At 34.1% G+C, this 62144-nt stretch overlaps 3 protein-coding genes across 4 annotated transcripts; all 3 read right to left on the bottom strand.

Annotated features, from left to right (window-relative positions):
• Positions 1 to 604: 604 nt before the first annotated feature.
• On the bottom strand, positions 605 to 21139 carry LOC134241246 (uncharacterized). Of its 2 annotated transcripts, XM_062723308.1 has the most exons (4): positions 21135 to 21139; positions 3341 to 3543; positions 1249 to 1421; positions 605 to 943 (listed from the first exon to the last, which is right to left on the bottom strand). In XM_062723308.1, the coding sequence occupies exons 2-4, from the start codon at positions 3511 to 3513 to the stop codon at positions 627 to 629; spliced, it is 663 nt and encodes a 220-aa protein (XP_062579292.1). In that variant the 5' UTR covers positions 3514 to 3543; positions 21135 to 21139; the 3' UTR covers positions 605 to 626. The 2 variants fall into 2 exon arrangements, with proteins under 2 accessions (XP_062579292.1, XP_062579291.1); XM_062723307.1 differs by lacking the exon at positions 21135 to 21139 and having other exon boundaries at positions 606 to 943; positions 3341 to 3600.
• A 4196-nt stretch (positions 21140 to 25335) lies between these two features.
• On the bottom strand, positions 25336 to 29975 carry LOC134241247 (phospholipase A and acyltransferase 1-like). The gene is made up of 5 exons (XM_062723309.1): positions 29899 to 29975; positions 29583 to 29687; positions 27727 to 27913; positions 27170 to 27299; positions 25336 to 25491 (listed from the first exon to the last, which is right to left on the bottom strand). The coding sequence occupies exons 2-5, from the start codon at positions 29680 to 29682 to the stop codon at positions 25393 to 25395; spliced, it is 516 nt and encodes a 171-aa protein (XP_062579293.1). The 5' UTR covers positions 29683 to 29687; positions 29899 to 29975; the 3' UTR covers positions 25336 to 25392.
• A 7597-nt stretch (positions 29976 to 37572) lies between these two features.
• Positions 37573 to 42597, bottom strand: LOC134241248 (uncharacterized). The gene is made up of 4 exons (XM_062723310.1): positions 42591 to 42597; positions 41874 to 41986; positions 38376 to 38567; positions 37573 to 37902 (listed from the first exon to the last, which is right to left on the bottom strand). Exons 1-4 carry the CDS (start codon positions 42595 to 42597, stop codon positions 37786 to 37788), a joined length of 429 nt encoding a protein of 142 aa, XP_062579294.1. The 3' UTR covers positions 37573 to 37785.
• Positions 42598 to 62144: the final 19547 nt, after the last annotated feature.

The following is a 62144-nucleotide window of genomic DNA, read 5'->3' on the forward strand; positions in this document are numbered from 1 at the left end:
GCTTAATCAAAAGATCTCAATAAAGGAAAACAGAAACCATAGAACTATGCTCTCCGGTGGTTTCCAAGATTTATTTTTGATTATTACGCTAGTTCCTGTTTATTTTTTTTTGGCATGTTGTTCGTTATATCCAGTTATTTCAAATTCCCTTACTTATGCAGCAAGAAACAATTACAATGTCGAAAATACAGTTTGTCATTGAGTCAAATGATGACTAATGTTTTTCATACTAATTGTTGTTCATTATTTGTTCACTGAGTTGGCAACGGATTTTCCCGTTATTTCCCGGCCATCACAAGGAGCACATGGGTGTGACCGGTCGGCAGGTGATGCCCACTCCTCCATGGTACCTGATCCCACCTCTGATGTTTTGAGGTCCGTGTTTGCTCCGCTCCTATTTTGTATTGTTTTATGGACTTTTGATCTGGATACTATTCGTTATCTGCATATGTTTTATTGAAAAAAACTACATTCCGTTCCATGAATTTTCAAAAGCCATGAAAACTCAAGCTTCGTGTAGTTTCCCCATTGCGGGAAATCTCAAAATTTCTTTTCTTTTTCTATCATTTGGGAACACATGTAGATGGAGTAGGAGTGAGTAGTTTTCCTTCTTGGATTTCCTTGTCCTATTTAAATGCAATATACGAAAAATTCTTGCTAAAATAATCCTTTTCATAACTGTTTCTTTTCGAGCTATTCGGATTTTTACAGAATTGAATAATAAGCAAACTGACACACATACATTCAAACCAATACAGCACAATCCCCTCGTGTTTAGGCTGAAAACGTAAGGTAATACAGAAGACCTTGTAAGTGTAGTTCTTTTGTACCTTCAAACAGAACTTTTTACCGTTTCTCATAGACTGTGTGGCTTCATTCAGCTTGCTAGATAAAACTTCTCTAATGGATGGATGCCTTGTATCAACGAGAACGGCTAGTTCAGCTAAAGAAAGAAGATAACATATGGTAAACTGATTGTCTTGGGAAACATTTTCTTTCCATCATCGAGAACGTTATAATATGTCTCATGATAATTAATTTTATATATATTTTTGAAATAATCATTAGTTAATAGAAGTAGCATTTGCAAACAATTTCTTCTAAAAAGGTGAACATTTTGCAGGTGTATTTATATCATAAATAGCGGCCTTATTTTCTCTATCTTTTCATGTTGTAAGTTTAGTCATAAAAAAGCCTTTAACGTGTCAAAAACAGGATGTTACAATCTGCAAACATAAAGAAGAATACCAATCCAGTTCTTGTGTATAGCGAACACCACGTAAAAGTCAGATCGTGCTTGCTCCACAGATGCTCGGAAAAGAATAGGTTTGGACATGAGATTGCTTCTCAACCTCTCCAGCTCCTCAGAACTCTTAACCTTGATTTCCCAAGAGTGGTCCTGACCCACTCCAAATGTAAATCTACAGATAAAAAAAAGTTTACCTTTACTTTAAAAAATAGAGACCTCCATGATTCTGTTCACCCTCTTCTAGTCAATTTAAATAATTTGACATTCATGTAAACATATGTTAAAGGAAAAAAGTGCAGATATTGGAATGCTAGAATATCAGTAGTCTCGTTTAAAGTAATAATTTCATAAGTTCTATGGTCGATACAACGACCTTGTCAGCAAATACAGTTTATCATCGAGTCAAATGCTGACTGACGTTTTTCATACTAATTGGTAGTCCATTATTTATACATTGAATTGACGACGGATTTTTCCGTTATTTCCCAATGATGAAAAGGAGCCCACGGCGGGTTTGACCGGTCAGCAGGGGATGCTCACTCCTCCATTGCACCTGATCCCAACTATGATGTTTCGGAGGTACTTGTTTGCTCTGCTCCTATTTTGTATTGTTTTATGGAAATTAATATTGAATACTGATCGTTATCTCCATATCCTTCTTCTAGAAAAAGCGTAATCATATCATAATTTGAAACAAGGGTAGTTTTAACTCAAGCCGAAATACGTTCCAAATGAAGAGGTGAAGATATCGAACAGTGAAGAGTCTATAAAATCTAGAAGCAATAAATATCTGTAGTATAATGAAATATATGGAGATAACGAACAGTATTCAATATAAGAAATCCATTAAACTTCCCATCAGAGGTACGATCGGGTGTCATGAAGGAGTGAGCGTTCTTTGCCGACCGGTCACACCCGCATGTGCTCCTTGTCATGATCGGGAAATAACGGGAAAATCTGTCGTCAATTCAGTGTATAAATAATGGACTAACAATTAGTATGAAAAACGTCAGTCAGCATTTGAATCAATGATAAATTGTATTTGCTGACAAGGTCATTGTATCGACCATGGAACCTACGAAATGTGTAATAAGTAACCTTGTTTTAAAAATTGTTCATACGTAGAGCATGCTCTTGCGTATCGATTTATATTGTTTCCATTTCGAGGCCTTGTGGAAAAGTTGATTTTTTTCAGTATAAAGAGTTCAGTAAGCTTTTACATTCGATTCCCTTGATGACCAGTATATTTGCCATCGTGTATTAGACGGGTATATTCATTCTATAACCTCTGTTTAAGAAGAGTCGATTTGTTTATATAATGAATAGATTATTTCACTGATACGATAAAGAAATCAATGAAATCTACTATAACAAATGTGCTACAAGTCTCACAAAATACCATGATTGTTTGATTGATTATATGTTATAATAGATAATATGTTATTTTGTAAGGCTTGTAGCGCATTTGTTAAAGTACATATGTAGCACTTTTGTTGTATTTTTGAGTGTGTTTTCTATGTATATTGTAGAAAAATATTCTTCTATTTATCCATGCCTTATATAAGTGAATTTGCCAATAATATATACCTATATATCCAACAGTGTATCCGTCTATGTAATTTAATATTTATAAAGTATATTTGTAAACTTTTGTAGACAAGATTTAATAAATATATTGATCCCCTAATGCATTTCCTGGGCTTGTCGGCAAATAATAGCTTGCATTGTCATTTGACTAAGATATATAAAACAGACTTCATGCATATACAAATGTATAGGCACTACCTACCTTTTTACACTCTGAATAAGATATTTTTGTATAGCATTCCCAACTAAAAATACTTAAGCAAAGTTTATAATAAAATTTTACTTCGAGAAACCCTTCCTTAATGGAATTGATGAACTTTATGGGTGGTAGCTCAAACTCATGGTCACTTTTTTCCCTAATACTTATCAGTTTTTTTTTTTTACTTTTTTCTTGGATGATTAACCAAACATTAACCAGACATTATCCAAACTATTACTAAATAGTTAACTATAATTTGCTGTAGTTATCCACAGTAAACCACTACTCAAACTTTAATTCTTTACCTTGAGTTGACTTGCGTCAAGTTAACTACGTCGTCTGAGACATGAAGTGTTCCATCCTCTCCGACGGAACAAACGTTATACAAAGCCTGGGGATTCCCCTGGAGCTGGTTCCACAAGATGACCGTAGAGGGAGGAGTTAATGATGTATCAGCACCTAAGGCTATCACACTCATCTTTGGTATATTCCCCAAAACCGTTAAAAGACTTATTTTGATGAAGATCTGTGGACCACTTGAATATATACTTAACTCTTCCGGATGATTTTAAGATTTTTATCCGGGACTTTTTACTAGTTCTGTAAGATAACTGTGCGAATTTTTTGACTTTTTAAATAATGTAAAGTGTATTAATTTCCTAATTGTCTTCTTGAATGTTGGGATTTTCACAGATCATAGTTTTCTTTGTTTCTACTGCACTTCAGGGTTAGGATTAGGGTTAAAGTGTAGAGACCTTTGCGCTTCCGATCGATTCGTACCACTAACTAAATTAATTATGGATACATAAAATTTCCAAGGAACTTTTGTAATCACAATTTTTTTTCAAAATCACTAACATTAAATGTACGATTTTCATCACCTTTTACAAATTTTTGTTTTATATTCAGAGTAATCATGAATTCCGAAGTAGAATTCATTAAAAAACGTGTTCATCAAAAGAAGATTTCTAGCTGTGGCCGTCAATTGAGCATATAGAACTATCCACGAAGTTTATCTATTTTAAACAATATTCATTTTATGTCAAGCTTTGGAAGCTAGATATTTGAAATTAAAACAGGTACATGTTTTTTATAATACAAAGTAAAGCATATTAAAAGATTTTACTGTTTCAAGTAAATCATATTTTAAAAAAAAATAGATTAAATAGTTTAAGGATAACACACAAAGAAATATATCTCTCTCATCAATACTGCATATCAGAAAGAATCAACAAAATGTTACATCTTATAAACAAAGAGATAACTGATAAAAAATCAACAAGAACTACATACACCGAATACAAATATTGTCATAAACATGTTCCACATAAATCATGATACACCGATAAACCTACTTTTATATTACAAGACATTTATTTCACTTTCACATGACCTTCAACCCTGACTTCATCCAAACACTACCGGACAATCATGGAACTCAAAGATGACATCAGTATACATTTTATTGCTCTGTGAATCTGAAAAAAATCACAAAATATAATGTTTCTTGCACTATTTAAAATATCAATAAAGCTGACAAACAATTATTCATACATCCAGCTATGATCATTTTAACTAAAAAAGTAACTTCTTATATGTAATGTACACTGTACATAAATAGATAATGACACAAAAAATTATTATAAATTTTTGTATGTGAACAATATGGAGATACCTAACACTATTCAAGTTTAAAAAGTCCATAAAATAATACAAAACAGGAGCAGAGCAAACACGGACCTTCAAAACATCAGTGGTTGGATCAGGTGCCATGGAGGAGTATGCATCCCCTGCCGACCGGTCACACCAATGTACTTTATTATCCGACCGGTCACACAAATGTACTATATTATCCGAATAAAATTTAGTCTACTTTAGTCAATACAAAGACCTTATGACTCCTAAGACACGTCACTCAACCATTTTGATTTTCAATGTTTTAAGCCAGTTTTTACAGATATAGATTTATATTGATTGTAGATTTGGAGATCAACCACTATTTGTAATCTTCAATTTTTTTTTTATAAAAAGTAAACGTTTACTTCAACTATATATATATTATTCCTAAGTATATGTAGTTTTATGTTATGTGTGGACTTGATAAATATAGAATATCACACTGCTGAGAGGCGAATAGCAGGGACAAGATCAGAACAGTAATGTGATTTTGTTAAACGTTGTTTAAATAATAAATATACAACCAGACAATTTAATGCATAGCATATTTTTATTTTAAAAAAAATGATTGAAAACAGTGGATTGAAACTTTGAAACTTTTTTATTTATGTTAGTACAATAAAAGCTTAACAATTCAAAACATCAACATGTTAACATAATGAACCACATAAAAGATCTTTGATATGGACAGTACTGACGGTTGTCAAAAAATAAAAAATTGTTTAATGTTTACATTGTAGGAAGTTCAGGCATAAACTAATTTTTTAAGAACAGTTTTACAAAACAGTAGTTCATATTTGTAAGAAATGAAATTAGAGTTATCCACTTTATTTTTGACCTTTATTAAGGAGGTAAATATGTCGTCACTTATTAATCATGATAAGGGAGAATAATGATGACGAAAAAGAATTTGACCAAAAGATCACAATTATGATTTTTTGAACCTTTTCGAATTTTTCCCCTTTGAAAGCGTACATGGCCGTTCACCTGATCAAATGTAAAGTTGCTTTGTGGCAAGATTAGTTGAAATGGTTTTTGATGAGGAAAGAGGAAAAAATTATGAAAGGTTTCCAGATGACTGACAAAAGATGGACAGCTTCCATCAGAAAAGTTCACTTTGGATAATTTGGTAAAGATGTAAAAAATTAATAACACTAAAATGTCGAAAACATATGGTACCAAGTACTGACAGGAACATGCAATATCAGCGTTGAATCAGAATTAACAATTAAATACGTATATTGAAAAAGAATTATAAAACAATTTAAAATGTTCAGAATTTAAAAATCTTATCCATTGTAATGGCCGTCATTTTTGAAATCTGAAAACCCAAAAACTAGAACATCAATACTATGTGGTTAAAATACCTTTAGAGAAATTTTTAACATAAATCTTTCATGTCATTTTTGGGTATAGATATTTCAAACACCGATGAAGCTTCAAATAGAGACATTTACGCTGCACTCAGGTTCAATAAGCATCGGGAAATGTCTAGCTTGCAATCACTTGCTGTGACACAAGACCTCGATTTTAAAGGTCTTGTGTGCATATACAACTTTAACTTTCATATTGTCGATGGCTTGACAAGAAACAGTTTCTCCTTATTTTGAATCAAAGATTTGAACCCTGAATTTCCAACTACGGAGCAATCTTGAGGGTCCAATGGATATAATTCAAAAGCAGTCCCTTTTCTTTCTTTCTTTTTTTTTTTTTTTTTTTTTTTTTTTTTTACAATTGTGACAAACACTTTTCAACCAATTTCAATTTCTTTTTCGGAAACTGGTTTGACTTTATACAAAGGATAATTCTTTTATGTTTCAATGTTTCAAACAATATATGTATGTTGCAGCTGGACAAATACTGAGAAAAATTCTCTTTTATTATACTCGTTGCCATATTGAAAATTGCGTCTGCATGCATAACTAACTTTGTGAATATCAATACTGTGATTGCCGAACACATCTACGATCAAACTGATAGGCGAAACATCAACAAGTATCCATGACTTTCACTACTTTGTTAAAGATGAGAAAAAATTGCATGGATAGAAGGTTAAACCAAGGAACAACTACAAAATAATTAAGAGCATTTTTGAGTTGCCTCCTAAACATCAAAGGGAGCGAATTTTAGATAAATTTTTTTGTATACTATTATATCAACTTACCCGATAACATGGACCCCCAAAGAGCAACCAGAAAGGAAAACAGCAGGCGATTAGAACCTGATCATAACAGCACTCGATGGGCGTGCTGTAGTTGTGGATGAAGATCTCCATGTGTCCGGAGTCAGAGCTGCTGCGAGAGTTATCCCAGAAAAAGTTAGGATCCTCCATCCCACTGAACCACTGCTTCACAGGAGGACTGAAATCGAGCTACAAAATATTTTCTAATAAGATACACAAATGATGATCATTGCAACTGTACTGAGAAAAAAATTCTACAGAAGCATGGCTTTTGAATACTTTAAAATTCTATGTACCCCGTTCGCCCGTTATGCAAATTATCCCATGTTTCCCACTATCGTTGATGCCCTGGCATACTATACTAAATACACAGTGATTCCTTAAACCATTTTCATGTATACTCACGCGTAGAAAAATACTCGGAAAAACGTGCGCCAACGTGACGTCACGATGAGCTACAGCAACGTTAGTAAAAATGCAACGATATAGGGCAGCGAGAAATTCAAACAATGGGTATATTTTTTATGCTTTCAGACATGTAAAATGTTAATATAAGGAATGTTTTTAAGTTTTGTGTGGTTCATTGGTGTGTAAATCACACAGACTTTCACGTTTGTCCTTTCACATATTTGTATTGTTTATAGATTTTTTGAGATAGATCACGTTATATTATTTTCACCTTTTATATGAAAATGGGTTCTATTTCATATCGGAGGGACGGGGTGTCATTGACACATAATGAAAAACACCATATCAGTTTTCATCCATTGATTCAGAGTAGAAACTTTTCAGAGCCAAAAAGTCATTAAAGACAAGCTGTCCTCATAATTCCATTTAAACCAATGTAATAGATTGAAGCTTTCTGCAAGAATGACAAATCCAACTTTATTTATACAATGAAACTACAAATGCCAGTTCCAGTTTTTACCTTTTTCCCTCCTGCATTTTTTAGGTAACTTCATTAAGCTTGTATGAAAGCAATTCTCGAATTGATGGATGCCTGGTGTTAACAAGGACCACGAACTCTCCTGAAAGTATGGAATGAAATGATCAGCAAAATAAAAAGAAAGAAGGAAAAGAAAGGCATAAGTATAAAGCACCAAAGTGTTTCACTACTTTGGCAGCTTTATTCTGTAACAGCATGTTTTAGATCTTACAACAGGGAGGATCTGTGTGGTGAATTTGGGCTTCCACGGGATTAACAGGTAAACAGGGGATATTTACTTCTCCTAGGCACCTGTTCCCACCTCTAAAATATTTGGAGATCCACGTTTTTGTTCTATTTTCTGTCTTGTTGTAGATTTTTTTCATTGTCTTTACATTTTTAATCATCCTTGACCCGACTTAAGGATTATGTAATTTTCAATTTATAATATTATGTCCTTCTATGTTTGTGCTATTCAACAATGAAAGTTGATAACAAAAGTATTTCCTTTTTAACATGTTCTCAGTTATTTAGTGAAAGTTTCAATATAAAAACACGTCGGACAGAATACATTGATCAAAAAACCCTTAAATGGTTTAGCTTTCTGAGCATCATTCTAGTTAAGAAAAAAGGGGGAAAAAATTACAAGGTCTGATTGAGAATCTAAAAAAAATACTATTCCAGATCCTGGATACATCAATGCCCTCACATTCTTTTTTTGTTTGGTGTGTTACTTTGATGTGGAATAATATAGGCTTTGTCAAAAGATCATTCCTCAATTGCTGTAGTTCTTCTAAACTATCAACCTTTAACTCCCTGCAATGAAGGAAACTGTGATATTAATTTTATGTATTATCCATGAAATAACGGTATCTGTATATGCTGTACAAAATGCTGAGGCAAGCAGTAAGAATACTGTTATTCTTACCAGATGTCATAGATATATAATTGACATTCTAATGCATGTGACTGAAACCAGCAAATAAATTAAATATAATTATCATTTAAGAGACGCTTAGAAAGTCCTAAAAATGACCCTATTCACTCGAAGTTTTAGCAGGATAAATTAAGATTAAGATCTACTGATTGAAAGGTGCCTACAGATATATCAAATTTAAGAAATAAATTCTTTTAATGATGCTTTATAACTTTAGCTACGTCAAATGAGGTGTTTCGGGGCATAATTTGTCGGTAAACAAGATGAAAAATCATATTTTAAACTGTCGTTTCTAATGAAAAATTAAGAAAATGAGTCATGAATATGGGAGTTTTTTCCCATATCAAACAAAAAATGTATCCACATGGCCTAGTCTTTCAGAAAACGGAAATTTGTATATCCAAGTCCTCTTCTTTCAAATAATGTTAAATTTAGAATAAGTATCGGGACTACTTTTTATGTAATTTCAAATAGAATTCTAAAAAAAATATTTTATTTTCTAAGTAACTCTATTAGAGAGGTAAAGTACGAGAAAAAGAAAGTAATTATGAAGTCATAATGGATCTAGCACCAAAAAGTTAGTCTAAAGACATTTACTTCAGGTCAAGATCTAGTAAATGACTTTGGAATAACTTTTTAATACATTATGACGTCATAATCATTTTCAACTTTCTTTTTCCCGTACTATACGGCTCTAATAGAATTATGTAGAAAATAAAGTATTTAAATGGAATTCAATTTGAAATCTTGTGAAAAGTAGTCCCGATACCTATCTTAAATTTGACATTATTCTAAAGTAGAGACTAAGAACAAACAAATTACCGTTTTCTGAAAAACTGTAGGCAATCTGGATACATTTCCTTTGCCTGATATGGAAAAAAACTCCCATTTTCAATACTGGTTTTCTTAATTTTTCATTGAAAATGACAGTTTAAAATATGGTTTTTCATCTTGTTTTTCTACAAATTATGCCCCGAAACATCTATTTTGACAAAACTAATATTATAAAGCAACATTAAAGGAATTAATTTCTTAAATTTGAAAAATCTGTAGGCATCTTCCATTTACTAGATCTTGCTAATGCGCGGTATTCAATTTGTCGGCACGGCCAGGTGTGTTATAGGACTGAATACATCCCAAAATATGAACTCAATTTTTATACCCGCACTTTCTAAAGAAAGTTCGGGTATATTGTTGTTACTCATGTCCGTCCGTCCGTCCGTCCGTCCGTCCGTCCGTCCGTCTGTCACACTTTTCTTCCCTGAACTCCTCCTACATTTTACACAGTAACTTAATCATCTTTTGGGAGATGGTTTGTGGGGTCATGTAGATGTGCAGTAAGGTTTTGGAATTTCGATTTTGCCCCGGGGGGTCAAATGGGGGTCGAAAAATGACGTTTTTTGTCCAAAAAGCCCCGTCTTCCCTGAACTCCTTCTACATTTTACTTAGTAGCCTAACCAGCTTTTGGGAGATGGTTGGTGGGGTCATGTAGATGTGCAGTAAGCTTTCGGAATTTTGATTTTGCCCCAGGGGGTCAAATGGGGGTCCAAAAATGACGTTTTTTAAGCAAAAAGCTCCGTCTTCCCTGAACTCCTCTTACATTTTACTCAGTAGCCTAACCAGCTTTTGGGAGATGGTTGATGGGGTCATGTAGATGTGCAGTAAGGTTTTGGAATTTCGATTTTGCCCCGGGGGGTCAAATGGGGGTCGAAAAATGACGTTTTTTGTCCAAAAGCTCCGTCTTCCCTGAACTCCTTCTACATTTTACTCAGTAGCCTAACCAGCTGATGGGAGATGGTTGGTGGGGTCATGTAGATGTGCAGTAAGCTTTCGGAATTTTGATTTTGCCCCAGGGGGTCAAATGGGGGTCGAAAAATGACGTTTTTTAAGCAAAAAGCTCCGTCTTCCCTGAACTCCTCTTACATTTTACTCAGTAGCCTAATCATCTTTTGGGAGATGGTTTGTGGGGTCATGTAGATGTGCAGTAAGGTTTTGGAATTTCGATTTTGCCCCGGGGGGTCAAATGGGGGTCGAAAAATGACGTTTTTTGTCCAAAAAGCCCCGTCTTCCCTGAACTCCTTCTACATTTTACTCAGTAGCCTAACCAGCTTTTGGGAGATGGTTAGTGGGGTCATGTAGATGTGCGGTAAGCTTTTGGAATTTTGATTTTGCCCCAGGGGGTCAAATGGGGGTCGAAAAATGATGTTTTTTGTCCAAAAAGCCCCGTCTTCCCTGAACTCCTTCTACATTTTACTCAGTAGCCTAAACAGCTTTTGGGAGATGGTTGGTGGGGTCATGTAGATGTGCAGTAAGCTTTCGGAATTTTGATTTTGCCCCGGGGGGTCAAATGGGGGTCGAAAAATGATGTTTTTTAAGCAAATAACTCCGTCTTCCCTGAACTCCTCTTACATTTTACTCAGTAGCCTAACCAGCTTTTGGGAGATGGTTGGTGGGGTCATGTAGATGTGCAGTAAGGTTTTGGAATTTCGATTTTGCCCCGGGGGGTCAAATGGGGGTCGAAAAATGACGTTTTTTGTCCAAAAAGCCCCGTCTTCCCTGAACTCCTTCTACATTTTACTCAGTAGCCTAACCAGCTTTTGGGAGATGGTTGGTGGGGTCATGTAGATGTGCAGTAAGGTTTTGGAATTTTGATTTTGCCCTGGGGGATCAAATGGGGGTCGAAAAATGATGTTTTTTGTCCAAAAAGCCCCGTCTTCCCTGAACTCCTTCTACATTTTACTCAGTAGCCTAAACAGCTTTTGGGAGATGGTTGGTGGGGTCATGTAGATGTGCAGTAAGCTTTCGGAATTTTGATTTTGCCCCGGGGGGTCAAATGGGGTTCGAAAAATGATGTTTTTTAAGCAAAAAGCTCCGTCTTCCCTGAACTCCTCTTACATTTTACTCAGTAGCCTAATCATCTTTTGGGAGATGGTTGGTGGGGTCATGTAGATGTGCAGTAATGTTTTGGAATTTCGATTTTGCCCCGGGGGGTCAAATGGGGGTCGAAAAATGATGTTTTTTGTCCAAAAAGCCCCGTCTTCCCTGAACTCCTTCTACATTTTACTCAGTAGCCTAACCAGCTTTTGGGAGATGGTTGGTGGGGTCATGTAGATGTGCAGTAAGGTTTTGGAATTTTGATTTTGCCCTGGGGGATCAAATGGGGGTCGAAAAATGACGTTTTTATGCAAAAAGCCCTGTTTTCCCTGAACTCCTCTTACATTTTATTCAGCAGCCTAATCATGTTTTGGGAGATGGTTGGTGGGGTCATGCAGATGTGCAGTTAGGTTTCGGAGTTTTGATTTTGCCCCGGGGGGTCAAATAAGGGTCAAAAAATGATATTTTTTATGGAAAAAGCCCCATCTTCCCTAAACTCCTCTTACATTTTATTCAGCATCCTAATCATCTTTGGGAGATGGTTGGTTGGGTCATGTAGATGTGCAGTTAGGTTTCGGAGTCAAATGAGGGTTGAAAAATGACGTTTTTTTATGGAAAAAGCCCAGTCTTCCCTAAACTCCTTTTTTGTTTTAAACAGTGGTCTTATCATCTTTTGGGAGAGTTCACTCTTTTGAAATTTTGTTAAAACATCAAGGTCAAGGGGTAAAAAATCATAGCATGTTGGGAGCCTCTTGTTATGGGTAATGTTCACTTGAAATGTGAAAGTCAAATCTCTTCTAAATGAAAAGGAAATACAACATTAATGAAAACTAAGTTAAACTTCAAGGTCAAGGTCACAGAGTCAAAAAGTCATGATACATTTTGGAAGGTCTTATCACAGGTAATATGAATGCCCTTTCATTTATCTTTCAAAATGATCAATTCAAAGCAATTAATTTTTTTAAGGAAATTAGGTCAAATTTCAAGATCATGGGTAATTAAAATCATAGTGTATGTAGAATGGTATTGTCCCATTTAATACTAATACACATGTTTAATATAAAAGTCCTATCTCTTCTCATTCAAAATATACGACCATGATGACCAAGGTTAAATTTATTGTAACAGATGGGCAGATTGACAAACAAATGAGATTTAATGTACCCTACCTTTAGCAAAAATGGGGACAATAAATGTCTTTGCTGTTCTTGAGAAGAAGATTTATGTTGGAACAAGATGTGTTTGTGAAACACTACACGCCCGGCGGCAACAAAGTTAAAAAAATCTTCTTTTAGCATATTGATCACAGTCAAGGTCACAAGGTCATTGACCATGGTGTCATTCGAAAGAACTTAATCAGTGGAGTATGCGTACTAAATATGAAGTCCCTATCTCCTATGGTTCAAAAGTTGTGGCAAAAAGTGTAAAGAGCTATTTTTAGCATATCCGTCACAGTCAAGGTCACAAGATCATTGACCTTGCCGTCGTTTGAAAGGACTTTATCGGTGGAGTATGCTTACCAAATATGAAGTCCCTATCTCCTATGGTTCAAAAGTTATGACAAACAGTGGAAAAAGCTATTTTTAGAATATAGGTCACAGTCAAGGTCACAAAGTCATTGACCATGGTGTCATTTGAAAGAACTTAATCAGTGGAGTATGCATACCAAATATGAAGTCCTTATCTCTGATGGTTCAAAAGTTATGGCAAAAAGTGTAAAAAGCTATTTTTAGCATATAGGTCACAGTCAAGGTCACAAGATCATTGACCTTGATGTCATTTGAAAGGACTCTATTAGTGGAGTATGCATACCAAATATGAAGTCCCTATCTCCTATGGTTCAAAAGTTATGACAAACAGTGGAAAAAGCTATTTTTAGCATATAAGTCTTAGTCAAGGTCACAAGGTCATTGACCTTGAAGTTATTTGAAAGGACTTTATTAGTGGAGTATGCTTACCAAATATGAAGTCTCTATCCCTTATTGTTCAAAAGTTATGGCCAAGGTTAAAGTTGACAAACAGACAAACAGACAAACAGACAAATAGACAGGACAAAAACAATATACGCCCGGGATCTATTGATCCGGGCACTTAAAAAGTACCCTGCATATTTAAATGTAAATTGGTTGAAATTAGCCCAGTGGTTCTTAAGAAGTTAATGTGAAAAGTTTGCAGAAAAACAGATGGACAACAGAAATCAGTACATTTCAGAAAACAGTATGCTTATAAATAGTTAATCAAGGTGCTTTGGGTAGCAAAATAAAGCTAAACTGGTATATCTAATTCATCCGCAGAGCTTAGTATATTTCAATATGCACAACCTTTTCAACTCTTATAATTATTTTTTAAAATTTATATCACCATGTCTCATTCAAGGGAGAACTAGAGATATGACCAGATGTATATCTGTTGAATATAAAATATGTACATGTATTCTGTGTTTTTTTTTTTTTTTAGTAATTTGTTTGTTTGTTGTGACAGCAACTGTTATGGCAGCTTTTGGCAAAGGTTGAAGTTTCTCAAATGTAAGTCAAACTCCAAGGTCAAGGTCAAAGGGTCTAAATTGTTGGTATCAAAGGGAAAGTCTTGTCACAAGGAATACACATGTGAAAAAGGGAGAAATCCCTAGAACTTCCTCACATGTTCAAAAGTTATTGCCAAGGTTAAAGTTAAATTGGATTCAACTCTAAGGTCTAGGTCAAAAATAATTATACCTGTTGAAAGTTCACAATGATTACACATGTAAGAGCATGAAAGTCCTAGCACCACCTGTTCAAAACTTACGCCAAGTTCAAGGTATTTTTCTTGTAAAATTGGGTCAAACTCCAAGGTCAAGAGATCAAAAGGTCAAAATTGGTGGTACCCATTAAAAGGTTTTGCCAAAAGAAATTTACCTATGAAATATTGAAGCCATGTGTATAGCCCAATCCACTTAAAAAATATGGGCAAGGTTAAAGTTTCCATGGACAGACAAAAATACATAAACATGGGAAACAAAATATGTATAAATAGTCGATTGAAAAATTTTTCTACTATTATGGAGTCATAAGATCAATTGTCATTTCAGGTACAGGGAGTCAGTGGCTAGGGAGATCAGACCCCCCCCCCTGGAATTAGCAGTTATTTAAATAAGACTATATATGTACTGTAGAGAATAAAAATGACTTTGGACATCCTCCCCCTTAGAAAACAGGGACTCCACCATCATTGCTTTTATTATTATTTTTTATTTCCATCTCAGGAAATCTTGGGCTGATTTTTTTGACTGAGGTGTGACACCCCCCCCCCCCTTTCTGAAAAAAAAATTCTGGATCTGCGTCTGTTATATACTGAATGTCCGCAACGGGAGATAACTTGACAATGTGAAATTTGTCGATTGTGGCATGCGATGATCTTTGACCATGTTGACCCTTTTTGAACTTCAACCTAACCATTTGCATTTATTTATTTTTATGCAATCTATACTAAATCTTGTACTTACCGAATGTCATAGGTCGTGACAACGAATTCATGAAATATAATCCATATAATCAATTAAAACACAAATGATTTTAACTGACCACACTGCATCGTCAGCATACATGTGCTAAATAATCTCATTCGACAAACCTTTGCTGATTCCGTTGCCAGTATGAATTGGCCGAGGTGTGCCGAGAGGTGATATCTATAAATATGATAATGGGTGACGCAAACCCAATGTGAATGTAGAAAATAAAACTGTTTAGTACAAGAACAAATTTCAAACTATCATAATAAACTAAACTATGTTTTTTAAAAAAAGTGAGAGTGTGAGAGAGAGAGTGTGTGTGTGTGTATGTGGGGGGGGGGGGGGGGGGAGAGATAGGCATTGACAAATTAATCGGGTTGTATTTTCAATGGGTTTTTTTCCCGACCAAATACTAAAATCAGTTTGCACATTTTGATAAATTCATCAAAAACGCTTTGTACTAGTAAAATAATATTTTATGTCGTTGAGAAAGTAAATTTAAAAAGTTCCAAATTATGGGAAAATTATTTATTTGAATCTAATTAAGTAATTTACTTCAATCATTAATTAAATTCTGTTATTTCAGACTGGTTATGAATTAAGTATTTTAAAATACATATGTGAGGCTCAGAGTTGATATGGTCATCTGAAAATTTTATGTTCAATTTGACGAATACATGTACGGTGATAATTATAGAATTATTTTGACTTCTTCCTTGGAAAGTCCAATATGAATGAGTGTATATTTAGAGGCAAACACCATAGTGCGGGTATTACTGTCTCATGACAGCATCTAGTTATATTTACATTCTCTAACTTTCCTTTATTATAATTGTTTATTTCGTTTATGTTTAATGTGAATTTAGCCCCCTTCGGTATTGGTGTGCTTACTAAACGTAACAGCCATTCGTGACGTTGGAAAGCCGTTTGTGATGTTGGAAAGTTAAATAACGCAAATAAACACTGCGAGGGATAAAATGACAAATTAATTTTTAATGCACATTTGTTGTATTTTACGTTAATTCTAAAAGGGCAGTTTTTTAAAAAAGAGGTTGAGTCAAAACAGTATACATTTTGGTGTTCCTAAATATTAAAAATGCATAGAGTTCCTACTGTGCATTCTAACGGGCGGTGACAAGGTTTCGCGTGTGTTATAGAAATTTGAAGTCATAGATTTCTAATGGATTTCATAAAGAAAATTACACTAAATGTAAATTTTTGTTCTTTACCTTAAGCGGTGGTTTCTATTTCATATTTTTTTGTGTTATGATTTGTTTACTTTAATTACTGAATGGTTCAGAATTTAACTCCTGCGTCAATTACACCAGTACAGTGTCTTATATCAAATATCCCCCTTTCTTACTTCATTTCTGAATTGATACAAACCCCTGTCATATCCATAACATGATCTATCGCGAATATTGTCCAATTCGGTGATGCTGTAAACAGATTATACAACAGTTGTGGGTTTCCTATAAATTTTTTCCACAACATAACTGTATAAGGTGGGAGCTTCGACAAGTCGGCATCGGTTGAATTCATCACTAAAGAGTCCCTGATTGTAGACAAGTCTTTTATCACCCTATGTGAAGTTTAAACTTTTCAAACCGAGAATATCACATGACACGAACGCAACACCTGAAAGTATAATAAACCTGTAAAAATGCAAAGCCTATCTAGAAAGTGGTGGATTTCAAATATGAATCAAAATACATTTAACGATAAATCAAAGACTCTTTGACATCATATAAAATTGCTTCTGCATTAATCATGGAACTTAATAGCGTGTAACTGATCATCTTTAAATCTATTTCGTCAAAAATTTAATATTCTGATTCTACACATATACTCAGGGGTTGATAATACAATATACTGGATTATATCTTTTACAATGTCTCGGTAACCATCTTGTCAGACCGTGTGTTCCTGCAATTATTTGCAAATTTGTGGGCTCTAGTTGTGCTCCTTTTTTCCCCTAACCATGTGATGTTTTTTTTTTGTTTTTGTTTTTTTTTTGTTTTCTTTTTTTTTTTTTTTTTTTTTACATTTTCATGAAATAGAATTTTTAAAAAACTTACTTATGATAAACAGCCATTTTGTGGCTTTTCCTTTTCTTATCTGTATTTACCTACATTTGATTCTTTTTTTTTAAGAGACGACCGTCTAGGAGGAATAAACATCTCCTGTTGACCCACCGTAGACCCATGCTGTGATCAGGTACATGTAGACAAAACACTCCGTAGTCAAAAAAAATAGCTCAGTCCTAACAATTGGTATAACACAAGTCAACCAAAATAAGATTCAATGATAGGTAAGATTTGCGAATAAGGTCTTGAAAACGATTATGGAATCTACGACTTAAATTAAATTATTTGGACCATACTTGTTGAAGCTGATCAGAATTATAGTAACCTCAGCATTTAAGAGGTTGAACTCCTGAAAGTTGGCCTTTTTCTTTTATTATCGTTCTCCCTCGATGAGAGAAATTTCGAGGAATGTATCAGGGTTAATGAGTTCACTTTCACTATTCTTCCTTAATAATGCATTAGCACGGTGTACTACTGCTCTGTAGTATAGAGCTCTTTAAGGCTAGGGCTTTCCTCTAAGCATCTGCTTCTACATGTCATACTTTTGTCTATAAAGTCATACATCAGTGAGGGTTTGATTATTCACAAAGTAAGGAACGGATCTCATTTCTAAATATTATTTGATTACCAGGTCAAATCATTTTAAAGGAACCAATTGTGTTAATCTTTGTTTAATCATATTGTACAGGAAAATTGTCACACTTTAAATCAGAATCACGCACATAACTAAGTACAAATCTCCTGAAACATTACACGGCGATTTGTTTCTCTGATATTTCCATGACCAAACTTTGCATCTACTTAATTGAACTGAAAATTTGTCTGAATCATTCAATGTTTATTTTTATAATTAATGTGTTATAACTCTCATGGTGAATAGAGTTATACGAAAACTTATCTGTTTACGTTTACAAAGTCGAGGAAAAGATAATGAAAATACAACCACATGCAACGGCCGTCTCTTAAAAATAAACAAATAAAATATAGGTAAATATAGATAAGAGAAGGAAAATCGTTAAATCGTGAAGTCATGTCAGGATTTTGCATAAAGCATGCAAAGGGTCTTGCAAAAATCGCAGTAAAAAGCAGGGCGGCTTATGAAACGATATGATTAATTTATCATCATATGCTCCAATGTTAGTTTTGAAACATTAGTCGGCGATTGCATTTCACAGGATTTCTATTTTATTAACTTATTTGTTACATAGCTTCCTTAAGCGTGTTTTTAAACAGTTGATTTTTTAACAATCAGAAATAAACGAATATTATTACAAATTCCATATTTTATTATGATTACGTAATAAAAGCATTAGCAACAAGAGAGAGAAAGAGGAGAAAGTGGCCAGATCAACGGTATTCATGGGAAACTTGCATTGTTCTTTTCATTTTATTTAGTTCTGTCATTTTTGGAAGGGACAGAAGTGTTGTAGTTCTGTGCGATATCACACCCGTTCAGGGAGTTCTCTTCCTTGGATCTGAGGTACCAGTAACTAGGGCAGGTTTAAAGACCATCAGATTCATAGAAATCGAAAGCTTGAAACAGTTTAGAGTAACACGTCTCATTGCAAAAAAACCATTCACGGTACCTCAGTCAACCTTTCTGCAACCATCCTAAATGATTATATTTTATTTATCCCTTAAAATCTTATCATTGTGAAACTTGGAATGAAAAAAATTGAAGAACTATATTCGGTATATTGCATATCTTTGCCCCCACAAAATTTAAATTTTGAAAAATTCTTAAAATGTGTTTGATTGTATAAATTGTATGAAAAATATAAATCAACAAAACATATTCTAGTCTCAAAGTAGTTTTTTGACCATTTTTGTTTTTCTGACGTCACAAACAAGAAAGATTTTGCATTATTTGTTAGAAAAAGGACAAATTGGACAAAATTCAAACAATTTTAGCTATAGAATTTATAGAGTGCAGGTCTGCTCAGGATCAATATTTGCATTTTTAATTGATATTATCATTCTACACTTTATATTAAAATATTGAGCCTGAGCAGACCTGCGTTCAGTGATTTTACTCAAAATATCGATGCAACATTTACATTTTTCTGTAGAAACTATGGATATTTTAAATTTACATCATTTTCCTGACGTCATTTCAAACATATCACGTCATTGCATTGCTAATGAAAATATTCAGTGCTTTGAAGTCAGTATGTATCCACCTGTTTTAGGACATAATTAAATATTACTCCGTCAGAGTTTGATTTTGGGGGCAAGTATTGGTTATTATCGAATAAAGTGCTGTTAACCTACTTATTTTACTCATATAAATATATCTATGGTTCTAATTTTCAGGATATTTGATAAATGTTTATTTGTATCATCTGTCCTAAAGACTATACTAAATTTTATTTAAAGAAATTAGAATATAAACCAATTGCAGATTCCATCGAGACACATGAAAGATCAACAAAACATTTATAAATTAAATAAATGTTTCCAGGCCCTCCTAAGATGTTACTGAGATGGAAATGAATCTTCTCTACAGAAAACCTTTATCAATGTCTTCTCTACTGTATATAATGGGAATTGCTTTCGAGCATTCAATTTTGTTTTTAATTTCAATTTTAAATATTATTACTCTCTTGCTTAATAGAATTGAACAACATGTATATATCAAAAATTACCTGAATACTTTTAATATTCCACAGAGCCAAAATGAATTTGAACTACCATTTATATATTGGATTCCGAAACTTCATAAGAATCCTTACAAACAAAGATACATTGCAGGTTCCAGTAAATGTTCAACCAAGCCTCTTTCGTTACTCCTCACTAAGATATTGACAGTAGTGAAGGAAAAACTTCAAGAGTACTGTGCAACTATATATTCAAGAAGTGGTGTGAATCAGATGTGGGTTCTAAAAAATTCTAAAGAACTCTTGGATAATTTGAAAGCACACGACTTTACAAAAATCAACAGCTTAAAAACTTACGACTTTTCAACTTTATACACAACAATTCCCCACGACAAATTAAAATCCAGGCTTTTTGATATCATTGACAGCTGCTTCTTCAATAAAAATGGAACTCGTAAATTTACTTACCTCGTCATTAGTCATTTGCAAAATTATTTTGTTAAAACATATTCTGATTGCACACATAAGTACTCTGAAGTTGACATCAAGAAGATGCTTGAGTTTCTGATTGACAATATCTATGTGGTTTTTGGAGACCAGTAGCAGACTTATTTTTATATTCATATGAAGCAGAATTTATGCAAAATCTTATGCGTGAAAAGAAGAAAACACTTGCTGTGGCCTTCAACTCGACATCTAGATATATCGACGATGTATTGTCAATGAACAATGATAATTTCCATTCCTACGGCGATACGATATATCCTGGTGAGCTTGAGATAAAAGATACCAAAGAGTCTGACACTTCTGTTTCATACTTGGATATTTTACTTGAAAAAGACGCTAATGGTAATCTAACAACCAAACTATATGATAAACGTGATGACTTTAACTTTTCTATCGTCAACTTCCCTTACTTATGCAGCAATATACCTTCATCACCTGCATACGGAGTATGTATATCTCAGTTGATTCGATACGCAAGAGCATGCTCTGCGTATGAACAATTTCTTAAACGAGGTAAATTATTGAAGGCAAGTTGATGAAACAAGAATATCAGCAGTCTCGTTTAAAGTCATCATTTCGTTAGTTCTATGGTCTATACAATGACCTTGTCAGTAAATACAATTTATCATTGAGTCAAATGCAGACTGACGTTTTTCATACCAATTGTTAGTCCATTATTTATACACTGAATTGACGACTGATTTTTTCCGTTATTTCCTGATCATGACAAGGAGCACGGGGCGGGTGTGACCGGTCGGCAGGGGATGCTCACTCTTCCATGGCACCTGATCCCACCTCTGATATTTCGGGGGTCCGTGTTCGCTTTGCTCTTATTTTGTATTGTTTTATGGACTTTGAGATTGAATACTGTTCGTTATCTCCATATCCTTCTGATAATATTAACAATGTTGAGGAAAAGAGAATTGAAATACAAGTAAACACATGGAACAGTCGCCCTTTTTAAATAAAATGAATAAATAAATCAAAATGTACGTAAATAAATAAGGGAAGAAAAATCGTTAAGTTGTGAAGCATTTTCAAGTATTTGCAGACAAGCAAACAAAGTTTCGTGAAAATAAATTGCAGTATTGTAGGGTGGCTTATAATACAATATAACATTTTATTCATTTATTTTTATATTAAACTTGATACAAATGTTTATGTTTGCATTTCAAAAAAAATTGATTTCCTTAATTTTCTATTAATAAATTTCTAAAGGTCGTCTTTAAAACATTTTTTTATCGGAAATAAACGACAAATATACTTTTATTAGAACTAAGAACCATAAGATACAATTAATGGAAAACATAAAATACTTGGTAAAGATTAAAAATAATTTCAATTTGATATGAGAATAATTATTTGTATGATTGTAATTTAAACTTAGCAAATTCATGTGTGAATTCTATACAAAGCTACAAAGCTGAGATACGTTCAAAATACAACAAAATTTGTAGAAACGATATCTTACTGAGATTTAATATTGAAAAGGGTACACCTATGCTAAAATGATTATTTATATGACTGTCCATACGGTGTTCATATGTCTACCGGTACTTATCATGTGGTTCTGCTTGGATATAGATGGGCCGGAAATATGTTTAATTTAAGAAAAATTAATGAACTGTTTTGAGGTGAATTGTTAGTGATTCTGTCCTGCAAATTTCTCGAAAATGGTCTGGACAAACTTTCTAAAACTGTATAGAAAATGATAATCACCAAACGAAGTTCACGGACGCTTGTCGTATTAAATCTTTCTCTTTATACATAAATAATGCCAATCTTAATTTTATTTATTGATTCCCTGTGTTTTGATTGGACGAGAACAAATTCAAGAAAACGTTTACACATCGATGAATTTTTCAGTCAGAACTACTTTCTTGACCTAGCTTCTAGGTTGTTGTAAAAAACAATGAAAACAGATACTTCTAGTCCGTTTTAGCTAAATTATGATTACAAGAAACTTGAAATAAAAAAAAGCAAAACAGGAGATAAACGGGACTGACAGACGGGAATATTATGTTTATGTCACTGTCGGATCACGAGTGTGAATTTTAAAAAAATCGTTGATCATGCTGTCATTTTCTCGACGTTCCATATCAGCTCAGTTGGTATCGTTGTGTAGGGAAAAGAAACGTACCTCAGACTCTTGCCTTATCAGCATCAAATTCATATATTTACATCCTACAGATCTCATATTCTTCCTAAATCTTTGAAGGATCCAGAGCAAATCGAGGACGTCGTCGGTCTGCAACTTTCGCTATGAGCCGCCGTTGTCGTTAATGTCAACATGGCCATGGTCAAGCACGAATTATTCTGGAGAATACGCGTATTTACGATATGTGTTGACTTAAACAACATTCAATGAGTTTTTATAAGTTTATTAACTGATTGTTTTGACAAAAAAAAATCACCATATCATAATAATAACGTTCCCCATAATTAATTATTAAATGATCCGGAATTTTGATGCTCTCTGATTGGTCTAGACGCCTTAGTACCTCAGAGTGAGTTCACCTCAAATGACATTCTGGGAGGTTTTTTTCCGGGTTTTTCCTCTTGACCACTCATAGATTTTCTTACATTTTCTTCGACCAGTCAAACTGGACGTCTTAAAGCATATGTCGTTGTGAATGTAAACATGGTAGACGTCAGTACCAAATAGACTTAACTGCTTTCTTAAGTAAAATAGTTGAGTATAATTGTTTAATAATATTATTGTCCTCTTTTTAACAATTATAAGCTGTTAAAATTAATAAATTATAATGTGTTGTTAATGAAACAGAATGTACAAAGTTGTATTTTTAATATTCATCAGAGCCAAAATGAATTTGAACTACTATATGAATAAATTGGATTCCGAAACATCATGAGAATCCTTACGAACAAAGATACAATGCAGGTTCCAGTAAATGTTCAACCAAGCCTATTTCTTTTCTCCTCACAAGATATTTACAGTAGTGAAGGATAAACTTCAAATGTACTGTGCAGCACTAAAATCAAGAAAGTGTGTAAATCAGATGTGGATACCCAAAAATTCTTCTTTTTTGAACTTTTGGACAATTTGAGACCACAAAATTTTACCAAAATCAACAGCTTGAAAACTTAATGACTTTTCAACATTATACACAACCATTCCCAAGATCAATTAAAGTCCAGGCTTTTCGATATCATTGAGAGCTGCTTTTTCAACAAATATGGAACTCGTAAATTTACTTAACTGGTCATTGGTCATTGCAAAATTATTTTTAAAAAGCATTCTGATTACACACACAAGTACTCTGAAGTCGACATCAAAAAGATGCTTTCAAGAGTGTCTGATTGACAATATCTATGTGGTTTCTTGAGACCAGGACCAGGTACCAGTGTACTAGCCAATGACTTTGAATGATTGTGTACCAATATGACATTTGTAGTCAGCAGCAACATGTGGCACGTCAAGCTTGTTTTTGTCCTAAAAAGGCATGTACATATATTATATTTGTTGTGATTTGATCCGATGGTTGGAAAATAGCTTTGTAGCTATCAATATTATCATTATAGGAAGTAAAACTTGCTTTGTCCGTCCACATGTAATTGTTGTTCAATGCATACTTGTGAACAATTATTCAAATTGAAATTGATACGATTGGTCAGTATTAAAACTTCGTCAGTGGTATTGCTTTGTGTCATATGTAAAGTATTATTGATTCTAATGAAATCAATCATCCAATCCAATGAGAGAAATGAAAATCAGCAAACAAAGTTTTAGCACACCCTATCAAGCAAACTCACACGCTGTTAGTAGAACGATAAGTGATTTTACAAATAATATATGCCTTATATGTCCAAAAGTGTATCCCCACGTGTTAATATTTATAAAGTATATTTGTAAACTTTGTATACTAGATTTAATAAATTTCCCGATTCCCCAATGCATTTCCTGGACTTGTCGATAAATAATAGATCACATTTTCATTTGATAAGACAGTTAAGAAAAACATGCATGTACAAATTAAAAGATACTACACTCTCTTTGACCCTCTGAATAAGATATATTTGTAAGCCATTGTCAACTTAAAATACGTAAGCAAAGTTTTATTTGCATAAGTGAATTTTATAGATGGTACATCAAACTTATGGTCACCTTTTCTTTTTAGCTCACCTAAGTTAAATTTACTTACCTTGCCATTTGTCATTTGCAAAATTATTTTGATAAAAAAAACATTCTGATTGCATACACAAGTACTCTAAGGTTGATATCAAAAAGGTGCTTGAGTTTCTGATTAACAATATCTATGTTGTTTTTGGAGACCAAGTCTTCCAACAATTTATTGGAATTCCCATGGGTACCAACTGCGCCCCGTCATTAGCAGACCTATTTTTGTTTTCATTTGAACTAGAATTGATGCAAAAACTGGACAATGTTGGATGTTTGTTTGTTTTGTTTTTGTTTTTTTTTTTTTGGGGGGGGGGGGGGAGGGGGTCCCTGCTATGTTTTATTTGTAGATTTATTTTGTTTGTAGTATTTTTGAGATTGACCAGAACACCTTATCATCACCTTTTTCACCTGCATATGGAGTTCCTGTCGCTTTTTTGATTCATGTGCTACGGAAGAACAATCTCTAAAAAAGAGCAGGTTTTTAAAAATCATGATGGACTTATGAAGTGGAAAATACGTAAGTTGTATGTGGAGAAAACTTTTGGCCTGTTATATTGTTTAGTGGCTGAGGTAGATATTATCCAGGCCCCGGGATCATAAAGTATATTCAGTGTAAGTCAAAATATTTATGTTTTACTTAAATGTTGTGGAAGTCAAGCATTGTGCGTTTTATTTTTATTTTTCTTCGCCAACAAATATGCCGCATATCTCTCAAGATCTTTAGCTTCTGACCTTTTGCTTGGCGAAATTTTCATTACGGTATATTGATTAAAAAATTAACTCAACTAACTTTCAAAGAGTTATCACAGAGAAAACAAATAAAAAATAGAAATATTTATCAATAGTGTTCAGCTTTACAGAAGAATACTTTCAAATTTAAAGTTAATGTATTTTGATACTATAAATTACTGTTCATAGGGAAATATTGTAATGTACACATATTCTAGTTTTCTTCTTTTTTCCCACCAAACATTCCAATAAGTAAACCACCGACCATCACAGCTGCTCCCGTCCACATAATGGCACCCAGGGCTTTGTCAGCCTGTAAAACATGACATTATTACAGCCTATGGGAACACTGATGAATATTTGTAATCAATAGAAAAAAAATACCCCTAAGAAATGATGCAAAATCTCACTGGTTTTCTTGATAAATGTAAATAATTTAATTCTAGTCGTAACACGTCGATTGACTGGGTAAACGATTTAAGATTTGAGATACAAATTATTTACGTTCCGTAAAATTAAGAAATTTCTTCCATTAAGTACAAAAAAAACTTTTCTACAATGCATACATTTTGCCTTCAATAAACTATTGTCTCACAGTCTGGGGTAATACGTCCAAATGTAACACTGAGAGAATTCATAAGCTTCAGAAACGGGCTGCTAGAATTATTCTTGATGCAGCACCTGACCAACCATCTAAGCCTTTGTTTGAAAAACTAGGATGGTTAAATGTTTTTGAATTAGTTACGTTTCATAAATGTATTTTATTGTATAAAACTTTTTATGGTATGAGCCCAGAATACATCCAGGATCTTTTTATTTTTCACAGTTCTGAATTATACTCGTTGCGTTCAGAATCTAATTATAATCTTCGATTACCAAAGCATCGAACAATCTTATTTACAAACTCTTTACAATATTCAGGTGTTCATTTATGGAATGGTCTACCTTTACATGTTAAATTATCACCATCTTTACCTGTTTTTAGAAAGAATTTGGAAAAAGTTATAATTAGCCAACGTCTGTAATTTTTATTATTATAGATGTCCTTATTAACTATGTCTTTTAAACTTTGTATATTGACTTACTTATTGTCCTATATTTTCATTAATTTGTATACTACATCCGATTATGAAATTATAATATGAGCTTATCATTTTCATGTACATTGTATATATGTTTGATTGTACCATTTTATGTATATTGTTTGAATTGTAGAAGGCCCCGGGGAAGAATAGTACTTTGTACTAATCGGGTTACCTTCTTTAAATAAAGCATTATTATTATTATTATTAATCCATTTTGTATAACATAACTTGCCTACGTTATAATGAGTTACGCCAAAAACGTATTACTCCGCTTGACGTCACTTTTTAAATATGCTTAATGAAGCCTTTTTCCGGAGGAAAAATTGTCTCATTGTCTATACTGAAATAAAATAACAAGGAATGAAGCTTATTTCAACTTATTTCAACGATATAACATAATTTGGGACAGTTTACGATTTTCTATAAACCGCTTTGTGGTTTATAAAGCGTAAACTGTCCCAAGTTATGTTATATCGTGTAACATAAGGTGAAATAATTAACGAACAATGCTTGGTTAAATGTAAATTCAAACAAAACTTATTATGATAATAAATTATAACAGGTGTTGGTTCAAGTGCCATGTGGAAGAGTAAGCATCCCAAGACGATCACTCACACCCGACGTGTGCTCCTTGTCATGATCAAGCAATTGGAAAAAAAGACGTAGTCGATTTAATATGAATACAATGTCCTTATGTTTGTGAAAGAATAGGTGACTTAAAAAACGAGATCCTACAAACAAGGTCATAGTATCGACCAAAAAAATGATATTGTTGATATTCTTGTTTCATCAACTTATGTGTAAAAAAGCCTACCTAGAACAGGCCCCTATGTATCAAATCAAATGCATGGCATTAACTCAATCTATCAAAATTCCTGATCATTAAAAAATAGTATATTTTGATACCTGTTCTGACCAGTTCACGCCGTATCTACAGTAGGCTGCAAAATGTTCACAATTCTTCCATAAAACATTGTAACCAATTTCTCCTAATTTCTTTAAAGCTTCTTGGACAATTTTGTGCGCTGGATGTGGACTGTAGAAACATTTTAATAATCATTTAATAATTTGTTAAATAACAATGTATTTGTTTCAAATACTCAAGTCTGAACAATGAAATATCATAGAGTAGCAATTTTCTCTCTTTTTTCTTTAATATATTGTACTTCCATTAAATCGTCAAAATTTTATTTATATGAAACATATATATTGAAAAATTCACAATTTTAAGGATTATTGAATATATTCTGTTTATGTTAAATTATGTTAGCAGTGGTTGCATTTACAAAGGGCACGCTGAAGAGAATTACTACAGTTAAACGGGTAATTTAGGTTTTTTTTTAAATTTTAATAATATTTTACAAGAAACATGAACGATACCTTTCAAATACGTATTAGAACCACATTTTCTTTAAATCTTAATGTAATTTAAAAGAAAAATAACAAATGGATTTTGTAGGAACCTGCATTTCCTGTCCTTGTTGTTGTTTATTTTTGCCTCAGAATCCCCAACCACTGTCCAGAAGTTTTCCATTTTGACCACAGCCTTTTTGTAAGTCTTTCCACAAATGGAAAATACGTGACTAGGGTTTGAATTCCCGTTGATACCATCATTATCAATACCAGCTAAATGTACTACCTCTTCGTTTCCTGCAAAGTTAAGTATTAATGCACGGATTTTCATCTTTTGGCCGTGGTATTCTTTGAATGTTTTTTTTTTTTTTTTTTTTTTTTTTGCAAATCATTTCTTCAAATACAGTTTAAACACTTTTAAACAGGAACTTTACACAGTGTCTTAAATTCATTGAACTATAACTTGTACAACTTCTATTGTTCAAAAAACAAGTATTTATTTAGTTTTTAATTATTTTACTATTATTTATACTAACATTTTCACAAAACTATAGCAATAAGTAAAAAAACCGTATATGTATGTCTGAATCGAAACACATCGAAATAGTCATGTTAACTGTGATTTTAAAAAATCTTATATCTGAGTATTTTGCTTTCAATATTTCTTCTTCATATAATTGCACTACTTGTTAAAAATATTTTATTACATTTATTTTGTTAAATTGAAGGATATGGAGATAACGAACATTATTATATAGTCTATTTATATTTCCTATATATTCTTTACAAGCACAAATAGTTCATAACACTACATATTCACTGGATTTGAGGCCGTATTCACCGGAGGGTCATTGCACGTGAAGCGGCATTGTGACGTCACAATCTATACCTCAAACAATGTTGTAAACAGTGGTTGCAACGGCCGCAGCGAGCTACGTATACGAGCAGGAAAAATATTATACAAACCTATTTCAGGATTATTTTTAAACATTTGGACGTCTTACACATAGTGAAACTTGGAAAGACAAACACGGTGACAAATTCCATGTGTAATCAGGATATTTTCTTTCAACAACGGAAGTTCGTTAAAGAAAGTGGTGTTGTCTTTCAGCCTTCAATGTCTTATTTATTCAAATTCGGACTATATAATAAAACAATTATGGACTCTTATGGTGTTGAATATGGTTTGTTATTCACCAGAAAAATATCCATATTGACCGAGGCGAAGCCGAGGTCAATATGGATATTTTTCTGGTGAATAACAAACCATATTCAACACCAAAAGAGTCCACAATTGTATAATATTCAATATCAAAGTCCATAAAACAATACAAAATAGGAGCAGAGTAAACACGGACCTCCAAAACATCGGAGATGGGAGTAGATGACATGGAATAGTAAGCATCCCCTGCCGACCAGTCACACCCATCGAATGATCCTTGTCATGATCGTGAAATTATAGAAAAATCCGTCGTCAATTCAGTTTATAAATAATGGACAAACAATTAGTATGACAAATATCAGTTAGCAATTGACTCAATGATAAATTGTATTTGCTGACCGGGTCAACGTGTCGACCACAGAACTTACGAAATGATAAAATCAACTGAGATATATAGACTCCGTTTGAAGGTGATGAAGGTATATTGCTGCCTAAGTAAGGGAAGTTGACAATAGAAAAGTTAAAGTCATCTCGTTTATCATAAATCTTGGTTGTTAGATTTCCATTAGCGTCTTTTTCAAGTAAAATATCCAAATATGAAACAGATGTGTCAGACTTTGTGGTATCTTTTATATCAAGCTCACCAGGATATATCGTATCGACATAAGAAGGGAAATTACAATCGTTAATTAACAATACGTCGTCGATATATCTAAATGTCGAGTTGAAGGCCACAGCAAGTGTTTTCTTCTTTTCACGCATATATATATTGTTTAATATAAATTCAAGGAATATAAGAAATACCTATATAAACAGCCCAGTGCGAGTAGAATCCTCTGGGAAATTCCAGTAAATCTCCTTTTCGTGCTCTATTTATAACTTGTCTGTTACGTAATTCGTTCATGTCAACTGAGAAATGCGAAAAATAAAACAAATTAGCAATAAAACAGTAACATAAAAACAGTAAATTGATGGAATCAATAGTTTCCAGTAATATAAAATTTTCTGTTCAATGTTACTTTCATTATCTTTTCATCTTAAGTACAAAACCGATTAATGGTTTAGGATGACAATTATACGGAAATGAATACTATATATACCATACACAGAGAAGTCTTACCTGTTATGTAGCTTTGCGTACGGAAAATAAAGTTAGTGCTTTCCTCCTCTAATTTGTGGTGTACTAGTATGGTTTCAATAGCTATTATTAGTAAGAAGGTACACGGTATAAAGAATGATAACTCTATCAGGCAGATATTGATTGATTAAAAAAAACCATGCCATTAAAGAAACGAAAGTGAAGATATATACCTTGATCATTATTTAAAAAAAGAAAAAAAAAACGACAACACAACTTGTAAAACGTTAGCGCTTTCATTTCAAATTCTTCAGACGTTTTACTTTGACGTTAAAATGTTATGGTAATGACGTAGCCAACAATACAATGACTTCACAATGAATGTTCGGGAAACAAGCAAAAGCGTATCTGTTGAACATATAAGAAATAAACATACATGTCTATAAAATACAATAAACTATGCTAAACTGAACAAAGTTGGTTTTAAAGACTTAAAAAAATGTTTTTCTTTTTCTCTTCATGATCATTAAATACACATTTACGTGAAAAACATTATAATTGGATTAGAAAACAAACTAAACGTCAAGGTTTTTCTTTGTTGTAAGAATGTCGTTAGTGTTTGGAATATTTCATACCGCGGGAACGTGGTTAAAATATTGCAAACGCTGCGTTGAACAATAAGAAATCAGTCAACCCTTCAATTCACTACCTAATGATAATCGTGCACGTGATGACTTTAAATTTGCCATCGTCAACTTCCCTTACTTATGCAGCAATATTCCTTTATCACATGTATATTGAGTTTATATATCTCGTTTGATTCTATACAAAAATATCAGCAGTCTTGTTTAAAGTAATCATTTCGTAAGTTCTATGGTCGATACAATGACCTTGCCGGCAAATGCAATTTATAATTGAGTCAAATGCTGACTGACGTTTTTTTTATACGTATTGTTAGTCCAATATTTATACACTGAATTGGTGACGGATTTTTTCTTTATTTCTCGATCATGACCAGGAGCACAGGCAGGTGTGGCCGTCGGCAGGGGATGCTCACTCCCCCATGGCACCTGATCCTATCTCTGATGTTTTGGAGGTCTGTCTTTGTTTTGCTTCTATTTTGTATTGTTTTATGAACTTTTCATCTTGAATACTGTTCCTTATATCCATGTGTTCCATTAATAAAGAGCTAGTTTATTATCAAAAATAAGTGTTTAAGCATGAAGAAGGTGAAAGATTAAAAGGAACTTAATTTTTTTTAAGAATACAAATTTGTAAAGAAGACATACACACGGACCTCTGGAAATTACAGAGGTGGGATCAAGTACCTATAAGGCATCCGATTAAAATAACATACGTATGAAGGCCTGGTGAAATAAAACGATAGCAATTTCATGTTTTACTGTGAAAGGTCTTGGCGGCATCGTTGAGTAAGAAAAAGAAATACTTTATTTGGTTAGCATTTCTATAACTACAATCAAATTTTATTTGATTATAACAGATTTCGCATTCGAGATTAACTTTTTGTAGGTGAGATATCAACAGGGTTAGGGTTGGGGTTAACCCTAATCCTAACCTTTGTAAAGGGGTTTTTACATTTGAAATGTGCAAATCTCCAAGGGAAAAAAATCATTCATTAATTGAAAATAGAATAAACATATGGGGTAACTGTGGGAAATATAAAGATAATAGATAGAATTCATGTTCAAAACTCCATCTAAACAATACAAATTAGGATAGATTAAAACAACCTTTAAAACATCGGAGGGGCTATGGGGAGTAAGTATTCCCTGTTGAATGCTCTTTGTTATGATCGGGAAAAACGGAAAATCCGTAGACAGTTCGGTGCATAAATAATGACCTGATAATATGTATGAAAAACGATAATCAGCATTGGACTAAACGACATATTGTATTGGCTGAGACAAGGTAATTGTAGTAAATTGCAAAATGATAATTTTTAACGAGACCACTGATATTATTGTTTCAAAAACATGTTTGTCAATAGCTTGACTCGTTTTTAGAATGTGTTCATACGTAGAACATGCTGTTACTTATCGAATTAACTGAGAGACCATATGCAGGTGATAAGAGTATAACGCTGCTTAAGTAAGGGTAGTTGGCAAAGGAAAAATTAAAGTTACTACGTTTATCATAAAGCATTTTTGGTAAACTACATTAACATGTTGAGTCGTCTTCTAGTAAAATATCCAAATATGATACAGGTGTGTCAGACTCTGTGGTATCTTTTATTTCAAGCTCACCGTGATAAATACTGTGTCAACATAAGAATGGAAATAATCGTTGTTAATTGACAATACGTCGTTGATACTGTATATCTATATGTCGAGTTGAAAGCCACAGCAAGTGTTTCCTTCTTTTCACATATAATATTTTGAACAAATTCTTCTTCATATCAATACTTTAAATAAGTATTTTGTTGAAACTAGACCAGTAGTATTAATGAAAGAGAAAACATGAGCAAAACTGAGAGAAAAGAATGGTACAGACATGCTAAAATGTCCCCAATGTATCAAACTTTTTACAGTTTTCAGTTGATTATAAAGCAACTACCGCATTAAATTTCATTTAACAGAGAAACAACAAAAGTTACATGGCCGAAATGTGTCAAAGGCACACGTTCATATTTCATAAAAAAAACACTGCAGCAATATTTTCGCTAGAATGGAAATAATAGCATCTATTAATTTTAAAGAATAGATGAGCTTATTTTATGAAGAAAACTTTATTGCTGCTATTTGAGTTGGGTTAGCTAGAATGTAAATTAGATCGGGATCGGGATATCTCAAATTCTCCCTCTTTGCCCTGGATCCTAAAACGAAAGGTACACGAATTTAGCAGCAGACAGAATTTTTTTTAAAATTATGCTTTCAATCACGATTGTTTCTAAAATCCCATCCCACCCAATATTGTAGAGTAAAGGTAGAATCTGCATCTTAACACTAAACTGTTTTACGAAGTTTTTGTCTGCTGTTGGGGTTTTCTCTATCCTTTCAGGTTTGACTTGAGTATTGACTTCACCTGGAAGATTTTCGTCGTAACATTCCATGGGCCTGAACTTGTATGCTGTAATTTTGATTGCGTGTTTAGCTTCGCTGTAAGAGTCCTTGATGATATTCCATTGAATTACGAGTGGTTTTTCCCCTTTTCGTCTCAAGATTCAGTTTGCGCCGAGCCATTCAACTGATGCTATAATTCATTGTGCTGCTGCTGCTTAATACAAACTCATTTACTGTGAAATGTGTGCTGCTTTCAACTCAACAAATTCATGAATTGCTCTACTTTGCTGAATTGAAACAAACTCAGTTGCTCTGCAAAATGTGTACTGCTTTCAACAAACTTCATGCAAAGTGCTTTGCTTGATGAAATATCTTTTGTAACGTTTGCGGTTTGATAACCCGGAACGATAACTACATACATGTAAACTTGTAAAGTTTATTTAAAATACATGTACATAAAACTTAATTGTAAGGTTAATAACCGTTCGCGGTATACCTGGAACGGCTATTATTATGCTTATTATATGTACATGTAATATTATGCTTTCATGTTGCTTGCTGCTGCTGCTTGTTGTAATTTGGGGTCGCCCTTTTACGCTTGGGGACCCCCTGCTGCTTTTATGCCACGACCTACAATCGCCAATATCAAAATTAACGTGTAAAAAATCGTGTTTGTTTTATTTTCCTCTATATAAATAAGATATAAATTATTAATATTACATATAAGTATTGTGTTGAGGAAAAACTCTAAATTTTGAGATGTATATAATGTAAATTTTGACATGTATACATGTGTAAAAACAGTGTCATGCATATAATTTTTTAGAATATCGACAAAAAGTTTATGAAAAGTAACACAAGTATTTTTATAAACGTGAGGAAAATTAATCCCGATAAAGTGATAAACCTTATAGTACATGTAATCCCACTTCTTTATTGAAATCATCCAATCACCATGGGATAATCCAGGAATTCACAGACGTCATCAGTGCATATACCAAATCACCATGGGAATAATTCAAACACGTCATCATTCATCTAATCACCACGGGGCAATCATGGAATTCACAGACGTCATCAGTGCATTTTATTTTTCTGTGAATCTGAAAAGTATTTCACACATCATTTTCTTACACAAATTTGTAATATTCATGAATCAATCTTCAGTTTTTGAGAAAAAGAGTTTGAAAAGATTCTCTAAAATGTATTTTCCACCATGAAAGGATAATGGCCCTTCATTTGTACAAATTTAAATTCCACTACCCAAGGATGCTGCTTTTTGGAAAAATTTTGGCGGAATTGGCTCGGAATTCTAGTAGAAGAACTTACAAACAAACGAAATGATTGCACAAAGATTGACGACGAATGTCATACAAATTTTTAAAAAAAAGAACTGATGGGCTATAGATATCCGAAACATGAAGAGTTTAAGATCTCAGTCGCATACGGCACCATTTATCAACTTCCACTTTTTCAAGAACTTTGCAACAATTTGTAACTTAACTTGAAGGAATTTTACCATTTTATCCAAGTTTGACACCCATTATCCAAAAAACATGAAAAGATACAAACGCAAAAATACATATACACTGTATAATGCTGTTCAAAATACATGTACATTCAGAAATTAACAAGGATTTCTCAAAAACCTTCACATCAATCTGGAATACTCTGGAATTGTCTATTTTGCCAAATGTTACAAGGGCAATTTTTGAAATTCTAAAGAAAGGAAAATCCCTTAAAAGATAAATATCAATATTAATACATGTAATTGATTACCTGTATGTTTGTGGGTCTCATTCTAAGAATAAATAGACCAACCTGACCTTTTTAATGTCTTAAGGTTATATTTATTGGAAAGTCATCCCAACATTGTAGGGGAATAATTAAGATATGTCTCCGTCAGTTTTAAGTGATCTTTTTACTTGATCTGACTTTGCAGATGCATTGCAGATGATCAAATGATAGCAAATATGATCATCAAAATTTTTATGCAAATATATTGACTAACCCAGGAGCATGAGCCCCCAAAGAGCAACCAGAAGGGAAAACAGAGAAAGATTAAAAGCGGATCACTACAGCGCTTTTTGGGCGTGGTGTAGTTGTGGATAAAGATCTCCATGTGTCCAAAGTCAGTGCTGCTGCGGGAACTATCCCAGTAAAAATAAGAATCCACCACTCCATTGAACCACTGCTGAACAGGAGGACCAAAATCCAGCTGCAAAATTTTCTCCGGTAAGCTCAACACGTGATGGTCATTCTTACTTGCTGTTTCCCAATAGACATCTAGGGAAATAAGACTGAATACTCTTCTAAATTTTTATCATAATTGTCAAAAGATTTTATTATATAATGTGCTATTAATTTGATAATAGAATTCAAACAAAATATCAACATTAAAACATAAAAAATATATTTAGACAAGAAATCTAAAGTCAATTAAAAAAGATCATTTTAAGAAGGGAATTAAAACACATGTAGTAACAAACAATCAAGTTTCCTTCAAGGTTTACAATTTCAAAAAAAAAAAGATCATAAGATACGACCAGAAGGCATGGCCCTGTCCTACCTTTAGACAAAACTTTTCACCCTCTTGCATTTTTTGTGTGATCTCATTGAGCTTGTGTGAGAGGATTTCCCGAATCAATGGATGTCTGGTGTTTACGAGGACGACAAACTGCTCTACATAAAAGACGAAGATGCCAAACAGTAGTGGAGCTGACCATTGAAACAACAAAAGGGCTTAGTACCCACTGTTGAACGCACAACCGTACGTTACAACCATAGGGGTGGTTGTATTTAATGAAAATATTTCCTTCAAGTACCAAAAGATTTCTAGTCTCGGTAATTAGTAATCTTTGATTCAATAAAAACATGTTAATTCCCTGTTTTAGTTGTATTTTCACATGTTTTCAAAATGGCAACTGAAATATTTGTTTATGGCGACCAGAAATTCTGAAATGGCGACCAAAAAGATTTTTAGGGACCTAAAAGTAAGTGCGACTTGGAGCCATGTGTCTATTGTCATGATCAGGCAATTTTAAGTGTAATTGATAATCTATCTATTACCCTGAAAAGTGTCAATCAGTATTTCACTGAACGATTGATTGTATTTGCTGACAAAGTAATTGGTTCTGCGAAAGAACTTTCAAAACGTTTCATGCTAAATTCTAGTCCATTATTAACACTTAATTGTAAACTGATACCGTTAACGTTTGCCCAGTATTTAGCAGAGGGTGGGTTTGACCGGTCTACAGGGAATGCTTACTCTTCCATGGCAGCTGATCTTACCTCTGACGTTTGGGTGGTCCGTGTTAACTAAGCTTCAAACTTGCAAAATTTTGACTTGTTAAGGATAACTGTTCGTTATATTCATATTTAAAGCACGCTATGGTGAATCGTATTATTCAAAATAATAGATAATTAGGCAAGATTTGTGCGTATTATAAGAATCGTGATATTCTTATTGAAAAACAATGAAGGTAAAAATGACATTGCTCAATTTTTTAAAGACCTAAGAAAAAACAACATATAAATGTTGAACATTACAGTTGCATCCCAAGAATATACTAGAGGTGTGAACAAGTGCCTTGGATAAGAATATTTCCTTATTGACTGGTTACACGTGTAATATACTATGTTTGCAATCCAAGTAAACACACCGACCATTAAGACCTAAAATTTTAGAAATTGTGTCTTTAAACAAAGCTGATTAAATCTCTTAAATATACACCTATTTTTCAGTAGCCTACTTGTCCAGCTCCTCGGTCCAAGTATGCCCTCACGGTCATTTCTTGTTAGGTGCGTTACTTTGACGTGGAATAATATAGGCTTTGTCAAGAGATCATTTCTCAATCGCTGTAGTTCTTCTAAATTATCCACCTTTAACTCCCTGTAATAAAGGAAATAATGAAGCACGTGATGTTAATTTCTTAATTTATTCATATAAAAAATGTATATAATCTGAATGCAGCGTTTATACTTTGCTCACTTCTCCATGGCACCTGATCTTACCTTTGATGTTTTAGGAGTTCGAATTTTGCTCTGATCCTGATTTGTAGTGTTTAATGAACTTTTTGGGCTTGAATACTGTTCGTGTCAGTATTTCGTGAATTCTATGGTCGTTATAATGACTTTGTTAGCAAATCTTACTGGATCGTTTTTGTCTGACCTGTTTCATACAAATCATAAGGTTGTTGTTTTGTGTATAGAATTTGACTACGGAATGTTTAATCTACCTGATCAATATATAAGGACTCAAGGCCGCCGTGACGGTAAACAGGGGATGCTTACCACTTAAGGCACCTGATCCCACCTCTGGAATTTCCAGCGGTCCGTGTTTCATGTCCTGTTCCTAATTGATGTGTGTTGTTTGAGGCTTTTATGAGATTAATCACTGTTATCTTCACCTTGTCATAATTCTGATAAAATTACCATTTATTATCTTTTATGAGAACTATGACAAACAATACAGAAATAAGATAATGGGAACAATGTGATGATCAATTTCAAGAATCTAATCGCCTATGGAACATTCCATATTGATAACTTTTAAGTTCTCATTTAAATATAGTGTGTAATTTTCAGAGCCATGAATATCAAGGGAAAACATTTTACTGGGTGAAAATTTATATGCACAAATTACATTTTTGCCGTTGAAAGTATTTTTCATTAAAAAATTAAAACTACAAGTATGTTTTTGTTTCCTGTATTTATTTTTAAAGACAATGATAGTATTGTACAGATGCTTTATGACAAAAATCGAAGTAATAAAATTATGAAGTGTATGTAAGAGAACTACCTGGTACACATTTAATTATAAAAGTTTGTAAAAAAAAAAACAAAAAAACATTACTATTAATTACATTTTTTATTCTTTAAAAAATGAAAATATGTCTGGTTCATCTGGCTATATTGAGAAGGAATTCTTTAGGTGGGAGCAAGCCTTGATGTCTTGGGTTAGCGAATTAACAGGAATATCTCGAAAACAATGAGATACATCCATGCAATCCATTTTTCTTTGAATCTACAAAATACACAAGCCTCAGTAAGAATATGTACGACTGGAGGTCTATCACATGAAATACCAATTTAGAAAAGTCGATCGTTGGCTTAAGAATATCATAACAAAACTAGAAATTAAAATTTTCAAAGAACAGAAGAAGTTGCAGATTTACAATGAATCAAAATTTAGGTTTTTGAATTAATAAAAAATAAACCTTGACACTTTCATTGCATATAAATTTCTTCACTACATTCTTTAAAGACTTTTAATACCTACCTAGAATATGTTCCATACAAGAAATAAGATAATCTTAGCAAAACTTAGGCGGTGACTTAAGTATGTCTTAACAATCTTATACACATGTTTAGATCTATTTAAAGTTGAATCTTGACGTTAAAATAATACTCTAAAATGAAGAAAATTATTTTAATGCCGGTTTAAGATTTTTTTTAATTTTGTCATAACTCAGTAAGTACTCCTATAAAAAGGCTTACACAGTAGCAGGAACCCCCGAAGAGCCATAATGGAAAACAGAAAACGATGACAAGTGGGTTAAGGCAACAGTTAATGGGCGAGCTGCAGTTGTGGATGTAGAAAGTCATGCTTCCAAAATCGGTTCTTTTCAAGCCCATATGCGGATCCACCTGTTGAGCATACCACTGCATCACAGCTTCTCCAAATTTCAGCTAAAAATAGAAGTCGTCATATTCTGGAAGAATGTTCATTACTGTACATGAATTTAAGAATTGATTAATTTTCTTATTTTGTACAAAAATTTACACAATTATAATTTGTTAAAAGCACAAGGTAAAAATAGTTTCCCGCCATAGGAATCTTTATGGAAAACAAGGTAATCTCTGCATTGTCCACATGATTCTGGCATTTTCCGCCAAGTTTCCTTTGTACGGCTTCCAATTAAAGTTGTAAACTGGAGATTTCTGAAGCCTCTAGGTTGTTTCCTTTACTTGAAATGTTTAAAATGCCATTTGTTTCAATTCCTGATATAAATTTACTTGATATATGCATTTACTTTACAACCAATTTCCTCGGAAATAATTAAAAATAGTATACATGTATGTGCTGTTGATGATGGTACATTGTATTAGACATTTAAAAAATATAGACAGAAATTCAAGGGAGTGAGGATGTTGATATGTAGACCTACAGTTATGTAAATACTTGTACATAAAGCGGAAATAATACAAATATTACGGTCCAGGTCAAATTTCCAGACAAACATTAGAAGGGCGGATATTAATTTAAGTTAGAATATTCAATGAAAGTACCAAAGCCTTCATTAAAATAAATTAACATAGTGTTTAAAAAATCCGAAAATCTTTATAAAATTGTGGCAAGAGCAAGAAGTGGATTCGAACCATAGATTTTAAACGTAGAGTCAATGGTCTTTCCATGAGAGCTAAACTGTAAACAACAAATATGAGCCTGATTGTCTAAAAAGTCTTAGACGAAGAAATTGCCGTATAAGCAATGTTTGAACGTAATAAATATAAAGGACAAGATAGGGTAAGACCAGTATTTGGCCCCCGATTTTGGGTGTCTTTCAGAATGATCCAACAGTTTATCCATGAAAACCTGTTTTCACCCCTGCCACAAAATGAGTACTGGTTTTAAGATTAAGAATATACAGAGGTCACAGTGAGGTCAGGAAATAGGTCAATTTTCGAAATTTCTCATTTTTATGCAAATTTTCACTAATTTTACAGCACATTTTCTTTCGGAAAACATAGAGCACACGCTTGCCTATCTACCAAATTTATATATTTTATACACTGATATCAGATGCAGTATATGTGTAAAAATCTCAGATAGGCAAGCGTGTGCTCTATGTTTTCCGAAGAGAAATGTACCCAAAATATGATGAAAATCCACCAGAATTGAGAAAATTCGGGAAAATGTCCTATTTCTGAACCCTCTAGTGGCTTCCATGTAGACTTTGAATCAAAATTAGTGCTTGTATTAAAGTGAGGATCATTTTAACTTTTTAACTACAAACTATCACAGTTTTATCAGTGTTCTGATTTTTATATAAAAAATTCGGCTGTTACCCTATCTTGTCCTTTGAACAAATTGATGTTAGGTACAACACGCAGATTCTAAAATTCAGTGATACGATAGAAAATAACTGATGAATATGATGATAACTTATAAAACTAGATGATGTTATAAGACGAAAATACCATCATTAAGGTTTTTGCCTCTAAATTCAGACTCCATCATATTTGCCTCTAAATTCACACTCTTTCATATTTGGACAACCAAGGAAATTAAAAGCCACAATAATTCTATAATTTACACAGTTAACGTATTGGTCAACCCGAGCATAAAATGCTCAGGTGAACATGCGGCCCATGGATCTCGTATGTCAGAATTTCATATAATCCATTACCAGTCTGAAATTATAGAATATAATTAATAATGTAAATTATGTTTAAATAAAGAGGGAGGGGTGGATAAATATTTGGCCCATGTTTGGAACTTTTGAAATTTATTTTCAAAACAACGAATAATATTATTGTAGTGTATAGTGTTTTTTTTTTAAATATAAATTGAAAACAATTAGATGCAAACTTTCAGAACTGATCACCTTGCGGAAACTTTTATCAGTATTTGGGTATGCAAAAACCTTCTTGAAAACCCACACACAATCAATTTCGTCAAAACCACCCTCCCATGATTCGCCTGCTTTTTTTTTTGTTTGTTTTTGTTTTTTTTTAAATGGATAGAAGATATATGTTAAAACATCATTTGTAACTATAATATAAATTTATACATGTGTTCTATACGTGTACAGCTTTTGGAAATTTTGTAGACCTACGCCTCACATTGGACTTGCGTCACCCTTCTTGTATTAGTTTTACCATTATGATGCATTATCACTATTGGATTGCACATGGTGTACACATTATTGAGGGTGCATTCAGAGTTCATCAGATGTTAACCAGCAGCATGTTAGGTCACCAACATTTACAAATTGTTCCAACCAGTAGTAATTGGTTACCACAGTTGACCATCAGTGTATTATTTTAAATGAGATCACCAAATCTACCAGCAGTCTAGAGCGTCGACAGGATGTGTGTATGACATCACCATACCAATAAATCATGGCGGCTTAATTAACTAATTTGGCAAATTAAGTAAAAATTGCACTATTGTACAGGTTTTTGTTATATCATGACCAATATTTATGGAATTTGTATTTATTTGGATTTTTCAAATAAAATTGTTCCATCTTTTGCATGTACATGTAATTTCATCTTACAAATACCGCAGTATAAATGGCTCATACCAGTAATATTTCTGCATGCTCTTGAATGTTTTAGAAGTGAAAGTAAGCTTTTGGTTAATATGATTGAACATTTTTGCTAAGTCTTATCACGGCTTTGAGATCAAGAATTATTATTTTTCTCATTTAATTGGTTCATCAGCAGTTTCGTTTAAAGTCACAATTTCGTTAGTTAGTTCTATGGTTGATACAATGACCTTGTCAGCAAATACAATTTATCATTGAGTCAAATACTGACTGACTTTTTTATATTAATTGATAATCCATTATTTATACACGGAATTGAAGACGAATTTTCCGTTATTTTCCGATCATGACAAGGAGCACACGGCGGGTGTGACTGATCGTCAGGGACTGTTTACCTTACCATGGCACCTGATCCCAACTTTTTTAAGGTCCGTGTTTGCTCTTCTCCTAGTTTGTATTGTTTTATGGATTTTTGGTCTTGAATACTGTTCTTTTCTTTCTTCAACTTCCCTTATTTATGCAGCAATATACCTTCATCACATGCGTTATCTCCATATGTGTTCATTACAAATGACTACCAGTTGTAAGCAAGTGCTGCCACTTGTCTGTGACAGACGGACATGAGTAACAACAATATACCTGAACTTTCTATGGAAAGTACGGGTATAAAAAACAATTTAAAAAAAAACATTGTAAATGATCTTATAGTTGTTTCATGTACCTTCAGACAGAATCTTTTGCCTTCCTGCATAGCCTGTGTGGCTTGATTCAGCTTGCTTGTTAAAACTTCTTGAATAGTTGGAAATTTTGTGTTAACGAGGACGGCTAACTCAGCTAAAGGAAGCAGAAAATGATAAATGTTGAAGAAGATGTCTTGGAAAACATTTTCATGCACTTCATTAAGTACACTACGATGCCTAAATGACTTTCATCTCCTGGTCATCTAAGACACCAGGGTTTCATAAAAATGCTAACTGATATTAATTGAATTTGAAAAAGATAAGTATTTCTTTTTAAGGAATGATTGACACGAGATATCATAATCTGCATCATGAAATGTCTTCAAAATAAATTGTATACGTTTAAACTTACAACAATCACTTTTTTACATTCAATTGATTTAAATAAATATTTGTCCTTAGAAAATGATTTTTTCCATATTATTTCTCAACTGATTATGTTGTGTAAATAAAACCCTATACAAAGGTTCTATTTGAAAAAAAAAATATATACGCGTAAGGTACTCCGATCCTCAGGTTCTGAAAATCAGACATTGACTATTTGAAAATACTGATAAAAATGTCTCTGAATTCTCAAAGTAACGAGTTTTTACCCACGATAATTTTTACAACTTCACCTTTAAAGTTAATCATTTTATACATGGAATATTAGAAAATCTCAAATAAACTTTTCAGGAAATACGAATAAAAACACCTACTATCCATTTCCCAATTCAAATTTCATCACCAAACACATTTTAGAAATAAAAATCATACGTATTCAGGCTTTTGAAGAAATTGCACAATTTTTTTTATACATATAATATTATACCTCTATTGATAATTCTCGAATTTGATTGGCTGGTAAGAAAACTTTAAAACACAACAATGACTCCAAATGGTACAGTGTTTACAGCAATAAGGACCTAGAAATCATTGCACGTGGGATATAATGACCCGGTCATTAATAATAATGACCGCTAAATAATGATAAAATATTAATTATTCGAGAAAACATGTTTTTAAATTGTGCATGGTCTGTTTTGCATTACCATACAGAATAACGGCAAAATTTTATCGTTAACTTAAACATAGGCGCTCCCCATGTAATTCTGTAAATGACGTATGATAAGTATATTTAAAACATTAGTATGACATCATCTTTTGTTCTTTTAATGCTTTCTATTTCTTGCAAGGCCCAAAACAGTCCAATAAATTACCTGAAACTGTCCAATAAGTTTAAAAATCTGTCCATTATTAAAAATAAGTTACTTATTGGATGGCTACAGGTAACTTACTAGATTAAGAAAACACAACACAAATAAACACAAATAAATATTTTTCAGGCAATGAATCCAACAGTTTCACAGTGTAATTAAATAATCCATTCCAAGTCACAAAAACTGAAACTTTGTAATTATTCCAATAAATGATGAAATGTATATTCCATCTCACAATGAACATCAAAACTTAAATTTGAAGGAAATATCTCGATCTTAATACTATTAGAATGTAATTTGCACCAACAACACACGAGGGGATATCACTTCTCCTGGCAAGAAACAGTCGCTCCTTAAATTCTTATTTCTCACTAGTACTTTGAATAATTTTTCTCATTTTTCTACAGAAACACATCCATCGTTTTTCTGCTACAGGAATGCAAGGGTGTTTTGTCAATAGCCTTGTCTACTCATCTCCCGATTTGTTTCTGATTTTGGCGAAAAGAAAGCTTATAATTTTGTTGATTTCTTTATCACTCAACACTTTAACGTACATTTAAGAAATAAATAACAAGTTTATAAACTTCAATGGGAATTGAAGTGGGTCGGTCACGTGATCAAATCCTGTGAAGGCCGAAGGCCTTCTCAGAAGATTTGATCACGTACCGACCCAATTCAATTCCCATTGAAGTTTATAAACTTGTTATTTATTACTTATATATACATTTGAGACAGACAATTAAATATTTTCGAATTTAAATTATTGCACTAACCGTCCGTCGTAGATTTTGAAAAATGACGCAAGGTGTAAATCGGCTTGCATGGCGGTTACGCTTCGAATTCATTAGGCTAAGGAATCTATTTCGAAGGGAATATTTTGTGAAAGGCTTCTTGTGATCAGTAATAGTGAACAGATTGTTGTCTGGGAATATTTTATTCGTGAAAAATGATAATCAATGCTGAAAAGACACAAGAAACATGTCCGAAGTTTGATGATAATAAGTTGGAGGAATTTCGGTCACTGGAAAGGGATGGATGGATCCGATGGATTGAGACACTTGTCCGAACCAGTTAATTTGTAATTTGATCAAAAACATTCAACGGTTTCAGTAACTAAAGGCATACTTTATCGTAAAACACTGATAGACACGGAGACACTGGCGACAGCTTTACATTGAACTACGAAAACGCCGAGGTGTTTGGCAGCTGTTCATGGCATGATTGCAAAGATATTTTCCAACAGATTTACACATTTATCGTGAGTAAAATTTAAAGATAAAAAAAAAGTTTTTCATGAAAATTTAACCAAAGGTCTATCCCAAAGATAAGGATGAACGTTAGAGACTGTGCAACTGACAAAAGTGAAAAAAAATGTAAACAAACGCTAGGCTCCTAGTTTTCTCTATGAATCGATAGCCCAAAAACTGTTTGAAATACTTGTTTACATTTAAAATAAAATAATTATCATTTTACTTGCTTATTTTATTCATTTTTATACATGAAAACCAAGTAAAGCAGGTCATTTTTTTTATAATTTATGTATCGTAGATATTATTGCGCCATGTGATTAGGTCACGTATTGACCTCTGACCTCTGACAAACTTCATACAGAATTGAAGATATTTTGTCTCTGTATGTTTATATAATGGAGAGATACCACAAATGTATATATTATATAAATGGTGCCTGTTTTGTAGGGTAACATTTGAAATTGAGACCCCAAGGATAACCATTGTCAACCGACGCGTCAGCGGAGGTTGACAATGGTTTTCCGAGGGGTCTCAATTTCAAATGTTACCCTACAAAACAGGCACCATTTATTTTATTATACTGAATGTCTTATTGATTAAGGATGTCAGCCAAAAAAAAAAAAAAAAAAACGTCGATCGTCTTTACGCTCATGTATAGAAACCTTTCACACTTACCGGTTACTAATCTCCTTATTGTTTGTTTGATACTCGAATTAGAGTCATTTATCACAATGATATAAAATTTCGTTATTTCTGGCTCGCAAGCATGTTTTCTTCACTCACAAGCATGTACCGTCTGTCGTTTGTTGTTTTCAAGTAAGCTATATCGGACGCAAGCTTTTATTGACGTCAAGTTAATTCCGGTTCTTTCAAACGCGCAACTGACGTTTTGAAAATTCTACGGTGAACCGTATGCGCATAATTTTCACGCATGTGGCATTACCGTTGTGTTACCCGTTGGCACCTGTGTTGCTAAGGCTCAGGGTAATCGAACGGATTGTTAACTGCGTCTAAACCAATCAGATTTTAGTATTTAACATGACAGTATAATAACAACGTTTGGTACCGTGTAACATTCTCCCTGTCAGTTTAACAACACAATAAATACCCGTTTACATTTCTGCTCTGATTATCCTCTTCTAAATCATCTGAATATTGTTGATTTAATTACGGAAACCTTTCTACGTTCTCTTTGTTTTTCTGCATCCTTGAAAACCCTTGATCAAACGTTGAGAAATATTTGAAACATAAAACGTCCACCTTGAGCTCAACGTTCATTTTCTTGACAATCCTAGGCTCAAAATATCACAAGAATGACATACCCCGTTATGCATTGCCCTACATATCTGAAGTTGTTTTGCATCAAAATATGCTTCCTTGGAAGAACACATGCTTTCAACATTCACAATCACATCAAAATGGTGATGGAATCTCATGCCTTGTGAATAAATATTCCTTAGTCAGTTGTTTAAAAATTGAACTTACCTGTAACTGTCCACTAAGTTAACAATTACAATGAATACAAGATTCTTTTGACTGTCATAAAACCCTCACCTGAGACAGTCCAATAAGTAGACAATGCTTACTTAATACAATGGATGAGAAAAAGTTCTAAGAGAGTACACTATGAACACAATAGGGTAAATGTTTTAAGTAGGTTATAGGCCTCAAACTGTCCATTCTGTGAGAAAAAAGAACTATTGTCGGGCCTAACGGCCCTCCAACAGTTCTTTCTTCTCACAGAATGGACAGTTTTTGGCCTATAACCTTCACATATTGGTCTACCCCTCTATACTATAATATATTATAGTATAGAGGGGTAGACCTATATATATACTTATCATACGTCATTTACAGAATTACATGGGGAGCGCCTTTAGAATAGAATAGAATATATGAACTTAAACGGTTTACTCATTTCAAAATATCGTTTCAATTCAGTTCTGGAATGTAGAAGCGGCTCTGTAAAGAGTTGACTTCTGTGTTAGATTTTGACTGGGTAGAGAAAAAGTAATCGTTAGTTATAACAGTGTATGTCGCTATCGACCAATTTTAATCAGTAAATCATGATGCAAAAACTTACACGACTTGCAGACGTCAATGTAAACAACTATACGGATGCAGAAGGATAAAACGTACGCTGAACTAGGACCTGGGGTCCCCCGCAAATAGTTCGTCATTTTGCGTAGTAATAAAACATTCTAGGAACTCTCCAGGCATTAAAGGCACAAAAGTAAATTCATCGATATCATCAATACGGAGACCCCGGTCACCTTCTATATTAACTGAATTTTATATGATAGACAATTTTCTTTGTCTTACTCCAAAATAATCATATTTATAACTTTATAAAGCTCAACTTTCTAATCTATATATATTAACAGAAACGTGAAAATAATAAAGGGTGACCAGAGGTAACCTAATATTTTACATCAATAGGGGGACCGAAGGTCACCTTACATTGTACATCAGTAGGGGGACCAGAGGCCACCTTATATTTAACATCATTAGGGAGACCAGTTGTCACCTTATATTTTACATCATCAGAGGGATCATAGGTCACATTTTCAATCAATAGGGGTCCAAAGGTAATCTTTTATTGCACATAATAGGGGGACCTGGGAATACCTTATAGTACATCATTTGGGGGACCAGAGGTCACCCTATAATGTACATCAGTAGGGGGACTACAGGTAACCTAATATTGTACTGTACATAAGTAGAGGGACCAGAGTAAACCTTATATTGTACATCAGTAGGGAGACCAGAGGGCACCTTATATTGTGCATGAGTGGTGGGGGAGGACACTTTATACTATACGTCAGTAGGGGGACCAGTGGACACCTTATATTGTACATCAATACGGGGACCAGAGGTCACCCGATATTTTACAATAGTACGGGAACTATTGGTCACCTAATATTGAACTGTACATCAGTAGAGAGACCAGAGGTCACCTTATATTGTACATCAGTAGTAAAACCAGAAGTCATCGTATATTGTACATCAGCAGAAGGACCAGATGTCACTTTATATTGTACGGGGACTAGTGGTCACCTAATATTGTACTGTACATCTGTAGCGGGACCAGAGGATACATTATATTTTACATTAGTAGTAGGACCAGAGGTCATCTTATATTGTACATCAGCAGAAGGACCTGAGGTCCTCTCTTGTAGTAGGGGACCAGAGGACACCTTATACTATACATCTCTAGGGGGACCAGAGGACACCTTATATTGTACATCAGTGGGGGAAAAGGGGTCACCTTTTATTGTACATCAGTAGGGGGACCAGAGGACACCTTATTTTGTACATCATTACGGGGACCAAAGGTCACCCGATATTTTACATTAATAAAGGGGCTAGTGGTCACCTTATATTGTACTGTACATCAGTATAGGGGCCAGAGGTCACCTTATGTTGTACACCAATAAGGGAACCAGAGGACACCTTATATTGTACATCAGTAGGGGGACTGGAGGACACCTTATATTGTACATCAGTAGGGGGACCAAGGGTCACCTTATATTGTACATCAGTAGGGGGACCAGAGACCACTTTATATTGTACATCAAAAGGGGGACCAGAGGTCACCTTATATTTAACTCCAGAAGGGGGACTAGAGGTCACCTTATATTGTACATCAGTAAGGGGATGAGAGGTCTTTTCATATTGATCATCAGCAGGGATATCAGGGGTCACGTTATATTGTACATTGGCAGGGGGACCAGAGGGTACCTTACATTGTACATTAAAAGGGGACCAGAGGACATCTTATATTGTACATCTGTAGGGGGACCTGAGGCCATTTTTTATTGTATATCAGTAGGGGGACCAGAGGTCACCTTTAATTGAACATTAGAAGGGGACCAGAGGTCACCTCATATTGCACATCAGTAAGGAGATCAAAGGACACTTTATATTGTACATCAACAGGGGGACCTGGGGTTACCTTATATTGTGAATCAGTAGGACCAGAGGCCACCTTATATTGTACACTAGTAGGGGGACCAGAGGTCACCTCAAATTGTACATCAGTAGGGGACCAGAGGTCACCTTATATTATACATCAGTAGGAGGACTAACGGAGTTTTATGAAGAGACTTACTTTTACATTAGACAGCTGACTTTTACATTTTAAGTAATGGAGTAAGTCATTGTTTAAATTGTAAAAGTCAGTAGTCGATTGTAAAAGTAAGTCTCTTCATAAAACTCCAGTGGTGACCTCATATTGTACATCAGAAGGGGGACCAGATGTCACCTTGTATTGTACATCAGTAAGGGGATCAGAGGCCACTTTATATTGCACATCAGTAGGGGGACCAAAGGTCACCGTATATTGTACATGAGTAGGGGGACTAGCGGTCACCTCATATTGTACATCAGTAGGGGGACCAGAGGACACCTGATATTGTACATCGGTAGGTCACCTTATACAAGGGTCGTTTAATAATATCTTCGATGCTCGGAAAGAAACAAAAGTCGCTTTTCAATAATTCAGTTATAATGATTTAACTAAAAATTATCTTTTCATTAAAACACATGTAAGTAACATTTTTATCCAATTTCTGATTCATTTTCAATTGTTTTTCGAACTCATTTTCTGGTATGAACTTTTGTATACTGGATTATTGCAGATCCTATGATTTCCTGGACTTGTTTCTTCCTTCTGAAAGGCGTTTTCTCAAGTTTGGCAAATGGAACAAGTCAAAAGGCGAAAGATTTGGCGAATATTGTTAACGTGAATGAACATTAACTTTTGTTTATCCCCAAGACTCCTTTACACTTCAGGGCTTTCGGGTTTGGACGCTGTCATGGAAAAAATCTTATGTTTTGGATTCCTTATTCTCATTAACCTTTTGCCAAAAAATTGCTTTCTAGATTCCTCCAGAAATTAAACTGCATCCCCGAATACGAATTTGAACAATAAGACCACTAATATTTAAGAAAATTGCCTATAAATCTATCCTTGTGCTCTTGCAATTCTCTGCTCTTCTTAGACCTTTGCTTTTTTTTGTCAAGTACATCTTATTGTAAATTTGTTTTGAGGGTTTTAAGCAATTGATTCAAGTTTCATTATCTGTTTGAAATTCAAATAAACGTTGATAACTACAATTACTGATATTTTTAATAATTGTTCATATATTCTTATATGCAGTCGTTTTCACTCATTTTTTTAAGAGTTACTTTTGAGTAATAAGCTTTTTTTCTGTTAAACGTTTTTTAAACAGTGTGAACTACTCCCGAAATGATGTGTATTTTGAAAGAGGGCGTATAAGGCATGTACAATCCCCCGCTTTGAGACAAAATGTTTTTCAATTTTCAAAATCCACAAAAAAGCTATATTTTTCTAAAATCATGTTCTCAGTAATGTCATCTTCAAAATATTTTATCATTTTATTTTTCTGAACGACTTATAATTTGATAATATTTATTTCAAAGTTGAGAGTTAAGCATATTTAGTGGAAAATGGGTTTAATAGAGCTATAAAAAACGAATTTTGAACATGAATGGGCCAAGTCTCCATTCTTCGTGAACGCTTAAATGATGGAAATGTTACAAACCCGTCCATTTAAATCACACTGAAAGACGTCAATAGTGCATATACTTCGTAGCGTACCAGTAGTGGTTAAAGCTGTTGGTCTTGGACTAAACCTGAGCTATGAAGAAAGTTCAAATCATACATGAAGCTTTTTCTTTTTCTTTTTTTTTTTTGTTTTCAAATGTCATAAAAACATGAATAAAAAATAAATTATTCATATATTATCAAAACAATGAAATAAAGAATTTGATATGTAAAAGATGATATAAACCATAAAATTTTGAAAAAATACTACTTTTCGAATTGAGAAATATCTTTTTTTCAGAGCGCGGAATTGTCCTTGCCTTGTACGCCTCCATTCTTTGCTATGTGTCGTATAGTCAATCATACACCATCAGTGATTATTTGTTGAAATTTGGCAAACAGTACATTATTTGTTTAATTTTGTTTGCAAGTACGGTATTCATTTTTGATGCCCATTATATACATTTTTTCGGTGAAAACACCTGCTCAATTGTCTATAAAACAAACATTGATTGCAGTCAATTTTTACATATTTCAGTGAGTATTTCTTTGGGATTCTTAACAAATTTTACAGCAACTTTAATGGACGGTTTAATTTTACTTTAGTTTACTGATTCTTTACAATTCAGTTTCAATGCAGTGTCTCACATACCCTTGTTTTCCAGCTTCTCAAATTAAAATGTGTGATGAAAAGTAGTCACATCAATTGTTATAAATTCAAGCTTATTATTGTATGTCATACAGTTCAGGACATTATTTATTGAACAGCCCTCGTAATTTGTACATCAGTAGGGGAACAAGAGGTCACATTATATTGTACATCATTAAAAACTAATGATAACACTATTTCGAACGACAATGAAGAAACCGAAGAAACTTTATATTTAACATCAATAAGAAGACCAGAGGTCATCATATAATATTATATTGTAAGTCAACAGGGAGACCAGAAGACACGTAATATTTTACATAAATATTGAGACCAAAGGACTCCTTATTTGGTCATCTGAATCAACGCATGTGACTTATTGCTATCAGTTTTTTTTTTCTGGCGTCGTGCGCTGTGCATTGTGCGTTAACATTTGAACATTTTCAGCTTTTCTCTGTAATCCCTCAACCATTTACAACCAATTTTGGCATAAAGCATCTATGGGTGAAAGGGATTTTTTTTTAATTCATGGTCCCTGCCCTCCACCCCCTAAGGCAAGAATGTTTGGGCGTAATTACTACAATTGATAAAATCTTTAAAAATCTTCTTTACTCGTTAACATCAAGCCGTCGAACTGTTGGCATAATTATTATAAGCATTGACTCCATACCAAAATTGTGAAATTCATTGTCCCAGGATCAGGGGCCCTGGGGTTAGGACAGGGCTATAAAATTTATATTAATTTATAATCTCTCTCACTTCTTCTGTCCGAATATAAATTAATTATACTTTTTATTCTGTATTGAAAGAATAATCAACTCATATACATGTATGGAATGCTGCTCGTCAGAACGTTTATTACAAATTTAACACATTTGTATTCAGTTCAACACACGTTATTTTTAATCATTAAATAATACTTATATGCATACATATACATGTACATGTATATGTGTGTGTGCCTAATTTACTGGTTTCCATTCCTTACACGTTCTGTACGAGCGGTAGAGTAACTTTTTAAGCACGCACGTGCTATTTATATGACGATGTCACGTGACATAAAAACCACACAGATCCACCATTCTGTTCACACAGGAAATACCCATAACGACAATAATAATAATTATGAAATGTATTTATTCTTTGAAAATATTACCCTCTGTCCCTGGATATTAAACAAACTAACTACATGCAAAGTTGTGATGAGGAAGAGTATTCTCCCCAAAGTTTTGAAATTCGTGACCCAAAGGTCAGGGGTTCCGGTGTTACGCTGGGGCAATATAAACTGTAAAGTTTATAATCATGAGGGGTGGCAGCCATTTTCAGACTATTTTGATCTCCTTTAAAAGAAGAGCTCCATATAAAGATATACAAAAATGATCAATTTTTAAAAACTAAAATGTATGAATTTTTTCTTTGCCAAATGATAGTTGACAGCTTATGATACCGTATCTAAAAAAAATAAGTTAAAACTGATGGTTAATTTGTGGTTAATTTGTTGTCCCCCAGCCTCCTTAATTCTTTAAAAAAATCTTCCTCTCTGCTCATGGATATTAATTAAACTAACTACATATATAGTCATGATAAGCAAGGGAGTGTCTTCCAGAATTATAAATCGCAAGGCCCCTGGCTCATGGGTACCAGTTCATTTGTAGACAATACTGTAATTGAATTAATGCTTTGAAATTTGTTCTTTGGTATAAACTATAAACCAATTTTTTTTTATGAACTATGGTCCTTTTTTTCAAAATTGTGAAATGTATGACCTCAGGATGAGGGTTTTTGTGGTCAATGAGCACTACTAATTATTGCTAATTATTACCGCTTATTTGAAATGAAAGTTTTAAAGTTTTACAAGATGTTCAAATGACCTATAAGATCCATAGGTCTCTTGTCATGTTCTTAAGTGAACGTCTAGCATCGCTTTAATATGCATCTCATCTGTACCCACTGGTCCGCCCTTGTTTTCTTTTTAGGTGTCTGTTGGTTAAGACAAGTCTAGAATCGTTGATGCTTTATCTCTCTGCATTCATATCATATTTTTTATGTCTGATTTCTTTAAAAATGTACAACAAAGGGGACCACTGGTCTCCTTATTTATGTACAATACAATGTGACCTCTGGTCCCCCTTGTGATGTAAAATATAGAGTGACCTAAGGTCCTCATAATGATCTACAACATAGTGTAACCTCTGACCCCCTATTGATGTATAAGGTGACCTCCGTTTCTCCTTATGATGTACAATATAATCTGACGTCTGCTTTTGTACAGTATAAGGTGACCTATGGTCCCCTTTCTTTTGTACAATATAAAGATGACCATAAGTCTCCATAATGAAATAACATATAAGGTGACCTTTGGTCAACTAATTATTGTACAATATTAGTTTACTTCTCGTCCACCCAGTAACGAACGTTAAAACTGAACTGAAGGCTCTGTCTACCTACTGATGTACAATAAAAGGTGACCTCTGGTCCCCCTACTGTTATCTCCTACTGATGTACAATATAAGGTGTCCTTTCGTCCTCCTAATGTTGTACAATATAAGGTAACCCCTGGCCCCCTACTGTTGTACTATATAAGGTGATCCCTGGTCCCCCTACCGATGTTCCCTACTTATGTACAAAATGAGGTGACCTCTGTTCCCCCTACTGATGTACATAAAAGGTGTCCTATGGTCCCATTACTGATGTACAATATAAAGTGACCTCTGGTCACCCTACTGGTGTACAAAGTAAGAAACCCCTGGTCCCCCTACTGATGAATAATATAAGGTGTCCTCTGGTCCCCCTACTGATGTCCCCAACTTATGAATAATATAAGATTACCCGGGTAACCCTGCTGTTGTACAATATAAGAAGTCCTATGGTCCCCCTACTGATGTACAATATAAGATGACCCTGGTCCCCCTGCTGATGTATAATATATGGTGTCCTCTGGTCTCCCTACTGATGTACAATATAAGGTGACCCCTGGTCGCCCTACTCATGTACAACATAAGATGTCCCTAGTTCTCCCTACTGGTGTACAATAAAAGATGTCCCCTGGTTCAACAACTGATGTACAATATAAGGTGTCCTCTGGTCCTCCTACTCATGTACAATATAAGGTGCCCTCTGGTCCCCCTACTGATGTACAAAATAAGGTGACCCCTAGACCCCCTACCAATGTACGATATATGGTGTCCTCTGGTCCCCCTACTGTTATACAATATAAGGTTACCTCTAGTCATCCTATTGATATACAGTATAAGGTGACCTCTAGTCACCCTACTGATTTCCCCTACTATAAGGTTCCCTCTGGTCCCCTTACTGATCTAAAGTGTAATATTAGGTGTCCTCTGGTCCCCTTACTGATGTACAATATAAAGTGTCCTCTGGTTCCCCTACTGATGTACAATATAAGGTGACCTCTGGTCCCCCTTCTTATGTACAATATAAGGTGACCTCTGCTCCCCCTTCTGATGTCCCCTACTGATGTACAAAATAAGGTGACATCTAGTCCCCCTACTATAGCTAATGTACAATATAAGGTTGACTCGAGTCCCCCAACTGATGTACAATATAAGGTTACTCCTGGTCCCCCTAATGATGTACAATATAAGGTGACCTCTGGTCCCCCTACTGATGTGCAATATAAGGTGACTCCTGGTCCCTCTACTGATGTACAATATAAGGTTGCCTCTGGTCCCCCAACGGATGTACAATATAAGGTGACTCCTGGTCCCCCTACTGATATACAATATAAGGTTACCTCTAGTCCCCCAACTGATGTACAGTATAAGGTGACCTCTGGCCCCCCTATAAATGTAGAATTAAAGGTAACTTCTGCTCTCCTAATGATGTCCACTACTGATGTACAGTATAAGGTGACCTCTGGTCCCCCTACCGATGTAAAAAAAAAAGTTGACTCCTGGTCCCCCTGCTGATTTACAATATAAGGTTGCCTCTGGTCCCCCAACGGATGCACAATATAAGGTGACTCCTGGTCCCCCTACTTATATACAATATAAGGTTACCTCTAGTCCCCCAACTGATGTACAGTATAAAGTGACCTCTGGTCCCCCTAAAAATGTAGAATTAAAGGTAACCTCTGCTCTCCTTCTGATGTCCACTACTGGTGCACAGTATAAGGTGACCTCTGGGCCCCCTACTGATGTACAATTTAAGGTGACCTACTGATGTACAATATAAGGTGACCTTTGGTCCCCTTACTGATGTACAATATAAGGTGACCTCTGGTCCCCATACTTTAGCTAATGTACAATATAAGGTTGCCTCTGGTCCCCAAACTGATGTGCAATATAAGGTGATTTCTGGTCCCCCTATTGATGTAGGATATAAGGTGACCTCTGGTCCCACTAATGATGTACAATATAAGCTGTTCTCTGGTCCCCTTACTGTTCTCCCCTACTGATGTACAATATAAGGTGACCTCTGGTCCCCCTACGTATGTAGAATTAAAGGTGACCTCTGCTCCCCCTACTGATGTACAGTATTAGGTGACCTCTGGTCCCCTACTGATGTACAATTTAAGGTGACCTCTGGTCCCCCTACTACAGCTGATGTACAATATAAGGTTGCCTCTGGTCCCCCAAATGATGTACAATATAAAGTGACTCCTGGTCCCCTATTGATGTACAATTTAAGGTGACCTCTGGTCCCCCTACTGCTGTACAATATAAGGTGACCTCTGGTCCTCCTTCTTATGTACAATATAAGGTGACCTCTGCTCTCCTACTGATGTCCCCTACTGTTGTACAGTATAAGATGACCTCTGGTCCCCCCACTGACGTACAATTTAAGGTGACCTCTGGTCCCCCTACATATGTAGAATTAAAGGTGACCGCTGGTCCCCCTACTGATGTAGAATATAAGGTGTTCTCTGGCCCCCTTTCTGTTGTCCCCTACTTATGTACAATATAAGGTGTCTTCTGGTCCCCCTACATATGTAGAATTCGAAATGCCCTCTAGTCCCCCTACTGATGTACAGTATAAGGTGCCCTCTGGTCCCCCTACTGATGTACCCTTCTGATGTACATGTATATGGTGACTTTTGGTCAACCTAATGATGTATTATATAAGGTGACACACTGGTCCTCTTACTGATGTACAATATTAGGTGTCCTCTGGTCCTCCTACTGATGTACAAATAAGGTGTCCTCTTGTTCCCCTACTGATGTACAGTTTAAGGTGACCTCTGGTCCCCTTACGTATGTACTATATAAGGTGACCTTTGCTCTCCCTACTGATGTCCCCCTACTGATGTACAATATAAGGTGACCTCTGGTCCTCCTACTGATGTACAATATTACTTGTTCTCTGGTCACCTTACAGTTATCCCCTACTGATGTGTACTATAACGTTACATGGAATAATATCATAGGGAGACCACAGGTCACCTAACGTAATCCATAAATGTTAAACGCTTATATATCATATATCGCATAAAATTGCAGTTAATGTTGCTCAGCACCCCCCCTCCACCCCCACTATCTTTTCTAATGCCCATCAGATGGTTATTCCTTTTAAAAAGTTGTTTGTTTTACACTTTAAAGGCTTCACAGTATTACGATTTATTCTATTTTCAATTTACGTATGCAACGCACTACATTTTGTAGCGGAGTAAACAGGCCCGATAGTCGTGAACTGAGCAGGGGACCTCAGGTCCTAGTTCAGCGTACGTTTTATCCTTCTGCGATCCGCATACGGATCGAGTGTAGCGAATCCCGATCCCGATCAAAGAAAGAATTGATAATGGTTAGAGATTCAATATGTATCGGTATAATAAAACAATTGATTACCCCTTTTGAGATCAACATGGTGAAATAAGGACCCTCTACCTTGCCCACTCGATGACCTGCCCTGACCTCGGCCGCTACGCGGCCTCGGTCAGGTCAGGTCACCTCGTGGGCCAGGTGTCGGGTCCTTATTTCACCATGTTGACCTCAAAAGGGGTAATTAATTGTATAAAGTACTTTAATTTCTTCTTCTTTTCATATCATGTTAATATCATAGGCGCTCCCCATGTAATTCTGTAAATGACGTATGATAAGTATATATATAGGTCTACCTCTCTATTATTGTATAGAGGGGTAGACCTATATATATACTTATCATACGTCATTTACAGAATTACATGGGGAGCGCCTATGGTTAGTATACATTGGTATCTATGATTAGATTAAAATGAACCTCAATTTCTTCAAATATGTAATTCTATAATATTTTTATGAGGTAAAAATTTCGACTCTTTATAGGACCTCCTGGTAAGCTCTTTGATGTCTTTTGTCTTTTATTCAAGTTCACCTCACTGGGATATATCGAATCGCAGGCACGTAGCATCGTTTTTGAAAGGGGGGGCAACCTGAGAAATTTTTTTTTACTTCCCTAAAAAAAGTTGAAAAGCAAAAAAAAAAAAAACGAATGTTAAAAATTGCCCTGACTATTTCGTGGGTGGGTGGGGGGGGGGGGGGGGGGGGGCGGGGGCAATGGCCAACTTTTTTCAAGGCCAACTGTCCTTCACTTCCTATTTTTCCCCCTATATTTTCCTTGCTATAAATAAACGGTGGTAAAAAGTGGGGAGGGGGGGCAATCATCTTTTCAATGGACATTTCCTATAGTAAAGGTAATGTTGGGGAAAAAAGTGCCCCCCCCCTCCCCCGGTTGCTACGTGCCTGAATCGACATATGAATGAAAGTAACTATTTTTAATGTAAATGTTTGCATCTCGTCTAAATATATTCGTCTAAATAATGCTTGTCATGTTTGCCCTAATAGTTACATTTGCCCGATGCCTCATATGGAATAAAAAAAGATCAACCGATCACGGATAAACTAATTCATGAATCAGGTATGTGTTTAATATGTATTTATATATTATTATTATATTATTTTATTACTAATATAATATAAATATAGCTCTTTGATGAGGTCGGTCCAAAGATATATCGACTTCACAGAAAAGCGTATCGACTGAGCATAAAGTGTAAGCCTTTCAACTGCCGCTAGGGGTCGGTGTTATGAACGTTAACTCACTGCTGAAACTTGTTTAGAGCAGGCTCGGGATATCTAACTGTTTACACGCAAGTCAGATTTTAGCATTCACAAGACGAAGTGTTTCTTTGCTCTCAGTAGAATCCAGTGGTTTTAAAATGTAGCACCAATGTTAAACTTATTTACTGTATAGTTCCTGTGTAACGACGAAAAGTGACCCCCGTAGAAAATTGACCAGGGGGACATTTTTCTACGTAGAAAAATGACCCTGGGTCAATATTCTACGACAAGTAGGGTCATTTTTCGACTGTAGAAAAACGTTCCAGACCAGTAATTCTACGACTCCACACACGACGAAAAATGACCCCCATAGAATTTTGACCCCCTACTTTTTTTATACAATAAAACCATATACGTGTCTCCTGATATTTTTTCTAACTTTCAAATGCAAGAAGGGGGAACTTTTTATGTACTTTTATCCTTTCTAACATAGATTAGATTGCATTTCTTAATAGCAGCATCACTATCAATGTATTTGGTATGGATTTATTTTTGGCTTGCAGAATCCCAATGAATATTTATTCATTGATGAGCATAAATTTAATATTATATTTTTGGTGTTTTTTAATCATTCAAAGGTTTTGTTCCGAAAACGACAAGATATGTTTCTGATAACTATAAACTTTGGATATTTTACAAATCTAAAAACATAGCATAGAAGCAAAAAAGAAACGTTATTTAACTATATAAATTCAAGTCCCTTAGCTCTTACATTTAAACTTACATATGCATCTGTATGGAAGCAGGATATGAAGATAACGAACAGTATTCAATATCAAAGTCCATAAAACAATACAAAATAGGAGCAGAGCAAATATGGACCTCCAAAACATCAGAGGTGGGATCAGGTGCCATGGAGGAGTGAGCATCCCCTGCCGACCAGTTACACCCGCCGTGTGATCCTTGTTATGATCGGAAAATAACGGAAAACCCGTCGTCAATTCAATGAAAAAATAATGGAGTAACAATCATCACCAAAAACGTCAGTTAGCATTTGACTTAATGATAAATTGTATTTGCTGACAAGGTCATTGTATCGACCATAGAACTTACGGAATAATGACTTTTAACAAATCTTCTTTGTTTCACCAACTTGCTTGTCAATGATTTACCTCGTTTAAGAAATGTTCATACGTAGATCATGCTCTTGCGTATCGAATCAACTGAGATGTATACACTTTGTATGCAGGTGATGAAGGTTTATTGCTGCATGAGTAAGGGAAGTTGACGAAAGAAAATTAAAGTCATCAAGTTTATCATATAGCTTAATTGTTAGATAAACATTAACGTCTTTTTCAAGTAAAATATCAAAGTATGAAACAGATGTGTCAGACTCTGTGGTAGCTTTAATCTCAAGCTCTTCAGGATATATCGTATCGACCTAGGAATGGAGACTACCTTTGTTGATTGACAATACAGTACGTCGTTGATATACGTTATCTAAATGTCGAGTTGAAGGCCACAGCAAGTGTTTTCTTCTTTTCACACATAAGATCTTGCACAAATTCTGCTTCATGTGAATACAAAAATAGGTCTGCTTATAATGGAGCGCAATTGGTACCCATGGAAATTTTTTGTTTGAAGACTTGGTCTCAAAAAACCACATAATTTTTTTTTCAATTAGAAACTCAAGCATTTTTTTTATTTTAACCTCAGAGAAATCAGAGAGTGTTTTAACAAAATAATTTTGCAAAGTAATTACCAGAGAATTACCAGAGAATTTACGAATTTTTTTTTTTTTTTTTTTTTTTTTTTTGCTGAAAAAGCAACTGTCAATAATATCAAAAAGCCTGGACTTTAATTTATCTTGGGGAATGGTTGTGTATAAAGTTGAAAAGTCGTAAGTTTTTAAGCTGTTGATTTTGGTAAATTCTTGTGATTTTAAATTGTCAAAAAGTTCTTTGGAATTTTTGAGTATCCACATCTGATTCACACCACTTCTTGAATATATTGTTATACAGTACTCTTGAAGTTTTTCCTTCATTTTTGTCAATATCTTAAATGAAATGTAACGAAAGAGGCTTGGTTAAACATTTACTGGAACCCGCATTGTATCTTTGTATGGATTCTTATGAAGTTTCGGTATCCAATAAATAATATTAAATAGGGTAGTTCAAATTCATTCTGACTCTGACTCTGTGGAATTTTAAAAATATTCAAAACTGACATGATTTTGAAGAATTTCTTCCTCAGTAAGGGAAGTATGAGTATAAGTAGGATTACCACTTGTAGAATTAAATCCACGTTCTTCTAAAATACAATTTGTATAATGAGTCTTACAAACGAAGACAATACCATTACCTGCTTTGTCGGTATGGACCAGTATGTACTGATCATGTAATCAATCTAATTCTTTTCTCACATCTGGATTATTGAACACAGAAGGATAGCTGGTTTACATATTGCCCCTCAATATTTTAATGCACGACTTAAACATGGACCTGATACATTTAATCCATTCTGACAAAGTATCAACGTCTTCTTTTTCATATCTGGCCCATTGTCTAGCGTAATTTTCATCAGAATCCGTAATATTAATGAAATTTCAACGCCAGTTGAAGAAGCAGGGTTATGCATTCTGCTTTAAAATACACACTTTTTAACTGCCTTTTATCAAGTACTATTTTTTCATGTATATACAGGAAATACCATACACATCGAGAACGTTCTTATTATGATATTAAAAATTTCTCCAAAACTGGCAAAAATTTACATCTGAGTGACTGAAAGTTCAACCTTCAGAGATTTAAAAAATACTCTCCTTTTGAACACTTTTTAGCACACAGACACCTGACCAATGGTTTCTGTTACATCCCCTTCTTCTAAGATTTTATAGATATTACCTTTGCAAACTAATGGACTCTAATTGTCTATCATGCCATTACTTCGATAAAAAGTCCTAGCACATACTATCCAAAAATTAATGCTAAAGTAAAAGTGTGGAATTTGGGGGTAAAATTGTCTCAAACTCCAATTTCAATGTTATAAGGTCAAAGTTGGTTGTGCACAAAAAAAGGTTTTGTCATAAAAATACATCTTTGAAATATGAAAGCCATAGTCCCACCCAGTCTTAAGATATGGACATGATTTATGCGGACGATTAATCGGGCAGACAGACGGATAGGTAAAAAAAACTATATACCCCAAAAACTTTGTTTACGGGGGCATAATTATAACATTTAGGTAACAACTTTTTCATCATCCACATTTGTTTTTTTTTCCTTTTGGTAAAAAAACTTCTAAACCCATTATATTTAAGTACATGTACATGTAGAAGAGGGAAAACGATACTACATGTACCAACTTTTGGAAAGACGCGTACTCCTTTTTTGTAGTTAATCGTGTTTTATGGTACCACCCCCATTTTGTTAAGGTTTTGTTGACACTTAGCAAACGACAAAATACATTTTACAGGTTTTGAGCTAACCACATTTTTTCCCTTGTATCATAGATCAGAGGCAATTTAATTTCGTACTTATCTTTACAAATTAAATCATCCCTATTTTTTAGTGAAAAGTTTGAAACTTCATTCATAGATTTTTTATAAGATATAATTTTCTAAGCTAGCGCCCCTTTTCGCGCCAGTTTTAAAAGTAGGAATCAAAAACATTAACTTTTGAAAAATAAAACGTTATTTTGATTTTTGCAAATTATTTATCCAGGGTAAAATCCAGTAGATTTATAATTACACTGTAATTTATTCTGGAAACTTTTTTGACACCAGATAGAAAATAACATTTTTCAAGATTAAAATGACAACTGACGTTGCGCACCGTGTTGGTACTTTAATATCTAACTCTTTATGTCGCAAATAAATTGGCGGTTTCGCGATGTCATATTTACTTTAAATTAAAAATGAAATTCATTTATGTTATCTAAAGTAATGAATAATTCTTCAAATTTTCTTTTAAATGATTTAAAATTATTTTAACTATGAGGAGGCGTTACTCAGTACTGGTCAATTACGGCGAAATTCCCGTGTCCGACGTTACATCAATTATTGTTCGCGCAACTAAAAGGTATGAAAAAATGCACTTACAATTTTCTGAATTAAATGAAATTTAGAGGGTACAATAAGATATATGCATTCTTTAAGATATTGTTGAGTTTTTAACATCATTTTATCAATTTCATGAATTTAGACTGGATCTACAGTGCGTAAGTAAAATGTCTAACAGTAAGAGATCGTTTCCTTACACTGACATTAGCCGAAATAGAGATGTGTACCAGACATAAATCCCAGACAAATATTAATTTTGGTGAATAATATTTTAGTACATACATTTCTTAGATTAATTGAATTGATACATATTATATTACTTTTCCAACGTAAAAATTAGGAAGGCTTTCTAAAGTGTAGCCATTTTGTTATGCACGCACGAGTCACTGTATTCCCCATTTTCAAAAGGTGAGTTATTTCCCCTGAAGGGAACTCTTTTACTGTGTTTAATACGCATGCGCTATAAATAAAGTCACTTCCGCGGACGTGTAAACATGTTCATGGTGTATGCCTCTGTCATATGGAAAAAT

This window comes from Saccostrea cucullata, unplaced genomic scaffold (genome assembly GCF_032062105.1).
Source record: "Saccostrea cucullata isolate Sc308-1 unplaced genomic scaffold, CSIRO_AGI_Scuc_v1 ctg2919, whole genome shotgun sequence".
In the NCBI taxonomy this organism is placed as follows: domain Eukaryota; kingdom Metazoa; phylum Mollusca; class Bivalvia; order Ostreida; family Ostreidae; genus Saccostrea; species Saccostrea cuccullata.

Excerpts from the sequence above, each read along its gene's own strand:
- LOC134241246 (XM_062723308.1), bottom strand. The coding sequence starts at position 3,513 with ATGAGTGTGATAGCCTTAGGTGCTGATACATCATTAACTCCTCCCTCT. Across the intron at positions 1,422-3,340 it reads TTGACGCAAGTCAACTCAAG|ATTTACATTTGGAGTGGGTC; the intron begins GTAAAGAATTAA and ends TTTTATCTGTAG. Across the intron at positions 944-1,248 it reads TATACACAAGAACTGGATTG|CTGAACTAGCCGTTCTCGTT; the intron begins GTATTCTTCTTT and ends TTCTTTCTTTAG.
- LOC134241247 (XM_062723309.1), bottom strand. The coding sequence starts at position 29,682 with ATGAACGAATTACGTAACAGACAAGTTATAAATAGAGCACGAAAAGGA. Across the intron at positions 27,914-29,582 it reads GCACTGGGCTGTTTATATAG|GAAACGAAGAGGTAGTACAT; the intron begins GTATTTCTTATA and ends TTAACTTTGCAG. Across the intron at positions 25,492-27,169 it reads GCGTGAACTGGTCAGAACAG|GCTGACAAAGCCCTGGGTGC; the intron begins GTATCAAAATAT and ends CATGTTTTACAG.
- LOC134241248 (XM_062723310.1), bottom strand. Across the intron at positions 38,568-41,873 it reads GCAAAAGATTCTGTCTGAAG|CTGAAATTTGGAGAAGCTGT; the intron begins GTACATGAAACA and ends TTCTATTTTTAG. Across the intron at positions 37,903-38,375 it reads TCGGGGGTTCCTGCTACTGT|ATTCAAAGAAAAATGGATTG; the intron begins GTAAGCCTTTTT and ends TGTATTTTGTAG.